At 38.7% G+C, this 72,089-nt stretch overlaps 1 protein-coding gene and 1 long non-coding RNA gene across 2 annotated transcripts; one reads left to right on the top strand and one right to left on the bottom strand.

Annotated features, from left to right (window-relative positions):
* The first annotated feature begins 3,885 nt into the window (after positions 1-3,885).
* Positions 3,886-4,841, top strand: LOC121390031. Its single transcript, XR_005960145.1, has 3 exons — positions 3,886-4,185; positions 4,374-4,493; positions 4,760-4,841. It is a non-coding gene; the product is annotated as an uncharacterized LOC121390031 (long non-coding RNA).
* A 27,219-nt stretch (positions 4,842-32,060) lies between these two features.
* On the bottom strand, positions 32,061-69,177 carry LOC121390207 (ATP-binding cassette sub-family F member 3-like). The gene is made up of 19 exons (XM_041521977.1): positions 69,102-69,177; positions 63,855-63,999; positions 60,532-60,685; positions 59,087-59,184; positions 58,675-58,791; positions 57,257-57,361; positions 55,674-55,835; positions 52,618-52,764; positions 51,226-51,282; positions 49,451-49,473; positions 48,821-48,876; positions 46,044-46,244; positions 45,050-45,126; positions 42,429-42,473; positions 41,453-41,582; positions 39,508-39,688; positions 35,746-35,878; positions 33,971-34,058; positions 32,061-32,765 (listed from the first exon to the last, which is right to left on the bottom strand). Exons 1-19 carry the CDS (start codon positions 69,172-69,174, stop codon positions 32,610-32,612), a joined length of 2,148 nt encoding a protein of 715 aa, XP_041377911.1. The 5' UTR covers positions 69,175-69,177; the 3' UTR covers positions 32,061-32,609.
* Between the last annotated feature and the right edge of the window lie 2,912 nt (positions 69,178-72,089).

Here is a 72,089-nt window from a genome sequence, read left to right as displayed (position 1 = left end):
CTCTCCAAGATGTCCCTATGTGAATAACGTGTGCAGACATTAACTGTTTCAAACACGCGTGACACACTTGAATGTTTTTGTCATAACTGTATGTTTTGTCATATATTTTATGTACTACATTTTTGAATCTGTTGTTTAGTAATAAAATTTTGTGTTTTATCTTATGAATTCGTTATTTATAAATAGCATGACTTTATGACCTATAGGCCAGTTAAGAATTATGTCTCGGGGGGGGGGGGGGGGGGGGGGGGGGGGGGGGTGGGGGGTGGAACGGTATCTCGATGGATTTACTTTACTTGGTATATGTTTTTCCCAATATCCATAGCTAAAGTAGGGTAGTGTGTAAGTGTGTCCCTGCATGTGTCCCTCCAGTCTAAAATGTGTCCCTCTAGTGTAAATATGTGTCCCTGAGTGTGTCCCTCGGCTGGCACAGTGGGATCCTGGGTGGAAAGTTTATAAATCAGATGAGAGAGAAAGTTCATTTACGTTTGATACTTCTGTGTGACAGACAGACACAAATTCAAGTGTTAAAATAGCACGAGAAAGTCACAGGAAGTAGGTATATAAATAAAATAGTTTTCAAAACTCGTCATTTGAGGTAGAACCTTCAGAGGAGCAACATGTCAGACCAATACAAATTATATGTACCCGACGTGGATAAGTGGACCCGTTTCTATAAACACAAGGTAAACTTCAACCTCACTTCGAAATTCAACGTGGTGGGAAAAGCCAGATCATGTACAGTGTGGATCGATGTCTAGAACTCTACGATCCCACGTGAAAAAAAGAAAAAGAGGAACAGAACAAGCCCCCGGCACCCAAAATCGTCATGGTCTCCCCAACGCAACAGGTGGTAGAACAAGCCAAGGCCGATCTGAAACGGAAACGAGAACAGAGTGGCGTGGAACAGAAACGACGAGAGCAGACTGGGCAAAAACGGCACAAGCATTTCTGAGAAGACTATAAAAGGGGGTATGGCAGTTTCAACATCGCCAGTTCACGTCGAACACTTCAACAGTCAACATCATGAATCAGTGTCGCATTTGCGAAAACAAATATGTTTGGACCCACGACCTAACTCGGCACGTACGAAATAAACATGGACTCTTGGAATCTGAAAATAAGTCTTCCCAGCAGCAGCAGCAGCAGCAGCAGCAGCAGCAGCAGCAACAGCAGCAGCAGCAGTAGCAGCAGCAGCAGCAGCAGCCCCTAAGATTGATACATCCGTTCACCATGATCGTGTCGGGACCCACGTCGTGTGGAAAGACATTTTTGTTGTACAAACTAGTAAGGGATGGTAAAATCCAGCTGCCTCCCCAGCGCATCATTTGGCTCTACAAACGATGGCAACCCCTCTATAATACGATCAAAATGGTTGCTCGAGTGAAATTTGTTCAAGGCATACCCTAGAATTTGGAAAAGGATCGTTATTTGGATTCGAGAGTCAGAAATCTCATCGTGTTGGACGACCTGATGTCTACAACTGGAAAAGACCCTCGCATCACCGACCTGTTTACGGAAGGAAGTCACCACAGAAACCTATCTATGATTGCCATCAACCAGAACCTGTATCACAGCAAGGACCCTACACAGAGAAGAAACTGTCATTACCTGGCACTGTTCAACAACCCCATCGACAAGCAGCAAGTCCTAACCTTGGCACAGCAGATGTATCCTGGAAATACTCGTCATTTCATGCAGCGGTTTGAGGAAGCTACCCACAGGCCCTACGGATATCTCTTGGTGGACTTGAAACCGACCACGCCCGAACATTGGCGCCTTCGACCTAATGGTTTAGAGACGGGGCCGTCCGAATGGTATAAAAGCACGAACGTAACGGCGAATGTCTCAGAAGAGTTGCAGCCACCGACTCTACATGCAAATCATGCAAAGAAACGCATTCAAAAGAAAACTACCAGGCTTACCCGCCTACGAAAGTGACGACAAAGAAGAAGATGAGGTGGAACCCTATCTGAAAAAAGTCAAGAGGATGCAGTCTTGCGATACGTGTGGTCTGGTCTTTAAAGACGGAAGCGACTTGCAGCGATATCTGCGATTTAAAACGTGCGAGGAGGGAAATGAAAAAGAAAAAGAGCTGTCACCCGACCTGGAAAACGAAGGCATTCGTCTCATGGTGGAACGTGAATTCGACATCAATCATGACTATATCGAAAGCAAGAGAAAACGCTACGAAGAAAAAAACATGTCCCAAGATGCCATCGAAAGAAACATGAAGACTTTACAATGGAAGTTATTTAAAGACACGTACTATCGCTTTCTGACCTATATGCATTACTTTGACAAAGGCCCCAACACGAGGAAACTTCTACAGTCTGTGAATCCAGACAGAGATGTGAGACCACAGGTTCGTTCTAAATTAAATCAGTATCGTTCCTGGATCGACGAATATTTGGACGAAGTAGACGACGACGATACCGATGATGATGATACTGATGATGAGGACTAAGATGAAGAGAAATGAACACTAATATTATTCACATGTCGCCCTTAAGGCCTCTCGATGTAACCCAATGTATGCCCATTTTATATATGTGTCAGTGATTTGTAATTTAGAAATAAATGAAAAACCAAACCATTGCGTTTTTTTTTTTTGTGTTTTTTACTCTATGACTAGATTTGTGATTGGATATTTCTACCGCTACTTTATAGTAGCAAGAGCTGTGTGTACAAGACAGAACATACCACGACCTTTGATATACCAGACATAATACACTGGTTGTCTATAAAGGCTTGTACTCTAGGAAAGTACTTGTGTTTAAAATGCACTTAAAAGATCATAGGTTAGGTTGGAGCGTTGAGTTGCAGTCACGCGTTCTTTCTTCAAAGCAATGGGCTGGGATGTTTCACACACACACACACACACACACACACACACACACACACACACACACACACACACACATTCCTTTCTTCCTTTAACAAACATTCCTTTCTTCTCCTTAACACATGCCTTTCTTTTTAACAAACATTCCTTTCTTCGAGACAAATATGTCTTTCTTTTCCTATGACTAAAACAAAATAAAATATTTGTGTTCAATTAATCTTAATTTTACGAGGAAGGAAATGTTTTATTTACTCAATATATTTTATTTTACGGTTATACGGACATATGATTAAGGACCACACACACACACACACACACGTTAATACGCGTGACTGTTAGAAATTCAATACCGCAATTTTTTATTCACATTCAGTCGGGCCTACTTACTATATTCGTGAAATTTTGTTTTGTATACCTAACAAATAGAGAATAAACAACTATAGATTTATATAAGAAGGAAAAAACTATTTAAAAAAAACAAAAAAACAAATGCACTACTGAGAAGGGAACTCGGTTCGCCCGTGCCGTGCGCTTACGCTCTATCCATTAAACCACAAGATGTATGTGAAAATAATTCTAATTTAATTTACTTAACGAAACGATACGGTAGGGTAATTCCTTGTTTGGAGGTAAATAGCTTCATATTATGTAGATGAAGAAGGACAGTGTTTTCGCTTGTCATAATGATTATACGCAAATTAATTGTCTTGTGGCTGGCTCCATTGTTTACGTCACGAGAAATGGTGAGCGGTGAAATGGTGAACGGTGGTCTTTAACAATAAAACATATTTAATTAGTTAAAGCTGTGTACCTGTATTCCGACACCCGTTATTTCATGGTCTTTACTAAAGAACGCCTCTTATTTGTAAAAGTATTGTCCACTGTCGTTAGCGTGTGTATGTTAACATCTCGATAGGTGACAATGATGTCATTATCCACCCAGGGGAGGAGCGCTTTCCCGCGTTCATTGTGGTTTCTCTGGAGCGTTACGATAAATCTAGTGTTAGGCAGTCAGTCGCATTGACTTAAACTTAAAGTGCCTTTATCCAATGAAGGTTTAGTCACCCCTTCCGTGGATACTGTCCACCATCAAAGGCCGGGACCCGATGCCGAGTCTGTACCCACGACAAGGAGCGGGACATCTGGTGTTGTTATCTTTTTTAAATGTGTTCTTTTCGTCACGGTAATTAAGTTACCCTATGGGAATGTTAACGGGACTTGATTGCTCGCATCATAGTATGACGATTATAAATTCATTGCTTAACAATCATTCATTACTTTGAACACAGCTGCTAACAGTCATTCGTTACTTTGGACACAGCCATGGACACCTTTGAAACGTAAGTTTACATTTACTTCTTTTTACGTAAATAAATATTAAAATTGCATTCACTTATATATTGCAACGATTTTAAAATCAGTAGGCCTACAACTCTTAAGAAATCTCAGTCGTCTTAAAGCTAATAATGAACAATGCTCGTTTTTTTGTGTGTTTTTAAATTTTTTTACGTATCTCCTATATTTTCAGCGACGTGTTTATCTACACGCCCTCCACCATCGTCATCGTCGCCTCCGGCAGCGCTGTCGCCACCACGAGTGCCACAGTCGCCAACCCAACATTAAGGTCTATTTTTAAGACCCCCTATATGTAAGTATTTACTGAAAACACACTATACCCTACTGTGCTTTATTGTATTACGTTTTTTTATTTTAGATGTTGCTTTTGATATTAATGTTCAAGTGCGTTCAATCTGGCATTAAGGAGGTGGAGTGATTGCGTGTATGTTCTCTCTCTTATACAAAGACTAGACATACTGATTAAATGACATTAAACTGGGAATTATTTTACATGTTAAATATCTTAAGCTGTTAAAAAACTAAATCAACATTTAATGTGTTTTTTTGTCTTTTCAGGGGCAGACAGGAACAAAAACGAGTTCTTGCAATGATCATTAGGTCGTTGCAAGAGTTTCATGATACACTTTAAATAAAAAATAAAAATAAAACTGTGTTATGATGTTTGGCCAATAATAACCTGGGGTATAGCTAAATCGACCGTCGGCTGATTAGGAAAGTAGAGTCTGTTAACTGTTTCATTCTCTCCAGTATACAGCAATTATTTTGTAGCTGTGTCGAGTGCGACAAAAGCATTCCTGTGATATGCGAAAAATGGTGTTCAGTCTCCAAATAACGTACGTTTTTCGCTGGTAAAACTTTTATTTATATTAAAATGTGATTTCGTATATTTAGAGGACACATTTCTGAGTTCCATAATAAACGCATCACCTTTGCATCGTTAAATACAACTTTGTTATCCCACATATAATTAAGTAAAGAAATTTTATTGCTCTACTACCAATACTTACTCATCCCCCCTATAGTCGTTACATTTTATAAAATACAATACTTACTTTTTTCTCTCGCAATCCAATACAGTTGTCTAACAGCTGCAATGTTTGTGGTTCAGCTCAGAATGGTGCTACTTTTTATACACTCGGTGGTCTGGTCTAAGTAGGTCGGGTCAGTAGGTCACGAGAAAGTAGGTTAGTAGGTCACGAGAAAGTAGGTCAGTAGGTCATGCCTCCATACAGCCCCCCCCCCCCCCCCCCCTACTACTTATGTGTTATCAAAAATAACGAATGATGTTCTCACCGACGAGTGTGTAAGAAGATACTATTATTTCAGGTGGCGCAGCTTTAAAGACATATTGTCACAGACCACTGACCTATTTAATGGTCTAACACAATATTACCTGAACAAATATAATTTGATTTGTCCCTAAATGTACTTTATTCAACCATCTTCATAACCACCATACTCCATTTATTAATGACATTTTGTAAACATAATTGAATTATAGCAATGGTCCATAATTCAAAAACTAAAATTGCCAGAGGGATGACATGTATTTCACTCCATCATGGTTCAGTTAAGGTGATGTGATAGCTAGATTTGGTTTCCAACAATTAATGTAATTTTTATTTATTATAAATTTTTAGAGAAATAAGGTCCTTAAATCTGTGACAGTATGCCTTTAATGTTGGTATAGATGGCGCTGCTGTAGCTACCACGAGAAAAACAAAATGTTGACGCGCAAGGTAAAAATCAGCGTGACCAGAGACCAGCTATCTATTTTCAATTATTTCTCTTTTTTAGTTTAAATGCCAGGGTTTTTTCTTCTTTTCTTCTCATGATTAGATTCTCTTCTGAGTGACTGAATGACAAACCTATTAACGTGCCCACTATCCTCAAAAGGTTGGAACACGACCCCAAAGGGCCCAAGCTTTGGCATCGCCAATGGCCGAATCCAAGGGCGTTGTTATTCTTGTGGTGCGCTTTTGCAATTATACATACATCAGGTCGTATTCAAATCAGGTTTTGGTTGATACCAACTAAAAGTTAATTGTACGTGTGTGACGTCATTAGAGATGGAGTCTGGACTCTAAACGTTTTATAAGCACGGGCCCAGGAACACGATGGAAGTAAAGTAAAATATAAATTAATGATAAAAAGAGCTGTAACATCAAAAAAAAAAAAAAAAAAAAAACCAAAACCAAAACAACAACAACAACAACAACAACAACAAACTCCAATGATTGAATGAATGACACCCCAGCACACACTCACACACACACTCCCCCCAACCCACCCCTCTCTCTCTCTCTCTCTCTCTCTCTCTCTCTCTCTCTCTCTCTCTCTCTCTCTCTCTCTCTCTCTCTCTCTCTCTCTCTCTCTCACACACACACACACACACACACAGATGCACATACAGACAGACAGACACACACACACACACACACACACACACACACAGAAAAAAGAAAGAAAGAAAGAAATGTTTTATTTAACGACACACTTAACGCATTTTCATTACAGTTATATGGCGTCAGACATATGGTTAAGGACCACACAGATATTGAGAGAGGAAACCCGCTGTCGCTACCTCGTGGGTTACTCTTTTTGATTAGCAGCAAGGGATCTTTTGTATGCACCATACCACAGACAAGGTAGTACATACCACGGCCTTTGATACACCAGTCGTGGTGCACTGGTTGGAACGAGAAATAGCCCAATGGGCCCACCGACGAGGATCTATCCCAGACCGACCGCGCATCGAGCAAATGCTTTACCACTGGGCTATGCCCCGCCCTACACACACAGAAGAATATGGTTCTATAATAACAAAGAACGACACTTCAATTTAAAACAAATTTATTTCATGTTTCCGGAACATTTTCCTGCATTCAGCGACTCCAACCGACACTAACTTTCGCGAACTATTTGATGAGTCCCCGGTGTAATCATTCGGTTTAACATGATACGTTATGAAACAGTCGAACGTATGTTTTGCCCGCTCTGTCTGCCTGGACGAATCCCAGGTTGTTGGTTGTCGTAAAGTTTTACCCTTTAATGCCATCATTTAGCCCTAATTCTTACCATTAACCAATATCTGCCTATAAATTGTCTTTTATTGACGACCCCTGCGCGTGCTGTAACCTCACCGTGGTGCAGGGGTGTAACATTCTCTTTGAGAATGGCCAATACAGCACAAATTGAAATTTTGAGTAAAAGTCAGTATCTATCTGTGATATTTGTATTTTTGCACAGTTCTTTACACTGTTTTTATTTGACACTTGAATTTTTATATTGATGTTGATCATCATATTGTTTTTTCATTACCAGTTTGACACCCAATAGCCGATGTATTTTTCGTGCTGGGGTGTCGTTAAAAATTAATTAATTCATTCATTCATTTATTGACGAAATCAATCTGGTTTGTGAACAAACCGTACGCGTCAAATACGGAGGTTACCTTGCCATATAGTGATGACACGACTGGTATATCAAAAGTCGTGGTATGTGCTATCCTGTCTGTGGGGTGGTGCGCCCCCCCCCCTAAATTTTGCGACAGTTATACTTTTATTATATATTATTTCATTTTTTACGATCCCCCTCCAAACTTCCCCCAAATTTCCCTTGGCATTCCGCCTCATATCATTGGGGCCCCCTTAAAAGGATTTTTTTGATCCGTCACTGGTTTCTTTGGTTTTATTTCTGTTTTTTATTCTCTGTTTTTAAAGTGTATTGCAGAAACAATTCAAAGATTGACATTAGCAAATATCCCATAATACTGTTTATTTCCTGTTTTCTGATGAATTTGTCAAGTAAAAACGAATGTGGTGATCAGCATCAGCTTTAAACATGATACAGACAGCAAACACGGGAAATAGCTTGCTTATCCAGATCAAATATTTTAAATTCCTGATCGGGGAGGGAGTGCTCGCCTGTTATTGCAAGTGGTATTAGAACTATTGCTGATATTACGTATGAAATAATACCTGGATTTATTCCCCCTGTTTCAGCCATTATTGAAATTATTCAAGAAACGTTTCTTGATATTTCTGTCAAAGATATTTCTTCTGCTTATTATGTGATCTTAAACTGGTAAAGTGCTCGCTTGATGCGCGGTCGGTTAAGGATCGATCTCCGTCGATGGGCCCATTGGGCTATTTCTCGTTCCAGCCAGTGCTCCTCAACTGGTGTAATAAAGGCCGTGGTATGTACTATTCTGTCTGTGGGATGGTGCAGCCAGAACACCACGACTGGATTATCAAAAGCCGTGGTATGTACTACCCTGTCTGTGGGATGTTGCATATAAAATATCCCTTGCTGCTAATCGAAAAGAGTAGCACATGAAGTGGCGACATCAGGTTTCTTCTCTCTATATATGTGTAGTTTTTAACCATATGTCTGACGCCATATAACCGTAAATAAAATGTGTTGCGTGCGTCGTTAAATAAAACATTTCCTTCCTTCCTTCCTTCCTATTCCAGATGAGTAGAAACATCTTAATGTAAATAATGATACAAATTCATCTCAAGTTTTTCAAATTTATTTTTAATAATAATAATGGGAATACTATTAATCTAAGTAAATTCAGTGTGACATTAATATATTCCATATTAATTTCACAACATTTTAAAGCGCCTTCTTGTTCAGAAAAATGGCATAGTATGGGTTTTAATATAGTTTGGAAATCTGCTTGGAAATTTGTTTGGAATTTGTATGTATTGAATTAGATATTAAGATTGCACACAACGTTATTTTTTGTAAATTATTTAAATATGGTAAAGTTTTAGCAAGTTTATTCCCTGTGTGTTTGAAAGAAGATGAAGACATGTGTAATTTGTTTGTTGTTTTGTTGCATCGCTGGTTGGAATAGGAAAACTCAATAGCTTTACCAAGAGGATGGATCCTTCATTGTAGTCCGACCGGCCTCGGTGGCGTAGTGGTTAGGCCATCGGTCTACAGGCTGGTAGGTACTGGGTTCGGATACCAGTCGAGGCATGGGATTTTTAATCCAGATACCGATGCCAAACCCTGAGTGAGTGCTCCGCAAGGCTCAATGGGTAGGCGTAAACCACTTGCACCGACCAGTGATCCATAACTGGTTCAACAAAGGCCATGGTTTGTGCTATCCTGCCTGTGGGAAGCACAAATAAAAGATCCCTTGCTGCCTGTCGTAAAAGAGTAGCCTATGTGGCGACAGCGGGTTTCCTCTAAAAATCTGTGTGGTCCTTAACCATATGTCTGACGCCATATAACCGTAAATAAAATGTGTTGAGTGCGTCGTTAAATAAAACACTTCTTTCTTTCTTTCTTTCTTTCATTGTAGTCCATTTCAATCGAACGGATTACAATTGAGCGAAACTCACACTCGTTTGGGCACACACAGTTTCAAAATATCATCATTCCTTTAAATGGTGTAACCAGAACCCCACGACTGGTATATATCAAAGAATTTTGTATGTGCCGTCCTTTCTGTGGGAAAGTGCATATAAGAGACCCTTTGCTGCTAATGGAAAAATGTGACAGGTTTCCTCTCAAGACTTCGTGTCAGAATTACCAGTTGTTTGACATACAATAGCCGATGATTAATTAATTAATTAATTAATTGTGCATTATTTTTACGTTATTTACATATTATTATTTATTATTATTTTTATATATATATTTTTTTTCTTACTATTTCAAGGAACAAACTAAGTTTTAGACCCTGTTATAATCTAAACCAACAAGAAGAAACAATGGCATCATAGATAGCGCGGGGCGGGACGTAGACCAGTGGTAAAGCGCTTGTCTGATGTCCGGTCACTCTAGGATCGATCCCCGTCGGTGGGCCCATTGGGCTAGTTCTCGTTCCATCCATTGCACCACGACTGGTACATCAAAGGTCGTGGAATGTGCTGTCCTGCCCGTGGGATGGTGTATATAAAAGATCTCTTGCGGGTTTCCTCTCTAAGACTATATGTCGAAATTACCAACTGGTTGACATTCAATATCCGATGATTAAAAATCAATGTGCTCTAGCGGTGTCGTTAAACAAAACAAACGTTTTTGGATTTTATGGAATGTAGAAACACCTTGTGATAAGTGGAACACCTACTTTTAAAGGAATTTATTTTTCCATATGGGAGATAAATCTCCTCAAATTGCCTTATTACAAAGGACTTTAAACGTCCCTCACCTCTCCTTGCCGCACACACACGTATATGGCGTTAGACAGGCCGGTGGTGTAAGTTACTGGAAAAATCGATGCGCCGCCAGCAATCAAATTTGTATACGCCTGAAAGGAAGGTGTTTTCTTTGATATTCGAAAAACATAAAGTATCAGAAAAAAACCCACCTCATTGATTTCTAACTTACTACATTGCATCAGTCTGCCATGATTGTGATTGCTAGATTGTCGTGATTATTTCGGTTTTGAAATGTGTTTTTTTTAAAACTGTTTATCTCGTTTCTAAAGAATGCCCCCCACCCAAAAAAACCCAAAACAACAACAACAACAACAACAACAACAACAACAAAACAAAACAAAAAAAACCCCAAAAACCTAAACAAACCTCAAACAAACAAAGTAACAAAAACCCAACAAAACAAACAACAAAACAAACAAACAAAACAAAAACAAAAAACAATAAAACCTCAAAACCAAACCCAAAGTCAAATTAAAAGCAAAAGCAAATGCAAAGCAAAGCAAAACAAAGCAAAGCAAAAGCAAAAGCAAAGCAAACAAAAGCAAAAGCAAAAGCAAAGCAAAAGCAAAAGCAAAAGCAAAAGCAAAGCAAAGCAAAGCAAAAGCAAAGCAAACAAAAGCAAAAGCAAAAGCAAAAGCAAAAGCAAAAGCAAAGCAAAGCAAAAGCAAAGCAAAGCAAAAGCAAAAGCAAAAGCAAAAGCAAAAGCAAAAGCAAAGCAAAAGCAAATTAAAAGCAAAGCAAAAGCAAATTAAAAGCAAAACCAAAACCAAAAGCAAAAGCAAAGCAAAGCAAAGCAAAACAAAAAATAGCAATAAAATAAAAAATAAAAACAAAACAATACAAAACATGCGGGGTTTCCTGTAAAAACTATCAGAATTATCAAGTTTGACATCCAATAACCGATGATTAACGTGCTCTAGTGGTGTCGTTAAACAAAACCCCAATTTAACTTCATTTGTTTTTAGATAAGATTTGAACAATTTATGATGTAAAGTGTTGTACGAATTGATAGATTAATCATAATAAACTCGGACATTTCACAGGAGAAAGCGAATTTAAATTTTAAAAATAAAACAAAAACGGCAACAACAACACAGTTAAAGTTCGTTTTTTTTTTTTTTTTAAACCCACTCCTGGGACTTGGGCACATTGATTGCTTAACCCTGACCAGTACATCGGTGGTTTATGCGCACCCCAGGGGTATATGGTTTGTATTATTTTCTTATCAGTCAATTATTTTTCTCTCTCTATTTTTAAGTAGTTGTCACACCCACACATGCCATCACAAGGACTAAAGATGATTTGATTTGGTACAGCCATTGGCAAACAGTTTTCAATTAGAGTCCGCCAAAAAAAAGCAAAAAGAATAGAAATCAGAAGGGCTTTTACTAGTGGTGGGATTCAGGTCAAAGGCGTACGGGGTCCCATTTTTGTCGTGTGTGTGTGTGTGTGTGTGTGTGTGTGGCAGACTGAGTTTTTCCTGAATAAAATGAAAATGAACGAATTTGGATAAGAATGTTTATTCATATTAGCATTAGTACCAAACAGCTATATATCGGGTTACAAACTATGCGTTTTATCATGGGTTACAATTAATACAGGGGCGTAGCGTGATCTGAACCTGGTGGTGGTGGTGGTGGGGGGGGGGGGGGGGGGGGGGGGGGGGGGGGGTCCGAATATGAACCAAGTGGACCTTTTTCTATTTTGTTTTTGCATCACCAGAAACTCCATATGTATAAACCTGTATGTTTTAGTTCTGAAAGCGGACCATTTGCTTCAGCGGGGGGATTCGTCCGAACCCCTCGAACCCCCCTAGCCTACGCCCCTGTAATGTATATGCCACTGACATCCATTCCCCTGGTGGAAAGAGAATGAGGTGGAAACCCATGGAGACCTGGAGGCTCTCGGGTAGAGTTGGGGCCAGGTGACGAAGCTTACAACGGACAGACAACATTGGCGTTCTTTGGTGCCGGCCTTATGTGTGACCGCACACGAAGAGGATTAAGTAAGTTAAGTAAGTACAACTAATATTGTAGGTAGAGTGATGGAAATACACGGTGAAAAGGTTTCAGGCCAGCTAATTTTGCTTGAATGTCTTCCTTTTTTTGGCCCATAAAAATGATGTTCTCAGGCACAGGGGTGGGGGGTGGGGGTGGGGGGTGGGGTTGCACATATGACCCTCCGTCTCGTACGCTTATGATCCACGTTAACCCTAGATGTACTGGGGCCTAATTCACAAAGCCCTCTTAAGCTCTGCTATACAACAAAGCATCCTCTTTGCAATTCTTTTAGCATTGCACTGCGGTATACCGGCCTCGGTGGCGTCGTGGTTAGGCCATCGGTCTACAGGCTGGTCTACAGGTACTAGGTTCGGATCCCAGTCGAGGCATAGGATTTCTAAACCAAATACCGACTCCAAACCCCGAGTGAGTGCTCCGCAAGGCTCATTGGGTAGGTGTAAACCACTTGCACCGACCAGTGATCCATAACTGGTTCAACAAAGGCCATGGTTTGTGCTACCCTGCCTGTGGGAAGCGCAAATAAAAGATCCCTTGTTGCCTGTCGTAAAAGAGTAGCCTATGTGGCGACAGCGGGTTTCCTCTAAAAAAATAATAATAACAGTGTCAGAATGACCATATATTTGACGTCCAATAGCCGATGATAAGATAAAAAATCAATGTGCGCTAGTGGCGTCGTTAAATAAAACAAACTTTACTTTACTTTACAAAGCATCCTCTTTGCAAGTCTTTTTGCATTGCACTGCGATATCGCGAAGTTGCGAGAGTTTAGTGATTTGTAAGTTCTGGCAACTACATATGAGGGTTAATCATTGTCTACTGGATGTTAAAAACATTTTATAATTCTCATACGCTGTCATCAGAGGAAACCTTCTACATGATTTCCATTAGGCTAGGTCTGGTCATAGGGTTTCACGTGCACATTCAGAGCAAGTTGTTTTAGCGCATGCCTGTCATGGGCACAGTTTTCGGCCTCGGCCGGATCCTCCGTCCAGGGCCCCATTTCACACAGCGATCTTAGCCCTAAGATCACCGTAACTGCACAGCTAACATATGCACTTAAGGTGATCTTAGCGCTAAAATTGCTTTGTGGAACGGGGTCCAGGACAGGAAAGGCTTAGGGTGGGTGGCAGAGGGGACCGCCTGTACTGGCAGGTGCAAGAGAGGACCAGCAGCCCGACCGGAGCTGGTAACGGGCGGGGGATTGGTTTTGGTGCTATGGAATTTTTAATATTCCGTTGGGTTAATGCCAACGGGGAAAAGGTGCGCAATTTGAATGAAGGAACTTTGGCGCATTTTTGACCGGTCCGCCGAATTGGAAAGGGTGAGCTATATGTGTTTTGGAACTTAATATGCCGAGAGTAGCTCGTTACTGGGGCCTAGTTGGTGTCAAGATGTCTCGCTAGATGGCCCATAGGGGCCCTTAAAAGGGCCTGATCTGTTCAGATCAATTTCCATTAGTAGCAAGCGATCTTTTATATGCACTTTTCCCCCAGACACCGTACAGCTGGCCTCTGATGCAGTGACAGTTGGTTTGTTATGTAACCCAGTCATATACGTTTTGTATTTCCTTATATTTCAGTGCTGTGTACAATTTTATGATAGCATATTAAATGGCTTTAACGATGTAACGGGATATCTATTCCATTTTCCAAAGTATTAAAATGCTAAATTCGACATATTATATACTGAACAAAAAAAGAAACTTCCGATTTGTACATATAGTATTTGTTGTGTTAAAGAATTCATTGTGTAATGAAATAATATACATGTAGGTAGTATTAGCCTTGAGCTGTATTATCAGGATTCATGAATTTTATCGATTATTTTTGCACTGTTAATCGTCGACAACGTGAAATTCAATTTGCACGTGCATGCATGGTTTGTCATGTCCCGTGTAGTATTCGGTCAATTTGTTTTACTTGTCTTACTGACATTGCTGTCAAGTGAACGAAAACGCTTCAAAATTTGTAAAAAAAATAACGTTTTTTACATTTTAGCATTTTTAGTATGCCAAGAATACTCAATAATTTACGCGAACGGGCGATTGGCATGCTTGATGCTGGCATGTCGACAGAAGACGTTGCAAGGCATGTTGGGAGTTCTAGTCGAGCGATACGAAATCTTCGCGTAAGATTTCGAATGACAGGAAGCACCAACGACTTGCCACGACGTGGACGCCCGCGTGTTACAACGCGTGGTCAAGACCGCTATATCATGAACACGCATTTGCGCAATCGATTCCAAACTGCCACTGCTACTGCTGCTAACACACCTGGGCTTCATAATAACCGAATCAGTGGGCAAACTGTTCGTAATCGTCTGCGGGAGAACGGTTTACATGCACGACGTCCTTACATCGGACGCGTTTTAACGCAACGTTGTCGTCTAAATCGTCTTAATTGGGCACGTGTACACACTCGTTGGATACGGCGACGCTGGAATACCGTTCTTTTTTCGGATGAATCCAGATTTTCTTTACAACGTGGTGATGGCAGGGTACGCGTCTACCGTAGGAGAAATGAACGCTATGCTGACTGTTGTGTTCTTGAACGAGAACGTTTCGGGGGTGGGGGTTTTGTCATGGTCTGGGCAGCCATTGCCCATGGTTATCGTTCACCACTAGTCGTCATTGATGGCAATTTAAATGCTCAACGTTACCGCGATGGCATTCTCGCTCATCACGTCATTCCTCTGTTCCATAACAACGCCAACATCTCGATTTTTCAGCATGGTAATGCCACCTCTCATACAGCAAGAGACACTGTAAATTTTCTTAGGACAAATAACATTGATTTCATTGATGACTGGCCCGCTAAAAGTCCTGATCTCAACCCCATCGAGCATGTCTGGGATAGTCTGGACAGACGATTGAGGCGTCGTCCCAACCCACCCGCTAACGTCAACGAACTTAGTCAAGCGCTCATTCAGGAATGGGACAATATTCCACAGGCAGAAATCAACACTTTAGTCAATTCTATGCGCCTGCGATGCACTGCAGTGGTCAATTCAAGAGGTGGCCATACCCGTTATTAAGTGGGTGTTGTTGTTTTTTTAACCCCTACCACATTTGGTCAAAATTTCTCACAGTTTCTGTTAACCTATGGCCATGATTTTTGCACCAAACGATGCATCATGGAACACTCTTTAAACGCATATATAACAATTATTCCCCCGGTTTGTTTTCATCAAGTTATGTTCAAGCAAAGTTAGCGGAAGTTTCTTATTTTGTTCAGTATATTTCTTAAAATTCAGAAAAAGTGTAATATTTTTGTTATATATAAATGCATGTAAAACCGTTATAGAAAGAAAAAAAACCAACCAGTGTCTAGAGAAAATGTCACAAATTAAATATAACGGCGCGTTTGCCGACGTGAATTATATTTCGCATTATAAGCGGCGGAAGTGGGCGGGAGGGCGCAGGAGGCACTGGCCGCCGATCTCAGCAACTCCCCCCAGTCACAAGGGACCAGTTTTCTGGAAAATTCACACGAATGTAGATAACAGTTATTCATGTTATTAGAATACTGTTTTAATACCAGTGTTGATTATAAACATTCTAAATTTCATATTCATATATAATCAGGGGCGGATCCAGGATTTTGAAAAAGGGGACAACAAAATTCTAAAAAAGCGCAAGTTTGAGCCTGCCGAAGGTAAATGAGCTCAGCTCCGAGAGAGAGAGAGAGAGAGAGAGAGAGAGAGAGAGAGAGAGAGAGAGAGAGAGAGAGAGAGAGAGAGAGAGAGAGAGAGAGAGCCTGCCGAAGAGGTAGATGAGCTCAGCTCCGAAGGTAGAGAGAGAGAGAGAGAGAGAGAGAGAGAGAGAGAGAGAGAGAGAGAGAGAGAGAGAGAGAGAGAGAGAGAGAGAGAGAGAGAGAGAGAGAGAGAGAGATGGAATTAGAGAGAGAATGTATTGTGTGTAGGTGTGTGTGTGGTTTTTTGTGCTTGTTGGGGGGGGGGGGAGAGATCGGGTGGGGGGAGAGTATCAGGGACATTCTTCCCGAAATTGTTTACAATAAAGATACGTTTAGACGTGTTTTGATGTCAGTAACTTTTAGTGATGTATATTGTGGATGAAATTTTTATAAAAAGGTAATTAAATATGTCCTTCAAACGGGCGGGGTGGGGGTGGGGGTCACGGGACTAAGGTTACCCCACTCCTGGATCCGCCAATGACAAAAAAGAGTAAAGGTTTGCTAAAGGGGGGGGGGGGGGGGGGGGGACGGGACTTAAAATACAAAACAGAAAAACAGGCAATGTTCCGGTACTTTTGTCATGTACATTTGCAGCGACATAAAAAGTGAAAATAACTACAGAGATGAACACCGAGATATGTTAAAGTGTGTTGATATTATGTGCCACTTGTTCGCTGGCATGAATTGTACATTTAATTTTTGTATTTCAGTAGCTCAGTTATGAGCAACTGTTTCCTAAACCGGACTATATTAAGCTGCTACAGCAAGTAACGACACGATAAGAAAGAAAGAAATATTTTATTTAACGACGCACTCAACACATTTTATTTACGGTTATATGGCGTCAGACATATGGTTAAGAACCACGCAAATATTGAGAGAGGAAACCCACTGTCGCCACTTCATGGGCTACTCTTTTCGATTAGCAGCAAGGGATCTTTTATATGCACCATCCCACAGACAGGGTAGTACATACCACGGCCTTTTATATGCCAGTCATGGTGCACTGGCTGGAATGAGAAATAGCCCAATGATCGAGCTCAGTCGGTAGAGCGTCCGCTTGACGTGATTGTGTTGTAGAACCAGCCTCGGTGGCGCAGTGGTTAAGCCATCAAACTATAATCTGGTAGGTACAGGGTTCGCAACCAGGTACCGGCTCCAACCCAGAGTGAGTTCTTAAGGGCTGAATGGGTAGATGTAAGGCCACTACAACTCTTCTCTCTCACTAACCATTAACCAACTAACTCACTGTCATGGACAGATAACACAGACAGCTGAGGTATGTGCCCAGGACAGCGTGCTTGGACCTTAATTGGATATAAGTACGAAAATACGTTGAAATGAAATATGTTGGGAGTATCGAATCACCTCAGTGGGCACATTAATTATCTGACTTGATTTCCCACGTCCCAATCAGATCCCCACGCTGATATATCTAAGGCCACGGTATGTGCTGTCCTGTCTCTGGGGTAGTATTTATAACATCGTTTGCTGTTAAGAATTACCAAATGTTTGACATTCAGTAGCCGATAATTAATAAATCAATGTGCTTTACTGGTATCGTTAAACAAAAACTTTAAAAGTTCACAGAGGACAAGCATTTAGCGAGTTTCCTCTAAGACTACTAAATATGTGCACTGCAGGGCCGTACCCTGATCAAAATCTTAGGGGTGGGGGCACTACTTTTTATAAACAAATGAAACACTATACAAATTAAACCCTGAGATGTGTTTGCTATTTTAATTGAATAAAAAAAAAAGTGAGATTCCCCCCCCCCCCCCACCCCACCCAGGAGGGTACGGCCCTGCACTGTTAATACTCGCGCGTGATTGCGTCCAGTGTACGCACGCGCAAACCAAAACGCCATGGCCAAAATATCCCTTGGTACTCGCTCGTCTGGAAGCAAAACACTAATGAAACGCGAAGCCTGTCATAACGAGATTGCATTAACAAATACGGATACGAACCGAGGATTAAAGATCACATTTGTTTCACGGAAATAACGAGATTTGTCGCTGTCAAATGGAAATCTCCAGCGAACACACACGCACACACACACACACACACACACAAGTATACTTTGAAGGGCAGGTGGTGACCTAGACCTAATACCCAGACGGCCTCAGACCACAATTAATTTCGCTGTATGTTTCTATATAGCCTTAGTGGCTATAATATTTTTTATTAATATCAGCAGGCCCGTGGACATATACCCTGAAAAAGACAACCCCTGTTGTCCAGCTTTTTCTCCCAGCATATTGGTTTAAACAAACACACCCTCTAAACCTGGCCGGAGTACACCCATTTTACACAAAAAAACACTGCTATTGCATGGGCCGGAATTACCACAAACAAGTCTTCAATATCAACACGTGACACGTTTACAAACTACATGCTCTCCCCTGTCAGTTCAGTCAAACAGTTGCCACTTCATAGCTGTCTGCCATGAAATAATCACAGTCAAATATCAGACTACTTGCGCGGACAAATTCCCGGATTTTCGACAACCAAAGGGAAGATAACTGTGAGTGAACTAGACGGACATTTGGACGGTTATGACGCTGTAAGTAATGAGAGTGTTATAACCGTCCACATGTCCGTCTAGCTCTCTTACAGTCAGAGTAGTACTCGGGCTTGTGGTGACCATAACCAATAAAACACATTTTCTCAATTATAGCGGTGGTAAATTAATAATTCAGTAGTAATAAACACACGGCCGATATCACACATATGTGGGTGGTGTACGTCCAGCAATTTAATGGGATATCCTGAGTGGATACAGGGGTTTTCTAGGTAGGGGGTGCAACGTTTAAACAAGAATTACCTGATGTAAATGTCTCGTAAACAATTTCGGGGCGGGACGAAGGCCAGTGGTAAAGCGTTCGCTTGATGCGCGGTCTGTTTGGGATCGATCCCCGTCGGTGGACCCATTGGGCTATTTCTCGTCCAAGCCAGTGCACCACAACTGGTGTAACAAAGGCCGTGGTATGTACTATCCTGTCTTTGGGATGGTACATATAAAAAATCCCTTGCTGCTAATCGAAAAGAGTAGCCCATGAAGTGGCAACAGCGGGTTTCCTCTCTCAATATCTATATGGTCCTTAATCATATGTCTGACGCTATATAACCGTAAACAATTTCGGTTCACTGTGATGAATTTTTGTTTAACCAATAGCTGATGCTCAATTAATCAATGCGCTCTAGTGATGTTGTTATACAATTTCATCTTCATTTCAACTTACTTTCGTGCTTATATCCAATTACGGTTCAAGCACGCTCTCCTGGGCACACACCTCAGCTATCTGGGCTGTCTATCCAGGACAGTGGGTTAGTTGTTAGTGGTTAGTGAGAGAGAAAGAAGAGGGTTTAGTGGTCTTACACCTACCCATTGAGTCGTTAAAACTCGCTCTGGGTGGGAGCCGGTACCGGGCTGCGAACCCTGTATCTACCAGCCTTATCATGTCCGGTGGCTTAACCACGACCCCACCGAGGCCGATTTGTTATACAAAACAAATCTTTAATTGATGTTGTTTCTGGAAAGTAAAGTTTTTTTGGTTTGTTTGTTTAACGACTCCACTGGAGCACATTGGTTTATTAATGATCGGCTTTTGGGTGCCAAACATTTGGTAATGTTGTCATACAGCCATAGAGCGGAAACCCGTTTCATGTTTTTATTAGTAGTAAACTTTCTAGAACTGATGTAAACGCACTACCAATACCTACATAGTAAACTAAAAATAATACATTGTAAAATGTTTTTGTTTTTTTAAAGTAATATTAATTATATTTATGATCGTAATTGTATCAGATTGTTCATTGTAAGTAATTATTTAATTTCATCCAACAATTTTGTTCATGACTGGTGTTTATATACTCTTCAAAAGAAGAAACGCAAAACCACATTGTCGTAACATTTGGAGAATTGATTTAATTATTGAATGGTGAGTCCAATAATTACCAAATGTTGCAGGATTGTTCACAATTCACTCTAGTCCATTGTGAGTAAGTGATAGGACACACCACCAAGGTCAAGGTCATCTGGAGTCAATACCGGGTGTGGCCTCCGCGTGTGTTGACAACTGCCTGGCACCGCCTGCCCATTGAAGCAACCAGAGTACGGATGACGTCCCGGGGGATGGTGGCCCACTCGGCCTGCAAGGCTGCTGCCAGCTCGGGCAGGGTCTGGGGCTGTGGTTGTCGCTGTCGGAGGCGTCGGTCCAACTCGTCCTATAGATGCTCAATTGGGTTCAAATCCGGTGATATCGATGGCCAAGGAAGGACATTAATGTTGTTGTTCTGTAGGAAAGCCGTTGTGAGACGTGCTGTGTGAGGCCTGGCGTTGTCATGTTGGAAACACTGCGTTGGCGTTGGCCATAACTGGAACGATGTGTGGCCGGAGGATCTGGTCAATGTAGCCCTGTGCATTCAGATTGCCCTGCACGTGGACCAGGTCAGTTCTGCCAGTGTGTGAGATGGCTGCCCACACCATGACACTACCCCCGCCGAATCTGTCCACTTCCTGCACGCAGTTTGCCGCATAACGTTCACCACGACGCCTATACACGCGACATCTTCCATCATGACGTCGGAGCAGAAATCGGGACTCGTCACTGAACCACACCTGTCTCTATCGCAGTTGAGGCCATTGTCGATGAATCTGGCACCACTGCAGTCGGAGTCGACGGTGTTGTGGTGTTAAGATGACACCTCGAACTGGACGTCTGGCACGAATTCCTACCTCACGTAGGCGGTTCCGTACGGTCTGGTCGGATATCCTGCGCAAACCTGGTATTGCTGCGGCTGTGGAGGTGGCAGTAGTCAATCGTTCCCGAAGGTGGCGTACCCGGATGAAGCGGTCCTGCCCGGTGGTAGTGACCCGTGGTCGACCGGATCTAGGGAGGTCACGTGTTGATCCATGTTGCTGGTAACGGTCCCACAGTCTGGAGATGGTGCTTGGGGACACATGGAATGCCGTGGCAACGGCCGTTCTGGATTCGCCTGCGTCTAGTCGGCCGATGACATTGTTTCTCTGCGGTTCACTGAGACGTGACATGTCCTGGATTGTCAACTGTCGGCCAGATACAGAGGCCAGGCAAGCGAACACCCTGCACTTTTATACTGTCGGTGTTCATGTTGCACGTGCAGACAACGCACGTGCAGTGGTGACATGGTTTGCACGTGGCTGCGTTTTTGCGAATATTCACATTTTGGAACTTTATTGTACAGTAGCTGCGTTTTATCGAATGTAACCGTGGGAATGTGTTTGGGACATGCAATGACCTTATATTCACAAAGCATGAACCGGTAGGAAACATAAAATCGGAGTTATAACCCATTTGTACCCTTTTGCGTTTCTTTTTTTGAAGAGTATATATACATGTATATATTTTCTGCGTATACAGAAGTATACAAAAATTATACCTGGTGAAAAATATATTTAAAAAGTGTTGTATTTACCAGCATTTAGTATGATGAATTTTACTTGTAGAAAGAAAGAAAGAAATGTTTTATTTAACAACGCACTCAACACATTGTATTTACGGTTATATGGCGTCAGACATATGGTTAAGGATTACACAGATATGGAGAGAGAAACCCCGCTGTCGCCAATTCATGGGCTACTCTTTTTGATTAGCAGCAAGGGATCTTTTATATACACCATCCCACAGACAGGATAGTACATACCGCAGCCTTTGATGTACCAGTCGTGGTGCACTGGCCGGAACGAGAAATAGCCCAATTGGCCCACTGACGAGGATCGATCCCAAGCCGGCCGCGCATCGAGCGAGCGCTGTACCACTGTGCTACTTTACTTGTAGAATACAAGACATTGCAATTCAGGACATGTAATTTTGAACATTTCCCGACTATCTTGCCTGGCACGAATAACCTTTATTCTACTAATATTGGGAAATCGCATTTGCGACTATTAAAAAATAAAAATTTCGGCCTGCTTAATACTAGGCATTTCGAAACCATGGAGCCTCCGGATAGAAGGGAGGGGGCTGTAGATAGATAATGAGAAATAAAACCCGATGCCGCCATTCCATTAATAGCAACTGATCTTTTATATGTTCCATCTCACATAAAACTCCAACCACATTATCGGATGACATCCAGTATGTCATTGATAGTAGCTCACCTTTCCACATGAAATCATTGCATCGTGGTTAGATACATGTATGGAAAGAAAGAAAGAAAGAAATATTTTATTTAACGACGCACTTAACACATTTTATTTACGGTTATACGGCGTCAGACATATGGTTAAGGACCACACAGATATTGAGAGAGGAAACTCGCTGTCGCCACTTCATGTGCTACTCTTTTTCGATTAGCAGCAAGGGTTCTTTTATATGCACCATCCCACAGACAGGGTAGTACATACTACGACCTTTGATATACCAATCGTGGTGCACTGGCTGGAACGAGAAATAGCCCAATGTGCCCACCGACGGGGATCGATCCCAGACCGACCGTGCATCAAGCGAGCGCTTTACCACTGCAAACTCTATTAAGAGTCTCAGTCTATAGACTGTAAAAAGTTTTATAAGCACCAGGCCTGTTGTAACTTTATCCAAATGTGTTGCAGGTTTGTAGATTAACTAAACTTAGTGTCCATTTTTACGGGTTGAAAGTAGTGTCTACGCCTTTAATTGCAGCTAACTAATGTCTCACACAAGGTGACCAACACCTGAGGCCCGATTCACAACTCTCACAACTTAGCTATATAATCTCGCAATGCAAACAGACACGCCAAGACGGTGTGATGTTGCTTTTTAAGAGAGCTGAAGAGAGCTTTGTGAATTAGGCCTACACCGGCCTCGGTTATGTCGTGGTTAGGCCATCGGACATAAGGCTAGTAGGTAAAGGGTTCGCAGCCCGGTACCGGTAACCACTCAGAGCAAGTTTTAACGACTCAGTGGGTAGATGTAAGACCACTACACCTCTCTCTCTCTCTCTCTCTCTCTCTCTCTCTCTCTCTCTCTCTCTCTCTCTCTCTCTCTCTCTCTCTGACCACTAATCCACTGTCGTGGACAGACAGCCTAGATAGCTGAGGTGTGTGCCCAGGACAGCGTGCTTGAACCTTAATTGCACGCTATAAGCACGAAAATAAGTTGAAATGAAATGAAATTAAGGTCCAGGGACCTAATTCACAAAACTCTCGCAACATTGCGATATCGCAGTGCAATGCAAAGAGACTTGCAAAGAGGATGATTTGTTGTCTAGTAGAACCTAAGAGAGCTTTGTGAATTAGGCCCCAGGTCGAGTATTAGAGAAGAAACAAGCAGAACTGACGGAAACTTCCAATTAGCAGCAATGGATCTCGTACATGTCATTTTATAGTCGGACCGCCACATTGTTATGGTCTTTGGATTATAAATGTAAATAAAAATTATATTCACTTGAGATACAAAATATCGCTATTTTACCGCCAAACACGGTGTACTCGATCTATTGGGTAGATGGACTTCTATTCCTTACACACTCGTTGGGCATCTCCAGCTGTTTATAGGATTTATATCGAGTTGGTCTTAACACTCATTCGTGATGTAACCGGCCTCGGTGGCGCAGTGGTTAAGCCATCGGACTACAGGCTGGTAGGTACTGGGTTCGGATCCCAGTCGAGGCATGGGATTTTTAATCCAGATACCGACTCCAAACCCTGAGTGAGTGCTCCGCAAGGCTTAATGGGTAGGTGTAAACCACTTGCACCGACCAGTGATCCATAACTGGTCCAACAAAGGCCATGGTTTGTGCTATCCTGCCTGTGGGAAGCGCAAATAAAAGATCCCTTGCTGCCTGTCGAAAAAAAAGAGTAGCCTATATGGCCGTGGTATGTCCTATCCTGTCTATGGGATAGTGCATATAAAGATCCCTTGCTGCTAATCGAAAAGAGTAACCCATGAAGAGGCGACAGCGGGTTTCCTCTCTCAATATGTGTGTGGTCCTTAACCATATAACCGTAAATAAAATGTGTTGAGTGCGTCGTTAAATAAAACATTTCCTTCCTTCCATTCCTTTTGTAGTTGTAGATATAATTTTGAAAACAATTCTCCTTTTTTTCGGTGAATGAATTTTATATGAAAAGTAAAGACGCACTCTCTGGAATTCATTACACAGATTTCGGCCAACAGATTTACAACTGGTTTTAAATGGCAAGTGCTCTAAATGAAGAAGATAATAAATATTTACTGTTTTCATGTACATTAAGTATATACATGAAATAAAACGTTTCCATTAATCAGTAAATAATGTATGGATTTAAAAAATTATTATTATTTATTTATTTATTTATTTTGGTAGCCATTACGTAATCATTGCGATCCCTTGTTTGTTTGTTTGCCTTTAGCAAACCTGTCTCTAATTATCGAACACGAAGTTTATTGTGTCTTTTCTCTGTTTCCTTTATTCTTTCTTTCTCTCTTTCAATAATATTTATTTCTGTTCATATTTAAATCGAAACAAATATATTACTGTCGTAACATATATGTATTATGGAGAAGGCCTACTAAGTTGTATAACTTGTGTCTAATCCATTTGTTCTTTTAAGAAGCAATAAAATATGTTTCAGTCAATCAATATGATTTATATCATCGGCTACTGGATGTCAAACATTTGGTTATTCTGACATACTAATAGTCTTAGAAAGGAAACCCGCTACATTTTTTCATTAGTAGAAAGGGTCCTTTTATAAGCACTTTCCCACACACAGGACAGCACATACATGGCATTTTTGTTATACCAGTCACGGTGCACTGGTTTGGATAGATAGACCGGCCTCGGTGGCGTCGTGGCAGGCCATCGGTCTACAGGCTGGTAGGTACTGGGTTCGGATCCCAGTCGAGGCATGGGATTTTTAATCGAGATACCGACTCCAAACCCTGAGTGCACCGCAAGGCTCAATGGGTAGGTGTAAACCACTTGCACCGACCAGTGATCCATAACTGGTTCAACAAAGGCCATGGTTTGTGCTATCCTGCCTGTGGGAAGTGCAAATAAAAGATCCCTTGCTGCCTGTCGTAAAAAGAGTAGCCTATGTGGCGACAGCGGGTTTCCTCTAAAAACAGTGTCAGAATGACCATATGTTTGACGTCCAATAGCCGATGATAAGATGAAAAATCAATGTGCTCTAGCGGCGTCGTTAAATAAAACAAACTTTACTTGGTTTGGATAGAGAAAACAGAAAGTGTTTAAATATGAGTAAATGTGAGTAAATATTCTGACGGACGTGTTAAAAAAATGCAACTACCAGTCCGACGGGCGATTTATCTTTTTCCGACTGACTGTATTATAAACAAATTTTCTTTGAATCCGCAACTCCGCATCAGCCGTGGAAGATTTCCAAACCATTCGTTTTAGAAAGATGTCGAAATACACAACAATACATGCACCGCATTGCCAACAGACGACTTCGGAGTTCAGAACGGCGCAAGAGCAACATTCCGGAAACGGGTTATAGCGAAAATGGAAATTGGACAAATCGGAACCTAGCGTTGGCTGAAACGACACCACAATGTCGATCTATGGCTATATGGCTAAAACGAAAAAAAAAGAAGAAGAAAAAAAAAGAATGGCTAAAAAGTATCGTTACAAGTTGTGAACGATGATATCGTCAATAAAAAACCCAGCTATATTAATCATTTATTATTTTGTTGTATTTTTATGTCTATATAGGTGAGAAGTATTGGCAGCTGGCTAGAAGTCGGTGAAATTCAATCATTTCCATCAATACACTGAAATGCCGCTACAGCAAATAAAAAAAACAACATAAAAATTAGTTTTTAAAATCTTATTTTCGCCATTATAGCCAAATCGTTCCGTTTTGATAGTGGTTCCGATTTAGCCTAATTCCCAGGAAACGGTCCGTCAAAGGTCAGTAGTTACTAAAAATTATTTCTTTACGTTGAAAGTATGTTTACCGGTGTGTTTTGAATATATTTTTCTAATAAATACTTGCGGGGATGTCATTTGAATTTTGTAAATCTATATGAAAGAAATGTGAATAACGTAGTCGTGATCATAATATATCAACATGTACTGATTTGTCAATCAATGTTTGGGGTTTAATTTCGTTCGTTTGCCATGTGATGTTGATAATTTACCAAGTATCCTTAATGTTTTGTCCACACACACACACACACACACACACACACACACAGTGGCGTAGGAAGGTGCCAAATAAGAGGTGGGAACAAACACATATATAAATATAAATATATATAAACCATCGCTACTGCTACTGGATCAAGAAAAGGCATACCCACCCACCCCCACCCTCCCCACCAGTAATATATATTAAAATATTGCTAGACGAAAGTATATTTTTTATAGGCTGGCTGACTACTAGAAATTCTGGTGAGCAGTAGATTTTAGTTGGTTCTGGTCCGGCGGGCTAGTGAAATGTATTCCATTTCTGCACCCCTGGGTCCACCGATGTGGTTTGATCCTACAATGCAAGCACCTTAGGCAAGTGCTCTACCGACCGAGATAGATCCCTCCCTCCATTTAAAACAAAGTCGATCATCTAAACAAAAAATCTACAACTGTTTTATCAAAGGTCGTGGTATGTGCTATCCTGTCTATGGGATGGTGCATATAAAAGATTCCTTGCTACTATTGGAAAAATGTAGCAGGTTTCCTCTCTAAGACAATATGTCAAAATTACCAAATGTTTGACATTCAATAGCCAATGATTATTAATAAATCAATGTGCTCTAGTGGTGTCATTAAACAAACTGAAAAAACAACAACATTAACATAAGTGCACCAAACCTGTTTGCTGAAAAATAAAGCAACCCATAAAACACATGACATTAAACAACAGATATGGACTTGACGTTTTTAATATCCAGTTACATGTATACTATATACAAATGGCAACATTTTGCAATCAGTTCTCTCTATTTACAAAAGTGTCTCCAAAATCTCTTTATTAATTAAGACTGTTTGTAAAAAATATAATTATTATATACCCAAATAGAGCTGAGTTTTACTTACATTTACTAATAAACAAGCCTGAAGCTAATCTCAGACATGACTAATTTTCTCTCCCCCCCAAAAAAACAAAAACACCCCCCCCCTCTCAAAAAAAAACCAACCCCCCCCCCCCCCCCAACAAAACATGGTATACAGCAAAGATAATATTTAAAGGTGCTACAATTATCTCAAAGTTATATAATGGCAGCTTCCAGCCAAAGCTATTTCTTAACTTGTGCCATCTTATTTCCACCAAGCCTTATTTTATTTTCAATTTCAAGTGTTGTAGTTACCTACTTACATGCACCAAAAGACTAGCTTGAAGCGAACTTCAAGTATGGTCAGTTTCCTACCCCCCACCCCTCCCAACAACATGATATACACTAATACGGCACAGAACATGTTTTAAAGAAGCTATGATTATCTCTCAGTTACCTAATGGCAACTTCCAGCCAAAATTATTTATTAACTTGTTCAATCTTATTTCCAGCAGGCCATATTTCACTTCCCATTTTTGCTGTATAGTTACTTAAGATGATAAAACTTAATCACTTAATCACCCCTTGTTCCCCACCCCCCAAAACAAATGTAACAATTCCTGGAACAAATTACAACACAACAATAATAGTTACAAATAAACTGCTTTAAGAAATGACGAGCCTCGGTGGTGCAGTGGTTAAGTCATCGGACTACAGGCTGGTAGGTACAGGGTTCGCAACCCAGTACCAGCTCCAACCCAGAGCGAGTTCTTAAGGGCTCAGTGGGTAGGTAGATTTAAAGCCACTACACCCTCTTCTCTCTATCACTAACCAACTAACAACTAACCCACTGTCCTGGACAGACAGCCCAGATAGCTGAGGTGTGTGTGCCCAGGACAGTGCGCTTGAACCTTAATTGGATATAAGCACGAAAATAAGTTGAAATGAAATGAGAAATGATGTCAACCCTTTCAGGGCTAAAAAAGAAATAGAAGAAGATTACTGTAAATCATGAAATTAATGCGTCATCATATTATTGCATTGGGACAGGTACACACTAAAATGCATATTTTTTAATGAGTCTGGCAAATGCAAATTTTAAAGATCACACTGCAAAACAGAAAATGATGAGTTGTTTTCACAGAATGTACTTTGTATTTGGGAAGTAAACACAGGACTGATTACAAAAGGAAGGAGAGTGATATGAAACAAAGGGGTGAGGTTTTTTAATTTAATAGAATTATGCTGTAGATGTAACAGCTATTACAATGACACCCTGAAAAGGCTCCGTGTGCGACATCATTCTAGCACACATACATGTATGAACAAAAGTGCCAAATATGATGCTGCGATGCAGGTTTTTTTTCTGTCTTTTTTCTTTTAAAGCATGGATTGCACAGAAAAGGTGGGAATATTTGATACCGAAATAAGGCGCATATTTAAATTGAAATTAGAATGCATATCCTAGTTCATGCGCAATGACATTTTAGCTCCAAATGTGGGTTTACGCCATAGCAAGAAAAGTCTGGCAAAAATCGACAATATACTGCAGGAAATTAAAAAAACCAAAGAAAAACAACATTAATGTTAAAGGATCAAAATTGATGCGTGCGCTGACCAGAAATTTATTTTGTTTGGCCTTATGCAGCCTGACGGTGTGCTGTTAATTTAATTATGTTGTGGATGTAACACCTATTAGTATGACACTATGAAAAGGCTCTGTGTGCGACAATCATTCTAGCACACACATGAACAAATTAAAATTACAGTTAACAGATTAAGATTTAAGAACTGATCACTTGGAGGCTGAGGTTGAGAGTGAGGGTGACAGGGTTTCTGCCAGAGGGTAAAACAGGTATGGCGCCATACCCAATTATTTTTGCAGATTTTATTTGTTTAAGTTAACCTTTTGACAAAATTAATGACTATTATCATAACTGTATGATTTTCTTAACCCTAACCCTAAACATAACCCATTTTCTTTCTGGGGGAGGCCCCCCAATACCCCTGTTGACTGTGGTTGTATTCAATTCCATAGCGCCACACCCAAAACATTCTTCCTGGCAGAAACACTGGTGAGGGTGAGGGTGATGGTGGGGTGGGGTGAAGGTGAGGGCGAGGTGAGGATGGGCTGAGGGTGAGGGTGGAGGTAGCATCATAATCATTACTTTATACCTGGTGGATCTACTTAAATTGATTTCACTACACATGTGTGCATATTAAAACAAATTGTATGTGACTGATAATTCGAAACAATGAACCCACCTTTAAAAACAAACTGAAGCCTTTAACATAATAAAAGATGCTTGTTTATACCTTACTAATGTAATATCAGTTTTTTTTAGTTTAACAAGACCGAAATGAAGAAATAAACAGAGACACCGGGATTAGTAAAGTAAATACAAAAATTAAATTATGTTTCACTTAATACAAAAGGCAGAAACCATATGTAACTTACTTGTCCATAAATTTAAAAAAAGCAACACCCCCCAAAAAACAAAAAAACAACGAGACAACCCCCCCCCGCAAAAAAAACAAACAAACAAGTAAATACAAATTTTTTTTTAACTTATAACAAAAGGCAGAAACCATATGTAACTTACTTGTCCATAAATTTTAAAAAAGCAACCCCCCAAAAAACAAGACAACCCCCCTCCAACCCCCCCCCCCCCAACAAACAACAAGACACCTACATTGACTCATAGCCAAACAGCTATATAGGGTTGCAAAGGAATCACTACACATTTTCACAACTAATTCTGCAGGTAGAATGATGAAAATACATAATGAAAAGGACTCAGGTTAGCATATTTTGCCCGAATATCTGTATAACTTTTGCCCAAATTACTGTATAACTTTTGCCCGAATATCTGTATAACTTTTGCCCGAATAACTGTATAACTTTTGCCCAAACTTGCACTCTCCCTGTACTTGTACCCCACTCTCCCTGTACTTGTACCCCACTCTCCTCATCTTTTACACTTAAATTGAAGCATCTCGTTTGCTAGGTTTAAACCAATCCGTATCATTCTATAGTCACAAGTGTTACAATCTTAATTAAGATATCGGCTTTATCCTGCTAAGGTTTGAATGGCAAATGCGAACCTTGCAGTATTTAGAGTTGTAACATTCACAGCACAAAGCTCTTATCTTAACGACAGTAACCAGTTATTTTATTTATCCTGTAACTGTACTTAGCATGACAGAAATAAATGAAATTAACCGTTTTTGTGTCACAACTTTATGGTTTTACAGAGTACTAGGTCCAGGCCCCCGTTCTATAAAAGAATCGTAGCTAAGGTTAATAATAGTGAATTAAGGTGAATTTTATGGCTGACACACGTAAAGTTTACAGCCATTCCACAGAGCATCCTTACGGTAGTTGTAAGAGCCACTTTATCAATTAAAATATTATTTGCGAAGAAGTGCAAATTAGTCAAATAATAAATTGGTTATGGACTTTTCGGAACATCTTGGATGTATTCATTGATATCGGACATCCATGAAGTAATTTGTCAGTTTATTTGCCGAGTGGTAATTGCCGAATGCATAAGACATGAGAGTTATCTCCCATATTTTCGTTTGAAGGTCGTATGGCTTAGAATGTTTTTCATCAAATGCCGAGTTTCATAAAAGGTATTTGGTATATATTAGATCCATTTTTACACAAATAGTTATTCTTCTTAGAAAATGTTCAAATCATCATCTGCCATTTGACATCTACGTTAGTGACTTACAACTACCTCGTACCAATTGTAAATTTTTATTAATTTACCACAATAGTAAGACTGGTGATCGTACAGAAAAATTAAGGTCGTGATGGTAAGTATTTATGGCGATAGTAGTGCTAAGATCCACGGATGTGAGAGGGGCTGGAACCAAAAATCGTACTGCTCACCTTCTTTCTTCCCAAGTTGAACAAGGGCTTTCAAATAGCATATCCTGGATTGGACAAAACTGGCCAATCGCAGCGAAGCTGACGAAATCCAGCCAAGGGAATGTACTACGCGCAAATACTACTTGCGATCGCATGATACTACTTTCAATCTAGCGCGGCAGTCTCATATTTAAAAAACCCCATTTTTTAAGACGAAATGGAAAAGCACATTTACACGTTTCCGCATAGCTCTCACATCCCTGAAGATAACTTCGTGGTACAGGGCCCAGACCTATTTCCTTGTTATCTAGAATATCTAAAACCCAAACACTATAGTTCTCTTATTCAAATAATAGATTATAAAATACTAAATATCTCCTTATTATTAAAGTTATTTATATATTATTCTATTTTTACATCACACCATTTGTATGGGGCCCCAAGGGTCAACATTCCTTTGCTGGTCATAAATAGGACAAAGAAGTTCCCTCCCAAAAAGCTATGAGTCAAATTTACGAAGCCTGTTTTTCTTAAACGCAAGTGTTTAAGCATTATAAATGTATGTAGTTACATGCGTGCAAGTAAATAAACTGGATGCGAAAATTAAGCCCTATATTTGTGGTCAATGAATTAAAAATACAGAAATTTATCTTGTCGTCATATGTTGCCAATATATAATAGTGAAGGCAGAATAGAAAAAAAAACCCCAGAAACAAAACAAATAACAAAATAAAATCAAATAAAACAAAAAAAACCCCATTGCTTTTCATTGTGTGCATACAATCAACCCTGCAAAAGCTCAAAGCCCCGTTTTACAAAGCAATCTTAATGCTAAGATCACCTTAAGTGCCAAACTATCTTAATGCTAAGATCACCTTAAGTGCCAAACTATCTTAATGCTAAGATCACCGTAAGTGCCAAACTATCTTATGCACTTGAAGGGACAGACCCTAGTTTCAACCCGTAAAAATGGACACTAAGTTTAGCTAATCTACAAATCTGTAACACACTTGGATAACGTTACAACAGAGTGAAACAAAAGTCTGTGACGTTGAAACGTTGAAATACCCTTAAAAATAGACTAAGAGGCGACTCCATGATTGTTATTTCTCAGACACATGTGCATGTTTAAAAGTATGAAAAATGCCTTTTGTGGTATTAGAAACACCAGGATGACCAGGCCCCGTGCTTATAAACTTTAAAGTCTAGACTTTAACGTCATGGCAACACCATTCAAATAGCATAACGTTAAAATCTGGACTTTATTGAAGTCTAGACTTTAAATTTTATAAGCACGGGCCTGAAACACTTTGGCTATTCGAAAATGAATAATCTAATTAATATAATATAAGTAATGTTTGATTTCAGAGATCATAAACGGCTCTAATAGTGAAAAATATGTGTTAGTGTTTAAAAACTAGGGTCCGTCCCTTTAAGGTGATTTTAGGGCTAAGATCACTTCATAAAATAGGATCCTGAACGATAAGATTTGCTGAGAATACAATAATATTTTGTGTTTTCTAAAACTGAGGCAGATATCTCAAACTGAACACAACATCACAGCTTCATCATGTCTCACCACAACAATTATTTCTCAACAGAAAGACATCACATTTGTTTGGACTGTCATAAATAAACTTCTAAAATCCTGTCAATCATGGCTAGAATTAACCAATCATCAAATGCCTTTCTCCTGTAGCTCCACCTCCACCTGATTTTTATACTCGTCAAATCCGCCCTCCAGCGATATACAAGTTTTGTTTGCAACCACCCAGAGTTCATTGCATACTTTCCGAATTAACCGTTCGTCGTGAGAAACTAAGACAACTCCACCCTGAAAAAGAGACATGAAACTAACATGAGGGAAATGAATGTTTTATTGTATTACTGGCATTGATGTCTTAATGGTTAGCCAAAATGGAGATTTTAATGTTAGATTTTCAATGTTTGTAAAATTGAAATGGCCTTTATTGAAAATGAAAATGTAGTTAATTAATACCATCTCCTGATATTTGACTACAACTTGACATTGTAATTTATAGGAAATAAAATTAAATTTAACCTAGTATGAATATTAGAACGGTCAGAAACACGTTTAATATACAGCCACTAATATTTTATGCAGAAAAATATATTTGATATGTAATTACAATCGTTAAAAAGTCTCTGTTAGTTGATAACATCTTAAAAATTGCAGCTAACTCAGGAATGTTCCTTTAAACAAGAACCCCTGCAATTAACAAAAACCGTGCCATTGAAAAACAAAACCCCCGAATATAGTCCATGCCAAAACAAGTGTCATGGAGAATTAAAAACTCCATGGCAATCTCCACGATATTATGGATTGCCGTGGCCAACTGCAGGGGTTGGACAATGTATACATAGGGAAATGATGTGGCAATTCTATCAGGCATAAAACAAGCATTCTGAGAGTAATGCTAAAGCAATACACGTCCCCTACAGGGCCACACACATTTTCATATCTCCATAGGTCAAGGGCCATAACTCTGTGAACAAGCATTCTGAGTTTAATGCTAAAGCAATACATGCCCCCTACTGGACCCAACACATTTTCATATCTCCAAAGGTCAAGGGCCATAACTCTGTGAACAAGCATTCTAAGAGTACTGCTAAAGCAATACATGTCCCCTACAGGGCCCAACACATTTTCATATCTCCTAAGTTCAAGGGCCATAACTCTGTAAAAATGGGTGAATCATCATTAATGAAATGAAATTAAATGTTTTATTTAACAACGCACCCAACACATTTAATTACAGTTATATGGCGTCGGACATATAGTTAAGGACCACAGATATTGAGAGAGGAAACCTGCTGTCGCCACTTCATGGGCTACTTTTTTCGATTAGCAGCAAGGTATCTTTTATATGCACCATCCCACATACAGGATAACACATACCACGGCCTTTGATGTACCAGTCATGGTGCACTGGCTGGAGTGAGAAATAGCCCAATGGGCCGACTGACGGGGGATCGATCCCAAACCGACCACGCTCCTATGATGGTGTTTTGTGTTACCTGAAACTTGTTGAGAGCGTCTCCGAGAGCTTCAATCGTTTCCATGTCCAGATGATTCGTCGGCTCATCAAGAATGAAGAAATTTGGGCTGAAAAATAGTGAAACAGATCAGCATTAGAAATTTAAGTAATTACGTGTAAATATTGTGAAAAAAAGGAGATGCTAATGGTAATACAGTCCGAGATAAAAAGTGGGTTAAGAAAAAGAAAAAATCGGGAAATTTTAATATTCAATTAGTGACTGGGGACTAATATTGACCCTACGGTTAGCATAGGATGGAAGTTAATGTTTTATTTAATGATACACTCGACACATTTTATTGACGGTTATATGGCATCAGACATATGGTTAAGTACCACACAGATATTAAGAGAGGAAACCCGCAGTCACCACTTTATGGGCTACTCTTTCCGATTAGTAGCACGAGATCTTTTATATGCACCATCCCACAGACAGGATAGTATATACCACGACCTTTGTTACACTAGTTGTGGAGTACTGACTGGAATGAGAAATAGCCCAATGGGGCCACAACAGGGATCGATCTTAGACCGACCGCGCAACACGTGAATGCTTTTTCACTGGTTACACCAGTTGTGGAGCACTGACTGGAACGAGAAATAGCCCAGTAGGCCCACCGACGGGGATCGATGCTAGATTGACTATGCATCAGGTGAGTGCTGTACCACTGAGCTACAAGCCGCCTACTAAGGTTAGGCTTACACAATGGTTTAAAATGGTGGCCACCATTCAAAAAGTAAGCAAAGTACCAGCTGAAACGACGTACGTTTTGGACAGAGAAAATGATACAACATTTTGGACAAACCATGGAAAACCTGGGAACACTGTACACACGATTATACATCTGGAAAAATTCTGGATATGTCATGAGAAGTAAACTTTCTGAACAGTGACACCTCTTAAAATCTGACATCACTAAACCGGAATTCCCTTTTTAATTTGAAAATCGCATTCCCTTTGTCGAAGGGAAGGAAGGAAATGTTTTATTTAACGATGCACTCAACATATTTTATTTACAGTTATATGGCGTCAAATATTGAAAGAGGAAACCCGCTGTTGCCACTTCGTGGGCTACTCTTTCCGATTAGCAGCAAGGGTTCTTTTATATGAACCATCCCACAGGCAGGTAGATTAAAAAGATAATTTTGTTTTTTAAGTTTTGTGTTTATTTGTTGTAAAAGTTACTGGCTTAAAATTCCTGCAGGCAGACAGAAAATTGCCATAGGTGACCATTCTGCAAAATCCTTTCAAAACTAGGTAAACTATTTTATATTGAAATCCTGGATTATCCAACCAAATCTGCAAAATTACTAATCATTATTTGGATCAAGCTTATACACTGAGTTCCTGTCTCAGACACTGATCGCATAGTGATTAATGATGATCTTTTGTCATGGTCATTCCTAGATTTTAATTCTTAATGTAATTAATATTTTCATATACTTCCCGTTTGTGACACCCCCCAATAGCCGATGTGTATTTTTCTGCTGGAGTGCCAACCCATCCCAACCCCAACCCTCAAAAATCCCCCAAACCAAACCCAAACCCAACCCCCAAAACCAAACCCAACCCCCCAAAACCAAACCCAAACCAACCCCAAAAAACAAAACCCAACCCAACCCAACCCCAAAAAACAAAACCCAACCCAACCCAACCCCTAAAACCCCAACCCAACCCAACCCAAAACCCCAACCCATCATGATTGATTCCATTCATTCATTCTAAGATTTATTCACCTGATGTTTTGTACTTACTTTGTCATACTCATCACCGCGAACGCCACTCGACTCTTCTGACCTCCTGAAAGACTGGACACCGGCCGTAATGCCAGCTCACCACTCACTCCATAATACCCCAGCTGACCTCGGTACATCTCGGACGTCTTGCCTAGACAAAGCAATAAACAATAATATATATATATATATACCCATACCCATACCCACTGCACCTGTTGTGACGTCACTGCTTCATGACGTAACGACAGTTACACGTTACCTGATGATCGCTCATAGCATGAAACTTTTAATTTGTAACAAAAGGTGTAACGGTGTATATATATATATATATATATATATATATATATATATATATATATATATATATATATATATATATATATACATACATACATACCTGTACATACATAGATATTCATACATCAATACATAATCAATACATATATATCAATACATACATACATACATACATACAATATATGGATATACATACGGTACATCAATACATACATACATACATACATACATACAATATATGGATATTCATACATCAATACATGCTAGCCAGTGCCAGGTCTGCCCACTGTTTCATGCAGGTAAGCGGGATCAACTGCGTAGATTGTAGGTCCCATGCATGTGATTGAGTTAAAGAGCATCCTTTTTATGGATGCCTCGATAGCTCAGAGCGCTACGTGGTTAGTCTCGCAATTTGCAGGCGATTCGGTGCCACAGGTTCGAGTCCCAGCAACGGCATGGGACAATTTGTGAGGCCAGAAAGGATTTAATTATCCCCTGTGCCAGTGTGTTAATATCTATGTATGTAACAGTCAACCTCGACATACATACAATATATAGATATTCATACATCAATACATCAATACATACATACATACATACATATACTGCAGAGTTGAAAATTAACATGAAATCCAAGGTCGCCAGCTGGGCCAGTTGAAGAAAAATCTTACTGGCCCTTCTCAAGTTCAACTAGCCCTCCAATTATCACATTGGAATTTAACTGCACAGGTAAAATTAAAACTATAGTGTTTTTTGTTCAATAATAACCGTTTGCATTAAAGAAAACCGATGAATTGACATTTAACTTCATAATGAATAAAGTAAAAATTGATATAAAACATGTTGTTAAGTTTTAAATCCATACCAACTCAAATAAAAAAAAAGTTGAAAAAGAAATCCAGTATAAATAAACATGTTTCTTTACAAAGTACCATTAAATTAAACATATTAAATCTCATTTTCAATACTGGGTAAAAAATAATGCAGTAGAAAGAGACTAAATGTAGAACAGTGTATTTGCTTTAGTCTGGGAGTGGCAGTCCTCTTTGTGGCTATGCAAGAGGGGTGAAATTCCCAGCAAATGATTTCCTTGGGAGTGGCTGTTCTCCTAGATAGAGATCCATGGTGTCATCCACTGTTTCGCCAAATGCCCAGTCGACTCTGCTTTGTGTAGAGATACGACCCTGATGATGTATTACGGTTGTGTCATTCAGATTACCTTGGATAGCAGATTTTAATTTTGGATACTAGACTTCAAGAACCCAGTATCCCGCCGGGATACCATATAAGTTAAAAATTATAAGGTTGTTTTGTGATTTTTAATTTTGCATCTAAGCCATAAAGTTGTCATTTACCGTCGAAGTTAAGTAACAGTAGTTTCAAGCTCGTACCTAATGCTACGCCATAACAATATTTCCTCACTGAAATACACCGAAAAGGCTTACTTGATATTTGAATATCAGGTAACCATATCCCAAAGCGGGATACTAAATTCTCAGGTGGGATACCAGATTTTTAAAATGTTTGTATCCAACTGGGATACTGCACAAAGTTTTAAATCTTGAACATTGCAGTAAGCCATCGGACATCAGGCTAGTAGGTACAAGGTTCGCAGCCCGTTACCAGCTCTCACACAGAGCGAGCTTTAACGACCACTACACCCTCTTCTCTCTCACTAACCACTTACAACTAACCCACTGTCTTGGACAGACAGCCCTGTTAGTTGAGGTGTGTGCCCAGGACAGCATGCTTGAACTTTAATTGGATATAAGCACAAAAATTAGTTGAAACAAACAAACATATTGGCAAGATCCAACTTGTTAAAAAAAACAGACAAAAAAGTATTATCCTGTACAGGTGTGAAACATTATCCATTATACATTAAACAGGTCAAGCCGGCTCAGAGCTGTTATCATGAAAATATATTGTCTTCCCTAATTGCCAACATCCCTATTTGCAAGTAAGCAAGGCATTAAATAGATAAATTGATGATAGATAAATAAGACAAACACAGTTATTCTAAGTATGACTGGGGTTGAATTTCAGTTATACTAGCCTGTTAATTAATTCCCCAACTGTCGATTCACTCCTAATGTGTACATGTGCCAGATTTTACTACCACTTCGACTTGTACAACCAATCAAAACACACATTTTATTGAGCTTATTTCCTGTCCATAAAACTTGGAAGTGAAAACAAAACAAAGTCTGTATCATGTGTATGGTTGTTACTGACGATGTAGAGAATTCTTGTTACTGCATTTTGTAGAAAGCTAGTCCAAGTTGAATATTAATATATACTTATTGATTTATTGATATTATACAATGACCAATGTCATTTATCAAACAAATGTCAGTTGAAAAAAAAAATATTGTGAGCTAGCAGTTGTTTTTTTGTTTGTTTTTTTGACCTGTGTTAAAAACCATTAGCCCATTGGGCTACTGGGCTTGCATTTGTCAATAGACCTGTGTTAAAAACCATTAGTCCATTGGGCTACTGGGCTTGCATTTGTCAGTAAACCCGTGTTAAAAACCACTAGCCCATTGGGCTACTGGGCTTGCATTTGTCAATAGACCTGTGTTAAAAACCATTAGTCCATTGGGCTACTGGGCTTGCATTTGTCAGTAAACCCGTGTTAAAAACCACTAGCACATTGGGCTACTGGGCTTGCATTTGTCAATAGACCTGTGTTAAAAACCAGCAGCCCTGTGTTAAAAACCACTAGCCCATTGGGCTACTGGGCTTGCATTTGTCAGTAGACCCGTGTTAAAAACCATTAGCCCATTGGGCTACTGGGCTTGCATTTGTCAGTAGACCCGTGTTAAAAACCACTAGCCCATTGGGCTACTGGGCTTGCATTTGTCAATAGACCTGTGTTAAAAACTACTAGCCCATTGGGCTACTGGGCTTGCATTTGTCAGTAGACCCGTGTTAAAAACCACTAGCCCATTGGGCTACTGGGCTTGCATTTGTCAATAGACCTGTGTTAAAAACTACTAGCCCCGGGCGTCAGGCTAGCAGATTTGTCAAACTCTCATAAAGATAAAATCTATAGTCCCTTCCAGTTGAACGGTACAGGTTTAATAATCACACAAAGTGTGAAATATACTAATATCGCTGATAAAGATGAAACCTAGAGTTCCTTCCAGTTGAACGGTATGGGTTTAATAATCACACAAAGTGTGAAATATACTAATATCGCTGATAAGTGTGAAATATACTATCGCTGATAAGTGTGAAATATACTAATATCGCTGATAAGTGTGAAATATACTAATATCGCTGATAAAGATGAAATTTATAGTCCCTTCCAGTTGAACGGTATGGGTTTAATAATCACACAAAGTGTGAAATATACTAATATCGCTGATAAAGAAGAAACCTAGAGTTCCTTCCAGTTGAACGGTATGGGTTTAATAATCACACAAAGTGTGAAATATACTAATATCGTTGAGCACTAACAACGCTGCTACGTAACTGTACCTGGAAACCGTGTGGCTAGGAGTTCCACCGAGTTGACGCTCATGTCCAGCTGGTCGACGTGATGCTGGCTGAAGTAGCCGATGCGTAGACTGCGGTGAGCATGACGGACGCCCTTCACCGGAGACAGGTCACCCAGCAGAATCTTCAGTAGGGTCGTCTTACCCGCACCATTCTCACCAACCTAGAAACAGAGTTAAGTTTGTTTAATGACACTACTAGAGCACATTGATTGACACCCTTCACTGGAGACAGGTCACCCAGCAGAATCTTCAGTAGTCGTCTTACCCGCACCATTCTCACCAACCTAGACACAGTTAGTTTGTTTAATGACACTACTAGTGCAAATTGATAAGACGCCCCCTTCACTGGGGGTGGGGGGTGGTGTGGGGGGGGGAGACAGATCACACAGCAGAATCTTCAGTAGAGTGGTCTTACCCGCACCATTCTCACCAACCTAGACACAGAGTTAGAGTTTGTTTAATGACACTACTAGAGAACATTGATTGACACCCTTCACTGGGGGTGGGGGGTGGGGAGACAGATCACCCAGCAGAATCTTCAGTAGAGTGGTCTTACCTGCACCATTCTCACCAACCTAGACACAGAGTTACAGTTTGTTTAATGACACTACTAGAGAACATTGATTAACACCCTTCACTGGGGGTGGGGGGTGGGGTCGGGGAGACAGATCACCCAGCAGAATCTTCAGTAGAGTGGTCTTACCTGCACCATTCTCACCAACCTAGACACAGAGTTACAGTTTGTTTAATGACACTACTAGAGAACATTGATTGACACCCTTCACTGGGGGTGGGGGGTGGGGTAGGGGGAGACAGATCACCCAGCAGAATTTTCAGTAGAGTGGTCTTACCCGCACCATTCTCACCAACCTAGACACAGAGTTACAGTTTGTTTAATGACACTACTAGAGAACATTGATTGACACCCTTCACTGGGGGTGGGGGGGGGGGGGGGGGGGGGGGGGGGGGGGGGGAGACAGATCACCCAGCAGAATCTTCAGTAGAGTGGTCTTACCTGCACCATTCTCACCAACCTAGACACAGAGTTACAGTTTGTTTAATGACACTACTAGAGAACATTGATTGACACCCTTCACTGGGGGTGGGGGGTGGGGGGTGGGGGGGGGTGGGGAGACAGATCACCCAGCAGAATCTTCAGTAGAGTGGTCTTACCTGCACCATTCTCACCAACCTAGACACAGAGTTACAGTTTGTTTAATGACACTACTAGAGAACATTGATTGACACCCTTCACTGGGGGTGGGGGGTGGGGTCAGGGAGACAGATCACCCAGCAGAATCTTCAGTAGAGTGGTCTTACCTGCACCATTCTCACCAACCTAGACACAGAGTTACAGTTTGTTTAATGACACTACTAGAGAACATTGATTGACACCCTTCACTGGGGGTGGGGGGTGGGGTAGGGGGAGACAGATCACCCAGCAGAATTTTCAGTAGAGTGGTCTTACCCGCACCATTCTCACCAACCTAGACACAGAGTTACAGTTTGTTTAATGACACTACTAGAGAACATTGATCGACACCCTTCACTGGGGGTGGGGGGTGGGGGGTGGGGGGGTGGGGAGACAGATCACCCAGCAGAATCTTCAGTAGAGTGGTCTTACCTGCACCATTCTCACAAACCTAGACACAGAGTTAGAGTTTGTTTAATGACACTACTAGAGCACACTGATTGACGCCCTTCACCGGAGACAGGTCCACAGAGGTGGTTCGATCCTGCGACGCAAGCACCTCAGGTGAGCGCTCAACCGACTGAATTAAATCCCAGCCCTTGGTTCAGTAAAATGCTGGACAACAAAACAAACTACTTACTATACAAATACTGAAATCCATAGAGGCATTCACACATATATTGCAGAAAATTGGGCTGTTTTTTAGTATACTGTACAACATAGTACTACTTACTATGCAAATTCTGGAATCCATCGAGGCATTCACACATATATTGCAGAAGATTGGGTTATCTTTGGAGTAGTAGAAGTACACCTCGTCAAGCTGTAAAATGGGTGGTGATAGTTTTTCACACTGGGGAAATCTGAAGAAAAAAACATCCATACAGATAATAAACAGATAATAAACATCCATTTTAAAAAAGGTCATAAAGTCACATTATCAATACTAAAAAAAACAATGACAAGTCTCCATAATCAAGAAAATCTGTATACGGCATAAAAAAAGCCAGTCTCTGGTCAGTACACGCATCGATTTTCATCTCGAGCATCAACATTTTTTTTTTTTTTTTTAGAAATTTCTGCGCCATTTCATTTTGGGTTCTAATGAGGTCATATGGAGGCAAAGTTGAAGTTGTAACAGTTGCCATTACTATATGGACTATGTGAAGAAAAGCATGTAGGACATCAAGGCAAATAAGGGGGCACCATGGCCAATGACAAGGGATCAAGGCAGGTGAGAAGGATATAAATATATATATACATGTATATATAATTTTCTGTGCAATTGATACCTTAAAAATCCCACCACCCCCACCCCCAAAGAAGAAAACCAACAAAAATCCCCCAAAGAAGAAAACCAACAAAAATCCCCCAAACAAGAAACCTCCAAAACCCGAAATTGCCCCATCAATTCTGAAACTTTAGTCTGACCAGAGACCTAATTCACTAAACTGTCACAACTTTGTGATCTCGTAGTGCAATGCTAAAAGACTTGCAAAGAGGATGCTTTGTTTTCTAGCAGAGCTTAAGAGAGCTTTGTGAATTAGGCTCCAGATGCAGACTAGATATTTGTTTTGGCCTGAGTTAATAGCCATAATGTTTACATAAAGGCAAAATCCAATATTCGACAACAGTTACTTAAATTGTATTTCTTCATATGTGTGAAAGTTATTACTTTACAAAATAAGTGTTGGCATAGCAATACGTACCTCAATACCGACTCGATTTCCTTTTCCACAGGTTTTAGTGGTGGTCTGAGAAAGAGAAAAAGATTCAAATTAAATAGTTTATAGTCCGTCCCATGGGAAATGAATGAATGAATGAATGTTTAACGACACCCCAGCACGAAAAATACATTGGCTATCGGGTGTCAAACTATGGTAAATGCAAAAAAATTGATGATCAACATCAATATAAACATCCCATGGGGAAAGCATTTTTTTTCATGCTATGAAATTTACTACAAGTTATTTATTTCTGAGCCAATTGTTTTCTAAATTCAGACAAAATAGTATATTTTTGTTATTTCCAAAACACTTTTATTTTTATTCTTACGTCAAACCAAACGGAAATTATTTACAAAAATAATTTTTGTAGGAGGATGGGATGGACTATAATTATCTCAGACATCTAAGTCCGAGCTGATCCTGTCCATTGTCAAACTGGCCAGTTTATTATACAAATTGGCTACAACATTTAGTCTTTGGCTAATAAAATAGTCTTTAAATTATCCACATTTTAATATATGTAATGTTTAACAAAATATGATCAGACAGATCTGAAAATTGGCTGAACCACAATCCATTCCAGTGTGAATGAAGGAAATGTTTTATTTAACGATGCACTCAACACATTTTATTTACGGTTATATGGTGTCAGACATATGGCTAAGGACCACACAGATATTGAGAGAGGAAACACGCTGTTGCCACTTCATGGGCTAATCTTTTCGATTAGCAGCAAAGATCTTTTATATGCACCATCACACAGACAGGATAACACATACCACAGCCTTTGTGGTTAGAGCGAGAAATAGCCCAATGGGGCCCACCAACGGGTATCGAACCCCGACCGACCGCACATCAAGCGAATGCTTTACCACTGTGCTACATCCCACCCCCATTTCAGTGTGAGCAGTATTAATTAAGCATAGTGTCTGGCGACTCACGGACATGATACCACAAAACGTTAACATGGCCACATATTTTCAAAGCTACATACTATAAAAATAGTTGTAAGCTATGACAGCACTACCACACGTCATAGCTCCCCTGCCCCTCAAAAGTTTTACAACATTACAGCACAAAGATAGTTTCGAAAATATTGGCCGTGGTAAGGACATATTGCTCAAGTTTAGAATTCCCTTATTTTTATTGTTAACGGTCATCAAAGATACACCAATATTTTGGTATTCATTCATATCACTGTTGTAAATGTATTTATACTTGAGCGTATGTTCATTTAAGTTATATCAGAATAAAACATAACTGATCAAAATTTACCTGCTGTTGTTTTTGTTTAAAGGAACATACCCTAGTTTTTAAACACTAAGGCATATTTTTTACTATTAGAGCTGTTTTTGATAACTAAAATCATACTTTACTTCCGTACATTCGAAGTGTTTTTGGTCTTACTGGTGTTTTTAATATCACAAAATGCATTTATCATATTTTTTTAAAACGCATGTGCGTCTGAAAAGCACGTTATGGAGTTGAGTTTTAGTCTATTTTTAGATGTTATTTCACCATTTCAAAGTCACAGAATCATGTTTCACTCAATTGTAACTTTATCCAAAAGTGTTACAGGTTTGTAGATTAACTAAACTTAGTGTTAATTTTCACGGATGAAGTACTATTCCTGACTTTATTGTCATGTAGTAACCTCCCGATAACCTAACTGACCATTCAAAAATTTATTTCAATACCTCGTACATTTGTATTTTCTTTTTAAATCTACATCTCATGTGTATACAAAGTAAACCACAACTAATTCTGCCTTAAAAATTATACAAAACACACATTGTCATGTGTCAGGATTCGAACCTATTCCACCCAATAATATGCATCGGATAGTTTGTAATCTAACATCAAACATTTCACTCTAGCTTTATCTAGTCTTATCAGCTTTCAGATTTAGAAACTGCATCATGAATGAAGGGAAAAAGGTTTTATTTAACAATGCAGTTAAATAAATTTTTATTTTCAGTTAAACCAACCAAATATAGTACAGTTATGTAGTAGTGTTGATATAAAGTGCTCCTACTGGCAGTAGCTGGTGTGAATTTCCCTATTAGCTCAGTTGGTAGTGCGCTGGACTCTCGCACTGAGAGGCCATGGTTCGAATCCCCTCAGTGGAGGTTGATTTTTCTGTTACAGTTACAAGGGCAGCACAAATACAACAATAAAATATAATATAGGAAGGAAGGAAATGTTTTATTTAACAACGCACTCAACACATTTTATTTAAGGTTATATGGCGTCGGAATATAATATAGAGTTTAATATTATACACCGTCAGGTAGCATTGGGATCAATCCCCGTCAGTGTGCCCATTGGGCTATTTCTCACTCCAGCCAGTGCACCATGACTGGTACATCAAAGGCCATGGTATGTGCTATCCTGTCTATGGGATGGTGCATATAAAAGATCCCTTGCTGCTAATCGAAAAGAGTAGCCCATGAAGTGGTGACAGTGGGTTTCCTCCCTCAATATCTGTGTGGTCCTTAACCATATGTCCCGATGCCATATAACCATAAATAAAATGTGTTGAGTGCGTCATTAAATAAAAACATCTCCTTCCTTTCTTCCTTGTCAGGTAGGTTGCCACTTACAACTTCTCAAGTAACTTCAGTTTACTCTGAACTTGTGATGCTCTGTTGGCATTGTATCGGAACCGGTCTATAAAAATCTGCAACAATCAAGATATTAAAATATAACATTGACATTGTAAAAGGTAAGTACATAAACAGAGATTAATCTAATTTCACCTTCAAAGCCTTTACAATAAATAAATTTATTTCTTGAAATAATATCTAACCACTACAGGTATGCATGAGTCACTGCCCTTAACAGCCAACATAGCTAAGTGCCCAGGGCCCTGTTCCACGAAGCAATCTTAGCACTAAGATCACCTTAGTGCATAAGATAGCTATGCACTTAAGGTGATCTTAGGACTAAGATCGCTTTGTGGAACGGGGCCCAGGCCAGTCAGCATGGCTAAACTTTAACTCAATCGTGTCGTTGTTGTTTTTAAATAATTAAACTTTAAATAAAACCTCCCCCCCCCCCACCCCCCCCCCCCAACATGCATTATGATAAATATCAATTGGTACAACTCAGGCACAGCGGAATCAAGTAGACATTGAGGGAGGGCTGACTGATATCAAGGGCGCAAAGCAAAGTTTCTAGGGAGTTTCGGGGTATGCTCCCCCATAACATTTTGAAAACTAGATATCCTGAAATGCAATTTCCTGCATTCTACAGGTAAAATTCATATTTGCCTTAAGGTTTTCTTTGAATACTATTTTTTATTCAGAATTATTGGGGCGGCTACAGCCCCCAGCTCCCCTTGCAACTACAAACCAAGTTTTATTTTTTAGGACTTACAGTTTATAAGAAATGGAGCTAAATACAAAACTTATAATATTGAGCTAAACATAAAATTTTATGCTGCTGGCAAAAAAGTAATTATACTTCACAAAGGTGAGTCACTAAAACGACTGAAGCAGTGGACGAGAAAAAAAGAAGAAGTACCTTTCTAAAAAATTAATAGGCGTCTAAACATACACAGGGATCGAACTGATACATCGCCTCCCAACAGCTCACCTGTATGTGATCTCTGTATTGTTTTTGAGCTTCGTATTCTCTCTGTTGGCTTTTCATCCTTTCCGACCTCGTTTTGTAGAAGGCTTCGTAATTGCCCCGGTACGAGTCGATCTTCTGTGAGTGGAGGTGCACAATATCGGTCGACACGGCGTTCAGGAATAGTCGGTCGTGAGAGACAACCAGGATTGTTTTCGGCCATTTCTGTTTCAATGAAAAAACACAATAAAAAAATAAGTCCATTGTGTTTGGCCATTTCTGTTTCCATAAAAAAACACAATAAAAAACATATGTCCATTGTTTTCGGCCATTTCTGTTTCAATAAAAAAACACAATCAGAAAATATGTCCATTGTTTTCGGCCATTTCTGTTTCAATAAAAAAACACAATCAGAAAATATGTCCATTGTTTTCGGCCATTTCTGTTTCAATAAAAAAACACAATAAAAAACATATGTCCATTGTTTTCGGCCATTTCTGTTTCAATAAAAAAACACAATAAAAAACATATGTCCATTGTTTTCGGCCATTTCTGTTTCAATAAAAAAACACAATAAAAAACATATGTCCATTGTTTTCGTCCATTTCTGTTTCAATGAAAAAACACAATAAAAAACATATGTCCATTGTTTTCGGCCATTTCTGTTTCAATAAAAAAACACAATCAGAAAATATGTCCATTGTTTTCGGCCATTTCTGTTTCAATAAAAAAACACAATAAAAAACATATGTCCATTGTTTTCGGCCATTTCTGTTTCAATAAAAAAACACAATAAAAAACATATGTCCATTGTTTTCGGCCATTTCTGTTTCAATGAAAAAACACAATAAAAAACATATGTCCATTGTTTTCGGCCATTTCTGTTTCAATAAAAAAACACAATCAGAAAATATGTCCATTGTTTTCGGCCATTTCTGTTTCAATAAAAAAACACAATAAAAAACATATGTCCATTGTTTTCGGCCATTTCTGTTTCAATAAAAAAACACAATAAAAAACATATGTCCATTGTTTTCGGCCATTTCTGTTTCAATAAAAAAACACAATCAGAAAATATGTCCAGTGTTTTCGGCCATTTCTGTTCCAATAAAAAAACACAATAAAAAACATATGTCCATTGTTTTCGGCCATTTCTGTTTCAATAAAAAAACACAATCAGAAAATATGTCCAGTGTTTTCGGTCATTTCTGTTCCAATAAAAAAAAACACAATCAGAAAATATGTCCATTGTTTTCGGCCATTTCTGTTTCAATCAAGAAACACAATCAGAAAATATGTCCATCAAACGGATTCGATCCGTTAAATTAAGCACCTAGGCCTTAAAAATAATTATAAATTGTGTTTCCGTGAATGTTTAAAAAATAAATAGATGGTTTAAAGTTTGTTTTGTGTAACAACACAAAAATTTATTTATTAATCACCGGCTATTGGATGTCAAACATACGGTCATTTTGACACAGTCACAGAGAGGAAACCCACTACATTTTTCCATTAGTAGCAAGGGATCTTTTATATACACTATCCCACAGACAGGATAGCACATACCATGACCTTTGGTATACCAGTCATGGTGCACTGGGTGGAAAAAAAGTAAAGTTTGTTTTATTTAACGACGCCACTAGAGCACATTGATTTTTTATCTTATCATCGGCTATTGGGCGTCAAACATATGGTCATTCTGACACCTGCTGCTGCCACATAGGCTACTCTTTTATGACAGGCAGCAAGGGATCTTTTATTTGCACTTCCCACAGGCAGGATAGCACAAACCATGGCCTTTGTTGAACCAGTTATGGATCACTGGTCGGTGCAAGTGGTTTACACCTACCCATTGAGCCTTGCGGAGCACTCACTCAGGGTTTGGACTGGGATCTGAACCCAGTACCTACCAGCCTGTAGACCGATGACCTAACCATGACGCAACCGAGACCGGTGCACTGGATGGAATGAGAAATAGCCTAATGGGCCCACCGAAAGGGATCGATCCCAGACCGACCGCGCATCAGGCCACCGCTTTACCACTGGACTATGTCCCGACCGGCCAGTGACCAGACGTGGGACAGAAAGTAACAACATTTAAAGGGTCAATGTAGAAATAAGTTAAAATGCGTACATGAAGTTTTAATTTTGAAGTGTCACTCACAAGATTGGGGGGGGGGGGGGGGGGGGGGGGGGGGGGAAGGGACTAAAATTCAGAATTCCATACAAATTCATATACATTTTAGAATAAAGTTTGTTTTGTTTAACACCACCACTAGAGCACATTGATTAATTAATCATCGGCTACTGGATGTCAAACATCTGATAATTCTGACTCGTAGTCATGAGAGGAAACCCGCAACATTTTCTTAACGCAGAAAGGGATCTTTTATATGCACTTCCCCACAGACAGGAAAGCACATACCACGGCCTTTGACCAGTTGTGGTGCACTGGTTGGAATGAGAAAAAATCCAATTAGTTAAACAGATCCACTGAGGAGGTTCGATCCTGTGACGCAAGCACCTCAAGCAAGCACACAATTGACTGAGCTAAATCCCGGCCCTTTTTAGAATAAAGAATAAAGTTTGGATCTTGGAAAGTGTAAAACTTTAACAAAATAACAGAAACCCCCCCTAAACCCCCCACCCCCTCCCCCCCGAAAAAAAACAAAAGACCCATTTTCTTTTTCTTATTAAATCAAAACCTACATGCACACATACTGAAACCATTTTCAAATATTAAACTGAAAATTAATATTTGAAAATATTATTTTAAATTAATTAATATTTGTCAACTTCACCTGTAGGTAATTCTCCAGCCAGATAATTGCCTTCATGTCCAACATGTTTGTAGGTTCTGTGGACAGACACAAAATAAACAATATAAATACACTCAAATGAATTGCACAATATTAAATATCTCATTTACAGGTATACGGAAAAAAAAGAAGAAATGTTTTATTTAACGACGCACTCAACACATTTTATTTATGGTTATATGGCGTCAGACATATGGTTAAGGACCACACAGATATTGAGAGAGGAAACCCGCTGTCGCCACTTCATGGGCTACTCTTTTTGATTAGCAGCAAGGGATCTTTTATATGCACCATCCCACAGGATAACACATACCACGGCCTTTGATATACCAGTTGTGGTGCACTGGCTGGAGCGAGAAATAGCCCAATGGGCCCACCGATGGAGATCGATCCCAGACCGACCGCGCATCAAGCGAGCGCTTTACCACTGGACTACATCCTGCCCTCTCTCTCTGGGTGGAAGCTGGTACCGGGTTGCGAACCCAGTACCTACCAGCCGTATGTCCGATGGCTTAACCACGCCACCGTGGCCAGAGCTACATGATTACACCGGAAGACCGATATTCAAGGGAGCTGTTGTACTGTAGTTGAAAACATTTAAGATATACTTACCATCAAGTAGTAGCAAGTCTGGTCTGAAAGTAAAACGAATTTGTTGTATGTTTTAAATTTAACATAATCTATGCAATTACAGTACGGTAAGAAAACTTAAAGGAAGTGAAGATATGATTGAAGACACGGTCCTCAGTACATATTAAAGGAAGTGAAGATATGATTGAAGACACGGTCCTCAGTACATATTAAAGGAAGTGAAGATATGATTGAAGACACAGTCCTCAGTACATATTAAAGGAAGTGAAGATATGATTGAAGACACGGTCCTCAGTACATATTAAAGGAAGTGAAGATATGATTGAAGACACGGTCCTCAGTACATATTAAAGGGACAGACCCTAGTTTCAACCCGTGAAAATTAACACTACGTTTAATTAATCTATAAACTTGTAATACATTTGGATAAAGTTACAACTGAGTGAAAGATGAGTCTGTGACTTTGAAACGGTGAAATACCCTCTAAAACTAGAGTAAAACCCGACTCCATAACAGTTACTTCTCAGGCGCACGTGTATTTTTTAAAATATGAGAAATGCATTTTGTGATATTAAAACCACCAGGATGACCAAAACCACTTCGAATGTACGGAAAGGGATAATATAAACAATAAGATCTAAGTAAAGTATGATTTTAGTTATCAAAAATGGCTATTAATAGTAAAAAATGTGCCTTAATGTTTAAAAACTAGGGTATATCCCTTTAAAATAATTATCAGTTTATTGTCTACCGTGTGGTTATTTTGACAGCTGGTCCCAATAATGAGAAAAAAAAAAAAAGTTTGTTTAGTTTAACAACACCAATGGAAATATTTTATTTAACGACGCACCTAACACATTTTATTTATGATTATATGGCGTCAGACATATTGTTAAGGACCACACAGATATTGAGAGAGGAAACCCGCTGTCGCCGCTTCATGGGCTACTCTTTTCGATTAGCAGCAAGGGATCTTTTATATGTACCATCCCACGGACAGGGTAGTACATACCACAGTCTTTGATATACCAGTCGTGGTGCACTGGCTGGAACGAGAAATAGCCCAATGGGCCCACCAACAGGAATCGATTCCAGACCGACTGTGCATCGAGCGAACGCTTTACCACTGGGCTACGTCCCACCCTCGACACCACTGGAGCACATTGATTAATTAATCATCGGCTATTGGATGTCAAACATATTGTTATTCTAACTCGTAGTCATCAGGGGAAACCTAATGTAGCAAGGGATCTTTTATATGCACTTTCCCACAGACAGGAAAGCACATACCACGGTCTTTGTCCAGTTGTGGTGTACTGGTTGGAACGAGAAAAAACACAATCAGTTGAATGGATCCACCGAGGTGGTTCGATCCTGTATCTCATGCGAGCACTCAACCAACTGAGCTAAATCCTGCTCCAGAAAGACAAAAAGAAAGGAAGATTTATTTGGAAATTTAAGGAATATTGGATTAATGACACCTCAGTACATGTTAAAATAATTCTCAGTTTATCGTCTAACGTATGGTTATTTTGACAGCTGGGACCGTGCTTATAAAACTTTTATAGAGTCCAGATTCAATCTCTAATGATGTCACACGCATAAAATTTGTATGGCGTTGCCATGACGTCTCAGACTCTATTAGAGTCTCGAGTCTTAGACTCAACAGGTTTTATAAGCACTAAGGCCTGGTCCTGATAATGAGAAAGAACACCTGTGGCAGTCACACTATTATGTAAGTTGGAAGACATTATATAGGTATTAGGAAAAACAAATTAAAATTTAAAATAACTCACTTTGAAAACAGTGCTCTAGCTAAAGCCAACCGCATTCTCCATCCACCGGAAAATTCCCTGAAACGACAGAAACAAATGATGGTTCTCACATAACATAATCTTGAACAATCATTTCCGTGTCTTTAAATAATCTATCCTATATATTTCCATAATGCACACATAGCTGCAATTTGGCAAATTATAACTAACTGCTTAATGGTTAAATAAGTTTACATGTAAAAGAAGCAATCTTGTATATGTTTATTTATTTAACCACAAAGAATAGATTACCCACATTAAAAGAACTGTTCTGAGTTTGATGCTTTGAATGATGTTTGTCTTTTAACAACTAAAATTACATACATGTAAATATATTTTCTTGTTTAGAATATTGATCAGTGTCTGTATATTCAATGTGTTTCTGATAGTCTTGATATTTGTAAGTAACCCAAATTGGATTTGAAAAAATATATATCAGGAAATAAAATGGAGTTTGACCTAGTACAAACAACAGGATGATCAGAAACACATTTAATGTATAGCCATTAAAGGGACATTCCTGAGGTTGCTGCAACTTTTAAGGTGTTATCGACTAACAGAGCCTTTTTAATAATTGTAATTACATATCAAATATATTTTTCTGCATAAAATATGAATGGCTGTATAGTAAAACATGTTTCTGATCATTCTAATATTTTTACTAGGTTAAATTTCATTTTATTTCCTAAAATATAACTTTTTTCGTACATACGAAATTATTTATTAACAGAATCCAGTTTGGGCTCCTTACAAATATTAAGACAACCAGAAACACACTGAATGTACAGACACTGATATTCTAAACAAGAAAATATATATAATATGTAAGTTTATTCGTAGAAATATTTTATTAGTCGGAAGCATCTTACAATGCAGCAAACTCAGGAATGTCCCTTTAGTATTTTATATAGTCTGTTATTCAGCAACATCTTGACAACAACAAACTCAGAACAGTTTTAATATTTTACACCATAATATGCAGTTCTTTATTGCAATTCAATCTGCATATAACGCGAAATTTGACTGGCAAATCCAATCCATTTGTGTCATTAAGTAAGGTTGTTTTGTTTAACGACACCACTTGGAGGTCCAAAATTTTATAATTTTGACAGTCTTAAGAGAGGAAACCCGCTACAAGTTTCCATTAGTAAGGGATCTTTTATATACACAATCCCACAGACAGGATAGCACATACCACAGCCTTTGATACACCAGTCTTGGTGTACTGGCTGGAACGAGAAATAGCCCAATGGGCCCACCGATGGGGGAGATCTATCTCAAACCGACCGCGCATCAAGCGAACGCTTTACCACTGGGCTACATCTCGCTCTGCAGTTGTTTAATGTCATCTGGCTAAAATGACCGGTGTGTTACCTTGTCGGGCGGGTCTGCCCCTCAGCTGAGAACCCGAGACCGGCGAGAATAACACCAGCCCTCGCCGGGGCCTTCTCGGCCTCCATTTCCTCCAGTTCCTTGTAGATCTCGTGTAACCGTGACGACATGTCTTTGTCAGATCCAGGACTGTTAAACAATAACACAAGTACAATGTATTAGTTTAGTGACATCACATGGTAAGACAGTTATTAGTTTAATTCAGACCTGGGACTGTCAAACAGTAACACAATACAATGTATTAGTTTAGTGACATCACACAGTAAAACAGATATTAATTTAGTTCAGACCCAGGACTGTCAAACAGTAACACAATACAATGTATTAGTTTAGTGACATCACACAGTAAAATAGATATTAATTTAGTTCAGACCCAGGACTGTCAAACAATAACACAGGTACAATGTATTAGTTTAGTGACATCACACAGTAAAATAGATATTAATTTAGTTCAGACCCAGGACTGTCAAACAATAACACAATACAATGGTACAATGTATTAGTTTAGTGACATCACACAGTAAAATAGATATTAATTTAGTTCAGACCCAGGACTGTCAAACAATAACACAGGTACAATGTATTAGTTTAGTGACATCACACAGTAAAATAGATATTAATTTAGTTCAGACTCAGGACTGTCAAACAATAACACAGATACAATGTATTAGTTTAGTGACATCACACAGTAAAATAGATATTAATTTAGTTCAGACCCAGGACTGTCAAACAATAACACAGGTACAATGTATTAGTTTAGTGACATCACACAGTAAAATAGATATTAATTTAGTTCAGACCCAGGACTGTCAAACAATAACACAGATACAATGTATTAGTTTAGTGACATCACACAGTAAAATAGATATTAATTTAGTTCAGACCCAGGACTGTCAAACAATAACACAGGTACAATGTATTAGTTTAGTGACATCACACAGTAAAATAGATATTAATTTAGTTCAGACCCAGGACTGTCAAAACAATAACACAGGTACAATGTATTAGTTTAGTGACATCACACAGTAAAATAGATATTAATTTAGTTCAGACCCAGGACTGTCAAACAATAACACAGATACAATGTATTAGTTTAGTGACATCACACAGTAAAACAGATATTAATTTAGTTCAGACCCAGGACTGTCAAACACTAACACAATACAATGTATTAGTTTAGTGACATCACAAGGTAAAACAGATATTAATTTAGTTCAGACCTGGGACTGTCAAACAATAACACAATACAATGTATTGGTTTAGTGACATCACACGGTAAGACAGATATTAATTTAGTTCAGACCTGGGACTGTCAAACAATAACACAATACAATGTATTAGTTTAGTGACATCACATGGTAAGACAGATATTAATTTAGTTCAGACCTGGGACTGTCAAACAATAACACAATACAATGTATTAGATTAGTGACATCACACAGTAAAACAGATATTAATTTAGTTCAGACCTGGGACTGTCAAACAATACCACAATACAATGTATTAGTTTAGTGACATCACACAGTAAAACAGATATTAATTTAGTTTCGACCTGGGACTGTCAAACAGTAACACAATACAATGTATTAGTTTAGTGACATCACACAGTAAAACAGATATTAATTTAGTTCAGACCTGGGACTGTCAAACAGTAACACAATACAATGTATTAGTTTAGTGACATCACACAGTAAAACAGATATTAATTTAGTTCAGACCTGGGACTGTCAAACAGTAACACAATACAATGTATTAGTTTAGTGACATCACACAGTAAAACAGATATTAATTTAGTTCAGACCTGGGACTGTCAAACAGTAACACAATACAATGTATTAGTTTAGTGACATCACACAGTAAAACAGTTATTAGTTTAGTTCAGACCTGGGACTGTCAAACAGTAACACAATACAATGTATTAGTTTAGTTACATCACACAGTAAAACAGATATTAATTTAGTTTCGACCTGGGACTGTCAAACAGTAACACAATACAATGTATTAGTTTAGTGACATCACACAGTAAAACAGTTATTAGTTTAGTTCAGACCTGGGACTGTCAAACAATAACACAATACAATGTATTAGTTTAGTGACATCACACAGTAAAACAGATATTAATTTAGTTCAGACCTGGGACTGTCAAACAGTAACACAATACAATGTATTAGTTTAGTGACATCACACAGTAAAACAGTATTAGTTTAGTTCAGACCTGGGACTGTCAAACAGTAACACAATACAATGTATTAGTTTAGTTACATCACACAGTAAAACAGATATTAATTTAGTTTCGACCTGGGACTGTCAAACAGTAACACAATACAATGTATTAGTTTAGTGACATCACACAGTAAAACAGTTATTAGTTTAGTTCAGACCTGGGACTGTCAAACAATAACACAATACAATGTATTAGTTTAGTGACATCACACAGTAAAACAGTGTATTAGTTTAGTGACATCACACAGTAAAACAGTGTATTAGTTTAGTGACATCACACAGTAAAACAGATGAAACAATGAAATAAAAGGCCTTGTGGTGTATCGGTTAAAGGGACATACTCTAGTTTTTAAACACTAAGTCATATTTTTCACTTAGACCCTAGTTTCAATTCGCAAAAAATGGACACTAAGTTTGATTAATTTACAAACCTATAACACATTTGGATACAACAGAGTAAAACAAAAGTCTGATGTTGAAATACTATTAAAAATAGACTCCATAATCGTTATTTCTCAGACGCACGTGCATTTTAAAAAATATGAAAATGCATTTTGTTATATTAGAAACACCAGGATGACCAGAAACACTTCGGTTGTATAGAAATGGATAATGTAAACAATAAAATATAAGTAATATTTGGTTATAAATCTGTATCATTTAAGACACTTCATTATTTTTTAAAACCTGCTATTCCTCCCGTTCTTTCCACTCAAACACCAATTATTTTGAAGAATGTTATTCCTCCTCCTAAGCATTTAGTGTAGTGTGATTCTCCACTCTCCTACGTTTTTCAAAAACTACGCCATGCCTACCTTGAAGAATTCAGTTTTGCCGCGATCTCTTTTTCCTCGTGTAGCAGAGATTCACGTTTTGTGTCGCACTCTAAAACGCTCTGCAGCGCCTGCGTATCGTCTCCTGTCACCTCCTGTTCTACGTGCAGCACACTGATGTGAGACGGAATCTTCAACTGACCACTGTAACAACAACATCAACAGGTTAAAGTTGGTTTTAATTAACGACACCAATAGAGCTAATGGATGTCAAACATTTGGTAATTTTGACACAGAGTCTTAGAGAGGAAATCTGCTACCTTTTTTTCATTAGTGGCAAGAGATCTTTTATATACATGTACACCATTCCATAAACAGGATAGCACATACTACACTCTGAAAAAAAACTGGGATCGTTTTATCTTTTTGGAATATGTAACACAAAATAGTTTGACAGGTCCTCAGATCTCACCATTTTGGCACAACATGACACTGATGTGTGACGGGATCTTTAACTGGCCATTGTAACAACAACGAAACAATACCCTGAAGAAAATGTGGATCATATTTTCTTTTTCCATGAGTGAATACAGTTTGTGTTCTCACAGGTTGACCGTATAATGATGTAAAGTTACCCCCCCCCCCCCAAAAAAAAAAAACCCCTGTTTTTCCAAACTGTAGTCAAATATCAGATGACATAATGTATGTTTTTATTTCCAATAAAGGCTATTTCAATTTTATACAACAAAAAATTGTGAAAATCCTGCATTAAAATTGCTTTTTGATTAAAAGTAAAAAGGACCAAGAGTTACCTCTCTTGAATAGTATAAATAAATAAATAAATGTTGTTCATACGATTTTATCTTGAGTAATATATTAGATTTGTGCATAAATTATACTATAATGTACATAGGGAAAACATTAAAATGACATCATACATAAGGCGAGCCTGTTTTCGGATAAAGTTTTGTATTTCATGTGTATTTTATGAGACACTTTGCAGCACTTATGTGAAAGCAAAGCAGGTATAACTAAAGCACATTGATTTATTAATCATTGGCTACTGGGTGAATTTAAGTTAAAAGACTGTTTTGTTTAACGACACCACTCATCAACTATTTGATGTCAACCATTTGGTAATTTTGACATATTCTTAGAGAGGAAACCCGCTACAGTTTTCCATTGGTATCAAGGGATCTTTTATGTGCACCAACCTACAAAAACATAGCTTGGATATGTGGGAGATAAAGAAAAGATGTTCAGATCAGGAACATAGTGCTTAAAACACTAAAATGCTTTTCAGTTACGCATGTTGCTGTTTGATGTGTACAACTGATAGAATTTATTTAAGAATTGTCAATTCGAAGTGGCCACTATGTTAAGTATCGTCCTAAATGATTTAATCAGGAAAGTAACTACAGTGAAACCTCTAAAAACCGGACCCTCTGTAAATGGGAATTCCCTCAAAAACCGGACATCATTCTCGGTCCATTTTAAAAATCAGTACAGAACCTAACCTCTCTAAACCGGACACCTTTTAAAACTGGACATTTACTTGATCCCAAGGGTGTCTGGTTTAGAGGGGTTTCACTGTAGTTCCAAATGTACATATAAGCATGACTCACCCTGCTATCATTTTCAACAGTGTTGTTTTACCCAAACCATTCCGACCAATAAAACCGTATCGTCTTCCAGCCATCAGGTATATACTGGCACCTGTTAGAAGAACTCTGAAAGAATATGAATATAGAATATTTTAGGGTTTTTTTGATCAAATATGGTGAAGTCTTTAATCGTATCGCACGAGTCGTGAAGAGGCAGCTACAATGGGAAGAACCAGGGGACACAACTCACACTAAAAAATATTCAAGTGTCCCTTTAAAAAAAAAAAAAAAAAATTTGTTTTGTTTAATAACACCACTAGAGCACATTGATTTATTAATCATCGGCTATTGGATGTCAAACATATGGTAATTTTGACAGTTAAAGAGAGGAAACCCGTTACATTTTTCCATTAGTAGCAAGGGATCTTTTATATGCACCATCACAGACAGGATAGCACATACCACGACCTTTGATATACCAGCCGTGGTGCACATGCTGTGACGAGAAATAGCCCAATGGGCCCACCAATGGTGATTGATCCCAGACCGACCGTACATCAAACGAGTGCTTTACCACTGGGCTACGTCTCACCCACTTTTTTTACTTCTGTTAATTTGTTTTCATTGGAACTGCCCTTTTGACAAGTTGATTCATATGTCCTTTTCCATCAGCCCCCAACAAAATATTTCCTGGATCTGCCCCTGTCGTATATGTGCAATGAGTTTGATATGAAAATACAGATATCATACAATGAGATATAAATCATATTTGAAAAGAAAAAAAAAAACAAGTAAAAACCACATGAAATTTTCTACTTATTATAAAAGTAATCATTTAATATTTTTACATTTATTCGCCAAAAGTATATAATAAATCCTATGTAATCCATGCTACTGACCCAAAACCAATACCCATTGGTGTCTATCCTGACTGGACACACAGCCCAGATAGCTGAGGTATGTGCCCAGGACAGCATGCTTGAACCATAACTGGATATAAGCAAGATACATTAAAATGAATACCAATTCTGCGAGGTCTAATCAATGCCCTACCACTGAACATATTATGTCCATGTCAAACAGGACCACAGTCCCCAGAGCACATCCTGCAATTCTGCCCCCTCTACGACAATGCCAGGATAAAGCACTGGCTGATTGGAGAAACTCTGGCTGTCAAGCTTTGGGGTTCCAAAGAAGACTTGACAGAGACAGCGTTTTTTAATACCACAACCGGACTCCAAATCTAAAGCATGAAAAACTATAGCTTGAACGCAGAAGAAAAAGAACTGAACATATAATGAGACGGTCAGTAATTTGTCCTTCAAGATAGATGTCATATATATATATATATATACATATATATATATATATATATATATATATATGTGTGCCTGAAATAAAAACAAAGAGATCAATATGAAAAATCCCAAACTGAATACCGTTCTCCAAAGGCCACATCAAAGTCTTCAATTCTGACGTCATAATTTCTGTTGTTTCCGGATGCATCCATTTTGGTGTCTTTACGATTAAACTGCTGACTTGCTGTTGCCAACATACTGAAATAATGTTATTAACAATATTCAGATAAATACATTTCTTTAATGTATAACCCCCCCCCCCCCCCAAAAACCCAACCAGCCTTCTTTTAAACATTATAAACAAAGTACATGCCAAAATAAAATAAATGTTTATAATTATGTTTGAGCATGAAACTGAAATTATTTGTTAAAATGAAATATTAAAAAAACATACAAGACTATAAAAATTGGGAATTCTGTTTCAGTTTCTGAATTCCGTGATCTTCACCTCTCTGTATATTGCAAGGTGATTACACCACATTAAACCGCTCACCTCTCCGGTGTTTTAATCTCCGGAACAGTATCTACTCTCTTGTCCAGCTTCTTCTGTCTCTGTGCCTGGGCCTTTTCTAGCTTCTTTTTATCAACTTTCTGGAAATGTTACAAACAGAACAAAATGAAACTGACACAATGAATAATGGAACACTATACATGACAAGGATTTTGAGCCCTTGAAATTGGAATCATTTTACAACAGTAATTTAGTACAAATAATAAGAATATAAATGCCCCCCCCCCCCCCCCCCCCCCCCCAAATGTAAATGTGTAGCAGCACTGATGATTGTCAAATTAAAATTGTCAATGTAAAATTTAGAAGGAAGGAAGGAAATGTTTTATTTAATGACGCACTCAACACATTTTATTTACGGTTATATGGCGTTGGACATATGGTTAAGGACCACACAGATATTGAGAGAGGAAACCCGCTGTCGGCACTTCCTGGGCTACATTTTTCGATTAGCAGCAATGGATCTTTTATATGCACCATCCCACAGACAGGATAGCAACACCACAGCCTTTGATATACCAGTAGAAGGCTACATTTTAAAATATATAATCCAGTGTCCAACAATTTTGCAGCTATTATGAACAAGAGTACTTGTGAGGCATGCCTGTCAAAAGTAGGTCATGATGACCTAGTTATAATAGACAACACACCGCCATTCCAAGCTGTACTTGCATACCATATTTGATGATCCTATATCACCCTGCCTATAAGAATCGATAAGGAAAATATGGCCCACACAAAGATTTCCTTTAAAGGAACATTCCTGAATTTGCTGCAAGTTAAAATTTTAAAGATGTTATTGACTAACAGAGACTTTTTAACGATTGTAATCACATATCAAATATATTTTTCTGCATAAAATATTAGTGGCTATATATTAAACGTGTTTCTGATCGTTCTAATATTAGTGCTAGGTTAAATTTAATTTTATTTCCTAAACTATGTTTTTTCGTACGTACGAATTTATTTGAAGACAAAATCCAGTTTGGGCTTCTTACAAATATCAAGACGATCAGAAACACATTGAATATACAGATATTTTAAACAAGAATATATATTTAATATGTAAATTTAATATTTTATTACTCGGAAACATCTTACAATGCAGAAAACTCAGGAATGTCCCTTTAATGTTCAGTAATCTGTGAAAAGTAGGTTTTTTTTGTTTTTTTTCGTACGTACGAAATTATTTGAAGATAAAATCTAGTTTGGGCTTCTTACAAATATTAAGACGACCAGAAACACACTGAATATACAGACACTGATATTCTAAACAAGAAAATATATTTAATATGTAAGTTTAATTGTAGAAATATTTTATTAGTCAAAAACATCTTACAATGCAGCAAAGTCAGGAATGTCCCTTTAATCTATAGTGATTGTTCATTAGGATTGCAATAATTGACAGTATTTAATTCTAAAAAACTCACCAAGTCATTTTCTTTCTTTTTAAGCCAAATGCTGTTGTTTGCATCACTAAGTTTTTCGTAAGCTTCAGCCATTGATCCCAAGTGTACGGGGGCATCCAGTATTCGGCTGTGTTTGTTTTCTCCATTTTCTGACACTATTTTGTTATTAAGACCACTGAAATATATATTTTTTAAAAACACAATAAATACATGAAGCTTTGAAGAAAAGGTTGGAAAGTACCCAAATTATTCTTTGAAGGATGATTACACTCCAGATTTCTCTTCTGATGTAAAATGCTACGAGATATTTCAAAAGTAAATTTCTGACATAAAACTGAAGTCTAACGATGACACGAGTGCCTCCTGGGCTTCTAGATTATGGTAGCCCCACTCCTATGGCTAGTGATATTCAATGTTGGGCTAGTAAATAACTACTATTGCCATGCCAGACAGGGCTTCTAGATTATGGTAGCCCCACTCCTATGGCTAGTGATATTCAATGTTGGGCTAGTAAATAACTACTATTGCCATGCCAGACAGGGCTTCTAGATTATGGTAGCCCCACTCCCATGGCTAGTGATATTCAATGTTGGGCTAGTAAATAACTACTACTGCCATGCCAGACAGGGCTTCTAGATTATGGTAGCCCCACTCCCATGGCTAGTGATATTCAATGTTGGGCTAGTAAATAACTACTACTGCCATGCCAGACAGGGCTTCTAGATTATGGTAGCCCCACTCCCATGGCTAGTGATATTCATTGTTGGGCTAGTAAATAACTACTATTGCCATGCCAGACAGGGCTTCTAGATTATGGTAGCCCCACTCCTATGGCTAGTGATATTCAATGTTGGGCTAGTAAATAACTACTATTGCCATGCCAGACAGGGCTTCTAGATTATGGTAGCCCCACTCCCATGGCTAGTGATATTCAATGTTGGGCTAGTACATAACTACTATTGCCATGCCAGACAGGGCTTCTAGATTATGGTAGCCCCACTCCTATGGCTAGTGATATTCAATGTTGGGCTAGTAAATAACTACTATTGCCATGCCAGACAGGGCTTCTAGATTATGGTAGCCCCACTCCCATGGCTAGTGATATTCAATGTTGGGCTAGTAAATAACTACTATTGCCATGCCAGACAGGGCTTCTAGATTATGGTAGCCCCACTCCCATGGCTAGTGATATTCAATGTTGGGCTAGTACATAACTACTATTGCCATGCCAGACAGGGCTTCTAGATTATGGTAGCCCCACTCCTATGGCTAGTGATATTCAATGTTGGGCTAGTAAATAACTACTATTGCCATGCCAGACAGGGCTTCTAGATTATGGTAGCCCCACTCCTATGGCTAGTGATATTCATTGTTGGGCTAGTAAATAACTACTATTGCCATGCCAGACAGGGCTTCTAGATTATGGTAGCCCCACTCCTATGGCTAGTGATATTCAATGTTGGGCTAGTAAATAACTACTACTGCCATGCCAGACAGGGCTTCTAGATTATGGTAGCCCCACTCCCATGGCTAGTGATATTCAATGTTGGGCTAGTAAATAACTACTACTGCCATGCCAGACAGGGCTTCTAGATTATGGTAGCCCCACTCCCATGGCTAGTGATATTCATTGTTGGGCTAGTAAATAACTACTATTGCCATGTCAGACAGGGCTTCTAGATTATGGTAGCCCCACTCCCATGGCTAGTGATATTCAATGTTGGGCTAGTAAATAACTACTATTGCCATGCCCAATGGCTAGTGAAATGTTTTTGGTCAAATATTGCAGTTATTTTTATTTTTTTAAATATCAATATCCTGCCCCCACCCCCCCCCCCCCCAATGTTAGTGTTTTTAAGCAACATATCCAATTACTGTTATTAGTATTACTTAGTAAAATTGTATTAACTTAAAGTAAAGTAGGGCTAGTTACTTTTTGATCGTGGCTAGTAAATTTTTAAAATCACTGATCTCATGGCTAGAGGATTTTATAACAATTCTCGAAGCCCATGGAAACTGATGAAATCGTAATGTTTGTCTTGTCAGATATAGCTATACCTGTACGACACATGTATCAAGTGGTGTCGCCGTAACCAATATGATACAATATCAGGGCTTACACAGCGAAGAATTTTGTTTTAAATACTAAACTTTTAGCCAATCTTCAGGTATGTAAATTATTTTCTTGAAAATGGTTAAAAGGAAGGAAATGTTTTATTTGACACACTCAGCACAATTTATTTACAGTTATTTGGCGTCGGACATATTGTGAAGAACCACATAGATATCGAGGGAGGAAACCTGCTGTCGCCACTTCATGAGCTACTCTTTTCAATTAGCCGGAAGGGATCTTTTATATGCACATCCCATAGACAGGATAGCACATACCATGACCTATGATGTGCCAGTCGTGATGATTAAAAAGTGGCTACCGGTAGTTTGGCAACGGGCAGCGTAAGCGTAAGACCTGTAATATATGTGAATTTTAATACCACGGTACTGGTAATGCAGTTCAGTTGTTACAAATTTATGCCAGACATGTCATGGATATATATATATATATATACATGTAGCAGAACTTACTGTGACAAAAAAAAAAAAAACTGAGGGGAGTGATTAATTGATCCACTAGAACTCATGGTGAGCCATTTAAGAATTTACCATACTGGTACCATATAAATTCACATGCTAAGGGGGTGTTAAAAAATTATTCTCCTTTAAAATATCTAATCTTAGGGGAGTGATGGGAAGCGATATTGATAGCTCTCCTAAAATTTCAAGGACATACAGCTGTATGACTTACAAATTAAGAACTGAATGGAGACGTTCACATATTTCTCTGATGTCTGATATACAGCTGTAAGCTGTATGACTTACAAATAAAGAACCGAGTGGAGACGTTCACATATTTCTCTGATGTCTGATACAGCTGTATGACTTACAAATTAAGAACCGAGTGAAGACGTTCACGTATTTCTCTGATGTCTGATATACAGCTGTATACATGTAACTTACAAATTAAGAACCGAGTGGAGACGTTCACATATTTCTCTGATGTCTGATACAGCTGTATGACTTACAAATTAAGAACCGAGTGGAGATGTTCACATATTTCTCTGATGTCTGATATACAGCTGTATAACTTACAAATTAAGAACCGAGTGGAGACATTCACATATTTCTCTTGATGTCTGATATACAGCTGTATGACTTACAAATTAAGAACCGAGTGGAGACGTTCACATATTTCTCTGATGTCTGATACAGCTGTATGACTTACAAATTAAGTACCGAGTGGAGACGTTCATATATTTCTCTGTCTGATATACAGCTGTACGACTTACAAATTAAGAAACGAGTGGAGACGTTCACATATTTCTCTGATGTCATCCTCTGATTTGTCTCCATCTGACTGGAGCAGCATCACCCCAACTGCGTCAAACAGATCTTCGGCTGACTCAAAGTCATCTTTAGCATCCTCTAGCAGACCTACAGAGACAGAAAAAAAACCTTGAAATGCAAGACGTATGTCAATTTTAACATATTTGATATGGGTACTGTTTTACGAAGCGATTTTAGTGCTAAAATCAACTTAATTCACCAAGTTTGATAGAACTTACATGTAGTGACTTTAATGCTAAAATCCTTCTGTAAACTGGCTCCCATCTCTGTCTAGAACCCTCCATTTATCACTGCACGATTTGGAAATGTTTTATTTAATGAGGCACTCAACACATTTTATTTACAATTATATGGTGTCAGACAAATGGTTAAGGACGACACAGATATTGAGAGAGGAAACCTGCTGTCGCCACTTCATGAGCTACTCTTTTCGATTAGCAGCAAGGGTTCTTTTATATGCATAATACCAGACAGGGTAGTACATACCACGGTCTTTGATATATACCAGTCATGGTACACTGGCTGGAACGAGAAATATCCCAATGGGCCCACCGACGGGGATCGATCCCAGACCGACTGCATATCGAGCGAGTGCTGTACCACTGGGCCACGTCCCGCCCACTGCCCAATTTGTGTACTTTGTATTCAACCAAATTATGTTACTTATATGACTTTTAAAAGCTTTTTATCCGCAAGGCTCAATGGGTAGGTGTAAACCACTTGCACCGACCAGTGATCCATAACTGGTTCAACAAAGGCCATGGTTTGTGCTATCCTGCCTGTGGAAAGCGCAAATAAAAGATCCCTTGCTGCTGATCGGAAGAGTAGCCCACGTAGTGGCGACAGCGGGTTTCCTCTCAAAATTTGTGTGGTCCGTAACCATATGTCTGACGTCATACAACCGTAAATAAAATGTGTTGAGTGCGTCGTTAAATAAAACATTTCTTTCTTACTTTCTTTTTAAAAAAAAATGTTTTTAAGGACTTTCAAAACATTTCTGCAATTAAGAAATCCCACAATTTTTAAAAACCGAATTATCTATTCTCCTTACTTACAATATTCATTGAAAACGCTTGTAGCAAGTAAAAGTATGACATAATGTGTTTTTTTTGTTCTCTTCAAATGACATCACTGACTTAGGAGTGAACCAAAGAAAGAAAGAAGTGTTTTATTTAACGATGCACTCAACACATTTTATTTACGGTTATATGGCGTCAGACATATGGTTCAGGACCACACAGATTTTGAGAGGAAACCCGCTGTCGCCACTACATGGGCTACTCTTCCGATAGGCAGCAAGGGATCTTTTATTTGCGCTTCCCACAGGCAGGATAGCACAAACCATGGCCTTTGCTGAACCAGTTATGGATCACTGGTCGGGGCAAGTGGTTTACACCTACCCATTGAGCCTTGCGGAGCACTCACTCAGGGTTTGGAGTCGGTATCTGGATTAAAAATACCATGCCTCGACTGGGATCTGAACCCAGTACCTACCAGCCTGTAGGCCGATGGCCTGCCACGACGCCACCGAGGCCGGTCCTAGGAGCGAACCAAAGGCAAATTTATTGGTATTGTAGTCTATGTTTTGAACATGATTTATTGTAATACAGGATACATTTATTCAGGAAATATTTTCGTTGGCTGCTAATTTATGTTGCAAGACATATGGGTATGACTGGACTTTACATTTGTGAGCGTTGTTTCAACCTCATATTGAAGTATTTCGAGAAGTTCGCCTGGTTTCATTTTGTACAAAATCCACGTTGATGGGGTAGATCTACAAGTTTATAACGGTTGCTAACATATTTTCACTTAAAGTTTTTATAAATACATAAAATAATATGCATTTACTAAAGTGTAAGTATTATTTGCAAAAGTTTTTCAAAATTGTGCGATATTTTAAAGCAGTTAATGTTGTTTAAACCTGCTTGTACCCTTTTGAGAACACAAACTAGAAGAGCAGTCCACAAGACACATGCTGGTAACTGCTGCGATCGATCAGTGACCGGACCTTATTTGGGGTGGGTGGGTGGGCGTTCATTGCTGCCAACGAAGTGTTAAAAGTTACAATGGCACGAAATAATAACAAAATAGTAACAATAACATCATATTCATCTGAACTTAGTAATTTTTTTGAAAATTATTTATATCGATATTTAAATATAATGGAAGTTTGAAGACGCGGAATTAATATACTAACGAAAACACCACACATGAGGCTAAGTGACAGCATATCGGACGAGTTCTCTGAATTTTGTCATCGTAATAAATCCTGGTTGCCCATGACAGCGTACATCTATTGTCCGATTTATCACGAAAATTAACCAATGGAAAAAAGGCTTATATGAAAGTTGTATTAGAATTTAAAATAATGCTTGTTTTGTTGGGGGGGGGGGGGGTAAAAATTTTGTGAGAATATACTCATTGTGGGTACAAACTCAGAATTCCCCTTAGAATACTTAGCATGAATATGCGATTACTTGAATTTGGGCCTCTTCGACTAAGTCTATGTCGGCATTATGTCACAGATACATTGTAGGTACAATATTCTTTTGTTGATCTCGAATAGAATCGGCAGTGTTTCCCTTAGGGGCCGGAAGGACCCCGCACCGACCCCGTGAATTTCTTTACCGAGACTGTAAATATTGTAACCATTAAAAAAAAGGGACGAGTTCACTCCTATGATTAATTCGCCGATATTATAAAATAAAATAAAATGCAAATGCTAGTAGTCATAAATATACTAGTATTCCACAAATATGTACATTGTTAGAGCCTGGTGGCCAGTGAGGGGAAAACAAATAACCATCATGATGATCGAATGAAAAAATAAAAATAATCAACCAATATCGATCATATGTAAAAAGGAAAATGGATCTACAAGTCAATACTTTCGACTTCCTTCCACATGCAACAGTTCACTAATGAATATATGGCCACCAGTAATCTATGCCCCATCCCTGAAATGACTATACCTACAGATGTAATTTTATTAAAGACCAAGTTAACAAAATGTTGCAGTAATTTTGGCGCAACTGACTGGCACCCAAACAGTTGTTACTCTAACATAGTGCTGGCGTAACAAAATATACGGTGACCAGTCTCATCAGATCAGGTGGGGTTTTTTAAAGTTGCACATAACCATATTGTTTTACGAACTTCCAAATGTTTTTTTTGTTTGGTCTGTTTTTGTTTTTGTGTTGTTGTTTAAATTATATTTAAACATTACATAATTAAATTAGCAAGACTTGATTTTTTTTTTTTTTAAGTGCATTATATGATGAATTAACACAAATTTAAAAATGTACCTACATATATAAAAAACATATTTACTTTCTTTTGTTTTATCAGTCACTGAGTGATTACAACTTAGCAGGTGAATTTTTCTTATCATGACTAGTAAATTTTTTATCCACTGGTCAGTATGGGAAGTCACTATTTTTTAAATTCTAGAACCCCTGATATACATACAGAAGTAGGGCTAATGAATATTCAATCATGGATAATTAATTTTTTTAATCACCAATCCCATGGTTAGTAGATTTTTTTTTAATTCTAGAAGACCTGGGTTTTACTTTTAAATAAATAGATAGATAACAGATAATACATATTACAATCAGTAATTCAGTAATATGTATTATCTGTTTGTGCTTAGTTTAATACTTTTACACTTAGTTTTCAAAATATTGTTTTGACATTATGCAAATATTTAATAATAATAAACATTATTATTAAAATCTATCTTAAAATATGTCCTTCTATAAGTGTACATGACACCCACATGTATTTCATAATGCATCTAAAAACAACTGGAAATTTAAAAAAACATTACTGGGGAGCATGCCCCTGAACTCCCCTAGCATTTTCGCACCCTTTAGGGGCTCAGTTAACGTCAAACTATTTTGCCAACCCTCTGAACAAAAATCCTGGGGGAAACACTGAATCGGTATTAAACAAATACATCTTTATTTTGTAGTATAATGAGTAATTACTGTAAAAACAAGAAACTAATAAATGCTGTGGATCTTGGGCAAATATATCACTCTGAATTCTGCGAACGACTAAAAATGAATGCCCAATGCGTCTCCTGTATGACACCATGTAGAACCGGTAAGTGACTTTATATTATCTGTAGTAAACAATTTTTAATCAAGAAAAAACACACTGTTTACAGACGGCTGTTTGTGGTATAGTCCTGAACGGTTGCTAGTCACTTCGTACCATGGTCATTTCGTACCTAATTTGGTCCTTTCGTACCCTGGTCATTTCGTACCTTGGTCATTTCGTACCATTGCAAAAAGTCATTTCGTACCTTGGTCATTTCGTACCATGGTCATTTCGTACCATTGCAAAAAGTCATTTCGTACCTTGGTTATTTCGTACCATAACTGAAAGTCATATCGTACCATGGTATAACAATTTATAACAATTACCCCGGTAATGTCTTTTACAAAATAACATTAAATTACAAATTTGTGGTTAATTTAAGGGATATTTTATCAGCAAAAGACTAAAAATTATTGCCACTTTGTATAAACATTAGCAATTGGCTAACTTGACAATCAGTAAGGTAGTTAATGTTTTAATGGTTGTTATTGTTTATTCCTTAAACAAATAAGATGCAAATAAGCAAGCTTGAAAAGAAGAACTAATAAATAAATAATATTTTGTTGGTCCATTATATTGTTTTGTTGTTTTTGACTAATTATCTGGAGCCATTTCACACAAAATCACAGTTGTCAGTTAGTAGTAAATACCATATACGGCTCTTGTCAGGTAAAATGGAAATAACAGTTGACAGGTATTATGGGTACCAATAACGATATGCTGCACAGTAACGTGTTCTGGTTTTCAAACTGTCAAAATAAAGTTTTAAAACAAAACCCACTGCTTTTATGCTATAGTCAATTCGTTTTCTATATACTGGAATGAAATGACTAGGGTACAAAATGACTGGGGTACGAAATGACTTTTCACAATGGTACGAAATGACTTGGGTACGAAATGACCAAGGTACGAAATGGATGGTACGATATGACTTGGGGCTTTGGGTACGAAGTGACTATGATTCAAGCGAATGAACTACTAGTAAGTTCCGAACAGAGAAGCATATCTACGTATAATTATTTAGTCAGTTCGTAAAATAAACACGTAATGTTTTAATTATTCACACATATATAAGAACAAACCATTGACATAATCTGTTATTTCCTTATCAATATTGGGAAAAGCCCGACTCAAAAGTTCTTTGCAAGCTGACATGCTTAATCCACCAAACATATATTTCGTTACGCATAGTTTATTCCATAGCTACATTCCAGTAACCTACAAAATACCAGTCAACCGGAAATGGAATGTAGAAGACGTTGCCTATTATTTCCGATAAAAATTGGATTTAAACTGGGAACCCGATTTGTTTGAAACTGTACGAAAAGCGAACAATTAGTATTTTAAAAAAGTTTATTTTATTTTTTCAAAAAAAAACTACTTAAAAAAAATATATATCAGTGTTACCACTGAGGCTGTTCGATCCTAAGACCTATGCAGACACTCTACTAAATGAGCTAAACTCTTCCCCATGATGGAAATAATTTCGTACGGTTATAGAATATGTTAGCCACCTAAGTACAACCATTTACTGTACGCGAAATAATGATTGAAATGTGTCACTGGTTTATATAGCTACGGCCATAGACCAGTTGAGTCGAAAACATTTTAGTAGTGGTAATTAATTTTATTCCATGGAGGAAAAGGGGTCGTTCTAACCAGTTCCCCACGACTGGTTTATATCAATGGATGTGATATGTCCTGTCCTGTGTGAAAGTGCACATAAAAATCAATTGCTGCTTAATAGAAAAATGTAGCACGTTTCCTCTAAGATTGAGAATTATTAAATATTTTACATCAAATAGCTGATGATTAATAAACCAATGTGCTCCAATTGTTTCGTAAAACAAAACCAACTTTAACGGGTTTTTTTTATATTTTTTTTTATTCCATATAGTGTATGACTATTTAAAACAAAAGACCTAACCTACCTGATATATCCACCCTCAATCTCCAACAGTTAGGCTATTTGTGGGGGAAAAAACCCTAAAAGTTAGTTTGTTTTATTTAACGACACCAATAGAGCAAACTGATTTACATGTATATATACACACGTACATACACACGAAAACACTACACACGTGTATACACACGAAAACACTACACACGTGTACACACACGCGCGCACACATACACACGGATATTTACGACACTCATTAACATTATAAAGATATAGGTAGCAGACAGATAGATTGGTAGGCAGACAGACAGACTAATTGACAGACATAGATACATATTCCTGAAATTACACAGGTCTTTAATCATTCGAGTGGGGGAGGTACGTGTGTGGGGGGGGGGGGGGGAGCAATGCATAACATTCAGCATTCAAGGGCGCAATCAATCTAATTAAATTGTTATTTATAGATGAAATGTCACCTGGACATGGGAGTCCACGCAATGCTGTTAGATCTACTGGAAGACCAGTAGAGATAATTTTAATCAGATTGGGGCGCAATGTACCCACACCGCTCCGGCTTCTGACGCCTATGGATCAGTATGATTACGTATTTCGAAACAAGGAAGACAACTAATGATTTATGAGCAGTAATTTTCCTTTTCACTGTTTCGAGACTCGGCGACACAACAACTAAACATCCTGTTTTGGTAGTGATCATATGTGTAGCAGTCAGGTGCGAATCCATGGGTTTCTGAAGGGGAAGGGTTGGGTGCTGACATAATGGGTTTTTTTTTTTTTTTTTTTTTTTTAAAAAAAATGATTTATTGTCCCCAGATCACTAGCAATGTCAAGGTTGGGGTGCCTTGAATCATTGTCTTACATTTCATAATATTTACATATAGTTATACATACGTAGTGTATACATACATACATACATACATACATACATACATACATACATACATACATACATACATACATACATGTTTCTGGCCTCACAAATTGTCCCATGCCGTTGCTGGGACTCGAACCTGTGGCACCGATTCGCCCGCAAATTGCAAGACTAACCACGATACGCTCTGAGCTATCGAAGCTTCCATAAAAAAGGAAGCTCTTTTAACTCAACCATATGCATGGGGCCTACAATCTACGCGGTCGATCCCGCTTACGTGCATGAAACAGTGGGCAGACCTGGCACTGGCTAGTATGTATTGATGTATGAATATCTATATATTGTATGTATGTCGAGGTTGACTATTACATACATAGATATTAACGCACTGGCGCAGGGGATAATTAAATCCTTTCTGGCCTCACAAATTGTCCCATGCCGTTGCTGGGACTCGAACCTGTGGCACCGATTCGCCCGCAAATTGCAAGACTAACCACGATACGCTCTGAGCTATCGAAGCTTCCATAAAAAAGGAAGCTCTTTTAACTCAACCATATGCATGGGGCCTACAATCTACGCGGTCGATCCCGCTTACGTGCATGAAACAGTGGGCAGACCTGGCACTGGCTAGTATGTATTGATGTATGAATATCTATATATTGTATGTATGTCGAGGTTGACTATTACATACATAGATATTAACGCACTGGCGCAGGGGATAATTAAATCCTTTCTGGCCTCACAAATTGTCCCATGCCGTTGCTGGGACTCGAACCTGTGGCACCGATTCGCCCGCAAATTGCAAGACTAACCACGATACGCTCTGAGCTATCGAAGCTTCCATAAAAAAGGAAGCTCTTTTAACTCAACCATATGCATGGGGCCTACAATCTACAATCTACCTCGACATACATACAATATATAGATATTCATACATCAATACATACTAGCCAGTGCCAGGTCTGCCCACTGTTTCATGCACGTAAGCGGGATCGACCGCGTAGATTGTAGGCCCCATGCATATGGTTGAGTTCAAACAGCTTCCTTTTTTATGGAAGCTTCGATAGCTCAGAGCGTATCGTGGTTAGTCTTGCAATTTGCGGGCGAATCGGTGCCACAGGTTCGAGTCCCAGCAACGGCATGGGACAATTTGTGAGGCCAGAAAGGATTTAATTATCCCCTGCGCCAGTGCGTTAATATCTATGTATGTAATAGTCAACCTCGACATACATACAATATATAGATATTCATACATCAATACATACATACATACATACATAC

The sequence above is a fragment of the Gigantopelta aegis genome, chromosome 15, assembly GCF_016097555.1.
Source record: "Gigantopelta aegis isolate Gae_Host chromosome 15, Gae_host_genome, whole genome shotgun sequence".
Lineage (NCBI taxonomy): Eukaryota > Metazoa > Mollusca > Gastropoda > Neomphalida > Peltospiridae > Gigantopelta > Gigantopelta aegis.
The sequence above is the reverse complement of the archived record's forward strand: the minus strand, read 5'-3'. Positions and strand labels throughout refer to the sequence as shown.

Coding starts and splice junctions, on each gene's coding strand:
- LOC121390207 (XM_041521977.1), bottom strand. CDS start 69,174: ATGTCAGCTTGCAAAGAACTTTTGAGTCGGGCTTTTCCCAATATTGAT. Junction 48,877..49,450: donor AGACTTGCTACTACTTGATG/GTAAGTATATCT, acceptor GTCTGTCCACAG/AACCTACAAACATGTTGGAC. Junction 34,059..35,745: donor GCGGTGATGAGTATGACAAA/GTAAGTACAAAA, acceptor ACTATTTTTCAG/CCCAAATTTCTTCATTCTTG.